Below are 72,089 nucleotides of genomic sequence, written 5' to 3'. Positions count from 1 at the left end.
TCTCTGACACTATCTCTTCCTATCTTTCTATCTCTCTTTCTGATGCTGCCCCCCCCCCTCTCTCTCTCCCTCCCTGACACTGAGTTTGTCTCTCTCTGACATTCTTTCCCTCTCTCTCCCTGATACTGTCCCTCTATCTCTCCCTGACTCTTTCTATATCTTTCTCTGACACTATCAGTTTCTCTCCCTCTCTGACACTGTTTTCCTCTCCAAGACACTGTTTCTCTCTCCCTCTCTCTGACACTGTCTCTCTCTCTCTCTCTCTCTCTTTGACACTCTCTCTCCCTCTCTGTCACCCCCTTTCTCTCTCATTCTCTCATCCCCTCTCTTTCTCTTCATGACACCCTCACTCTCTTTTGCTCCCCTCTTTTTCTCTCCCTCCTTCCTGACACTCTTGCTCGCTCCCCTCCCTCTCTCTCTTCCTCTTCCCCGTTCTCTCTCTGACACCCTCTCTCCTCACTCCTGTCTCTTTTTTTCTCATTCACTCTTTTTCCACGAAACTCTCTTTCTTGCTCTGCTCTCTTTCTCTCTCTCTACCCTGACATCGTGTGTGTGTGTGTGTGTGTGTGTGTGTGTGTGTGTGTATCTCTCTCTCTCACTCCCCTCACTATCCCTCTCTCCTGCTTTCATAAGGGGCATTGTAGTGACAATGGTGGGGAAGGGGCCCTTTCAAGATTTTGCTATGGGGCCTCCAAAGTTCTAGTTAAGCCCCTTTATGGTATCAATATATCATTGATAGGTAGAAATCAAAGCTAAGTCCCCTCATCATAAAAGATTAAGCTGACTAGATGCATAGAATGTGTTGGCAGGCATGAACTTTGGGTCGTAGATACAGACCACTGGAATGAAGGTCCATCCTGTCAGATGATTCTACAATGGCCCATTAGCAAATTAAGTGTTGTAGAGTTAATGGAACTACAGCTACAGTGTGTTTTATAAGACTGGGAAACTGTCTATGGGGATTATTACAAAACAGATATACTGTATAAGAGAGTATAATGGAGGAAATATAAACAGTAAGTGCTAAAGAAACAACATATTGTTCACATAATGGCACATGGAAGAAATTAGTAATGCAAACAGTCACCAATGTCCCCCAAAATACAGCCCATTATGACAAGATGGAATTGTCCTTGGGCTCTCCCACTCACTTTTATGATGGACATGCACAGTTTAACAAACCAAGCACTTCAGTGACAGGGACCTCCATTTTTGTGGCTGACGTTCTTGCTTTGTATGGGATCCCAGAACCCATGGAGCAGGTGCCTAGATAACATCTCTACCTCTATTAACTTTGTCCTCACAAATGGAGCAGGTGCCTTTACAAATGTTGTCATGATTTGGGTAAAAATAATCACACACCCAAGGTTTTGGTTTTATTATGCCCAGGTATCGCATTTGCTTTCTTTTTCTCAAATTACAACATCAACATCCTCATCATCCTCAGTAGCATCAGATAGTACACAAATATTGCCCTCATCCTGTTCCACTTCCACAGTAGCATCCTGAATTTCTATCATGTCATCATTTTCAGCATGTTTAAATTTACTGCTCATTCCCACATTTACAGATGTGAAAGGAGGTGAAGGATGCTTCTCTACAAGTGCAGTCTGAGAAATGTCAGACTCACACATAGCTAACATGGACATCCATGGACTCTCCTCAAGGATTTGTGAACAAACTGTTTGTTCTTCAGCCTTAGTGGGGGTTTTGGGGGCACTGATTTGTCAGTTTTTAATGTGACACCTCTACACCTTTTTTTAAGAGTGTGAAAGGTTTTGAGTTCAGCTGTCCTTTCCTAAACTTTTTGTCCCCTGGTCCACTTTTAATAGGTGCAGCCATGGCACTAGTACTTGGTTGCTGTTTCTGCTCTTCTATCAAATGATCATGATCCATATTGACTCAGTGTTTATATTTATGTGAATGCAGTGGGGTACAGCACCTAGAGCACACACAAATTGTGCAAAAAAAACCCATAGTATTTATTTATTATGTATTTTTTTATTTACAGTTTCTTATATAGTGCAGCATATTCCATTGTGCTTTACAGTTGGAACCAACAGTGATAAGACAAACTGGGTAATAACAGACAGACATAGAGGTAGGAAGGCCCTGCTTGAAGCTTACAATTTATATGTAAATAGGAAGGATACACAAGGATTGGCTCTATCTATAGCATATCAGTCACCAGATTGCAAAGACAGTCCTGATGGGATGTTATTAGATATAAATGCTTCTGAAGGTTATGTGGGTGGTTCAAAAATTTGATTTATTTGATTTTTTTTTTTTTTTTTTTTCAAAAATGACAATTCACTCTGTGGACTCAGAGTGGTTATGTGAGGTAAATGCAGTGTGGTATAGCACAAACAAGTTGTAAAGAAAAAGTTTGTATTTATTATGTGAACTTTTATAAAAAAAGACAACTCACACTGAACTCACAGTGCTTATATTTATGTGAAGTGAATGCAGTGGGGTACAGCACACACAAGTCATACAAACTTGGTTTGTGTGTATTACCAACAGTTGACTGATTCAGTGCACGTCCTATAATTATGAACTACAGCTATCCCCTTGCATCTCACTCATATATTGTTCCCCATATGGAATACAAATGTTAAAGTTACAGCTTTCCACCATTATTATTTCCATTATTTACATGTGTACATTTTGTAATAATATAGTAGAAACCTCTCTATTTTGTGACTGCACTTGCCATAGGTGGAATGTGTGTGTACAGCTATATACAGTATATGTTAGGTACAGACATTTTGTGCAAATCCAAATATGCACATATTCATATTCTGCTATTAGTAACTGGCCCTAAATACCTTTAATTTTTGTGCAATCTGAAACCACAACCTATGTTTAAGGAGTATAGGGCCTGGTTCATGTGTGTACACAAATTGCATTTACAATTGCAATTGTTAAGACTTTGGAACCGCTAATCTTAGCAAGTGAAGCTGCCTCCCTGAAAAGATGAGATGCAGAGCACCCAAGTTTTGAGGCATTTAGACTAACTGAGGCTAACCAACTGAATTTACTAAATGATTGGGAGCCTAGAACAGTGAACACCAGAGTTGCCATAATCTCTGTCTGAGTCTGAAGATGTAACATGTTTTATCTATATTTGTGCCTTTGACATTGTCATTTATTTTGTGCGAGTGCCATAAACTAATATGTAACAACCAATCAAAATAAAAGGAACACTGAATAAAGTCCTTTGATGTCAGCCATTTGATACATCAATGGGATGTCTACAGCAGAGGGCATAATAGAAGGCATATAATAAAGTGTGATATTAGTCCTTCATAGAGAAGCAAATAACTTTCATCTTGTAATTACAGGTCACCATCAAGCACACCGTAATAACTTAATTTCCCCATAACTTTCTGCGTTTCTCTAAAAAGTGAAAATCATCAGAAGAAAAATGCTGTCTTCTTTAAAATCCTGCTTTACTTTTATTATATTTCATCTCTGCACAAATTGCAAATTGCTTCTCTTACCATAGTATCAGCATGAAATAATCGTTTGAGATTGCTCTGGGTTTGCAGCCTTAATTGGCTATTCCGAGTAGATTAAGATTCTATATTATCTTTCTGCATAATTACTGTGTCCAGGAACAAAATAACTGTTGAAATGAGCTTCTATATTTAAAACCCATGAGAAACATTTATGCTCATTCATGTAAGATTGTTACATGGATGGAATCGAAATAAACATTAGCATAGGAGAACAATTTAAATTTACAAGGTTGTAGAAAATGCTGTTTCAGTCCTTGTTGAAAATTTGCTATAAGAAGTCTTCATATGAATGGTTTAAAGTATCTCTGCACTTTTTCCAGAATTCCATTTTTCATTTTCTAATTATATTACACAGTGCTTGGAGAACTTAGGGCCCCATTTAACAATGGTACTTAGTGCCAGCGGCATATTTCATTTAGTGTCCCAGTGATACTAATCAATATGCTGTTGTTATTTAACATTACTTCACTCTTCTGTGAGGTCCAGCGTCCTCACCTTCCTCATCGGTGTCCCCCACTCTATTTCTGGTAGCCTATATTTGCCAGTGGTGGGCTCCTGTGTCATACACACATGCACGACAGTCAGTCTGCCTACAGTATGCGCTGAACACTTTCACCGAGTGTGGATCTGGGAATATGAATTATACTAATAAAGTATAAAAGATCCGGCGCTATTAGCAGCTGTTTACAAAAGATAGTCAATCTCAAACACAGTAGTAACAGGATAAATCAAAGTTAGAAAAACAGCGCTTGGACTGAATGTGGTAAAATAGAAACACTGGGGTAAATTTACTAAGGTGGGAGTTTTTATAGAACTGGTGATGTTGCCCATAACAACCGATCAGATTATATCTATTATCTTCTAGAAGAAGCTAGATAAATGTTAAGTAGAATTGGATTGGTTGCTATGAGCAACATCACCAGTTCTAAAAAAAACTCCCACCTTATCAAATTTACCCCAGTGTATTTTAATCACATACTAGAACATTAAAATATGAAACAATAAGTAGCAACCTTATTCTTGTAAGAAGAGATTGTTAGTATTCTGCTGCAATGGTAAATATAAAAAAGGCACTAATAGCACAGCTTATTAGATTCGCTTGGGACTTAGTATACAGACAGTTCCAGGATGAGCAAGCCATGGTCCAGGGAATAGTTTATCCACTTACAGGTGTAGTTACGGACTTTGTAATAGTAGCAATGACCCTCCAGATAGCTAGTTGATGGACAAATGGTATACTTCTATTTAGAGATGATCGGGTTCGGATCTCCGAAATCCGTACCCTCCAAACTTCATGATCTGAGCCAGGAACAGAGTCCGGCTTGGGACTTCCCGCCAGACTCGGATCCCAGAACGGGGCAAAATGTCATCATCCTGCTGTCGAGTTCTCGCGCATTTTGGAATCCATATAAAGAGCCGTGCATCGCCACCATTTTCACTCCTCTGTCTCTCTGTGGGTGGTGGCGTTGGGAAGGGTCAGTGTGTGCTCTCTATGGGTGCTGTCCTGTGTGCTGTTAGGGGTGCTGTCCTGCCACTGTGGTGTCTTGTGCTGATAGGGGTGCTGCAGCTGTACATGGGTGTTGCTGTCCTGTCACTGTGCTGTACAGTGGCACTGTCCTGTATGCTGAAAAAATACAGGGGTGCTGTGAAAATGCAGGGGTGCTGGTTCTGTCATGTATGTTGTAAAAAATACAGGGGTGTTGTAAAGGTACACTGGCCCTGACTTGTATGCTGTAAAATTACAGGAGTGTTGTGAAAATATAGGTACACTGGCCCTGTCCTGTATGCTGTAAAAATACAGGGGTGCTGTGAAAATACAGTGGTGCTAGCCCTCTCCTGTATGCTGTAAAATTACAGGGGTGCTGTTGCTAAAATAAAGGTACACTGGCCCTGTCCTGTATGCTGTAAAAATACTGGGGTACACTGGCCCTGTCTTGTATGCTGTAAAAATGCAGGGGTGCTGTGAAAATACAGGGGTGCTGGTTCTGTCCTGTATGCTGTAAAAAAAAATACAGGGGTGTTGTAAAGGTACACTGGCACTGTCTTGTATGTTGTAAAAATACAGGGGTGCTGTGAAAATAAATGTACACTGGCCCTGTCTTGTATGCTGTAACAGTACAGGGGTGCTGTGAAAATAAATGTACACTGGCCCTGTTCTGTATGCTGTAAAAATACAGGGGTGCTGTGAAAATAATGGGGCACTGTTCCGTGTGCTGTAATAATAAAGGGGTGCTGTCCTGTGAAATGGAAAACAAAAATTTGGAGGAAGAAATAGTGAAAGATCAGGAACCACTTCCAGTTCCTAGTACTAGTGCTGAAGCTGCTGCTGCCACCAGTCATGACATTAATGATGCAATTCCATCAACATCATCTGCTAAGGCCGATGCCTAATGTCATAGAGGGCATGTCAAATCCAAAAAGTACAAATTAAAACAAAAAAAGAAATTATCTGATAAGAAACGTAAAATTGACAATGGCCCTCATTCCGAGTTGTTCGCTCGGTATTTTTCATCGCATCGCAGTGAAAATCCGCTTAGTACGCATGCGCAATGTTCGCACTGCGACTGCGCCAAGTAACTTTACTATGAAGAAAGTATTTTTACTCACGGCTTTTTCTTCGCTCCGGCGATCGTAATGTGATTGACAGGAAATGGGTGTTACTGGGCGGATACACGGCGTTTCAGGGGCGTGTGGCTGAAAACGCTACCGTTTCCGGAAAAAACGCAGGAGTGGCCGGGGAAACGGTGGGAGTGCCTGGGCGAACGCTGGGTGTGTTTGTGACGTCAACCAGGAACGACAAGCACTGAAATGATCGCACAGGCAGAGTAAGTCTGGAGCTACTCTGAAACTGCTAACTCGTTTGTAATCGCAATATTGCGCGTACGTCGGTCGCAATTTTAAGAAGCTAAGATTCACTCCCAGTAGGCGGCGGCTTAGCGTGTGTAACTCTGCTACATTCGCCTTGCGAGCGAACAACTCGGAATGAGGGCCAATATTCCATTCACAAGACAAAGTGGCAAGGAAAGACTAAGGCCTTGGCCTATGTTCATGACTGGTGGTTTAGCTTCTCATGAAGATGAAAACCCTCCTCCCTTTCGAAAAATGTAAAAAGTAAAGATTGCTAAAGCATGGGAAAGAACAACTGTGCGTTTAGAGATATCACAAATCCACAAGGTGAGTCCAATTGTGTCTGTGGTTGCGAGGCCTGACCTTCCCAAGACTTTATGAGAAGAAGAGACTCCTACCACCATTTGCATGCCTCCTGCAAGTGTTGGGAGGAGCACTGCCAGTCCAGATGCTGATATTGAGATTGAGGATGTCACTGTAGAGGTACACCAGGATGAGGAGGATATTGGTGTAGCTGGCGCTGAGGAGGAAGTTGATGATGAGGATTCTGATGGTGATGCGGATTGTTTGAATAAGGCACCAGTGGAGACAGTTGTTGGTCATGGGATGAAAAAGCTCATTGTCATGCCTGGGCAAAATACCAAAAAAGCCACCTCTTCGATGTGGAATTATTTCTGTGTGAGGATGAGGATGTAAACACTGAAGGGGGTGAGGAATCAGAGGATGAGGATGAAGATGACATCTTGCCTCTGTAGAGCCAGTTTGCGCAAGGAGAGATTAATTTCTTCTTTTTTGGTGGGGGACCAAACAAAGCAATAATTTCAGCCACAGTCGTGTGGCAGAACCTGTAGCTGAAATTATTGGTTTGTTAAAGTGTGCATTACCTGTTTTTATAACATAAGGGTATATGTATACTATAATTCAAATTCTCAGGTAAAGCAACATGGTATAGTCTCTGTCAGCATTTATCTGTGTTATAATCACTGTCAGCACTTACCTCATTCTGACCCTTTCAGATATGTGTATGGAGGATGACATTTTTGCTGTATATTCATTCAATAACATTATTTTGAAATAGGGATTGCTCATAATAATTATTGCAACTTAGTGCGGTGGTAATTCTGTTAATATCTCACCTGTTCCTGATTTACTTTTGTCATAATATATCTACAGCAGGACTGCAGTCATTATTTGTACCTAATAAATTACAATGCAATACTATGTGGGGACAATTTATGACTACCAACATTAAATATAGAAACCTGTCTGTAGCAGAATTTATGTGCTACTACAATGTTTGGAACCACATATATACCTATATTGTAATTTAAAATTTCTGGTAAAGGAACATAATTTCTGTCAGCATTTACCCCGATCACAATCACTGTCAGTATTTACCTCATTCTGACCTAGGCAATTTTTCTTTATTGTGACGGATCTTTTTTCAATTCCATACTTTTCTATATTTCTGGACTCTCATCCGCGATTCTGGGAAATCCCAGTCTAACACGGACAGCAGATCCATGCCAATACCACCTTCCCCTCTGGTTCACTCTCATTAGTGTATCGGACATACTACCTTGCCATCCCATCTACGACCATACCTCACCACCTATGCCCAACCTCGTCTGATCTTAGAAGCCAAACAGTGGTGGGCTAGATTAGTACCTTGAAGGGGGACTCCCAGAGATTATCGAGTGTAAGTAGTATGGCAATTGGTGAATTCCGAGTAATCACTAACAGCAGGATCACCAAAATCTATCTTCTTTCAACCTATACTCAGTTGTTATTCTAGGTAGTAAAATTTCAGCAATACCTATAAGTAAAAATTGGACCAAAGAATCTGGTGATTATAACATATAAGATCGACAATAGATCTTCATTAAAATACAAGATAAAGCTTGTACTGGTGGGGCAGAATACGGGTGTGGTACTGCCAGTGTACACATCCTCCTGCCAATCTATGTGGATATAGATATACCAGAATACATTTAATATTTTAACTTTTCAAATTGGCTCAGAAATTATTCTTTTCCAATTATTTCTTGATATTTCTTACTTTTTTAATTTTTTTTGTCTGTTTAAACAATGGGATACAGTACATGTTAATTTTACTATTTCAATTAAAGAGTGCGCCCACCCAAGAGTCTTCTTTCCCCTTCCCCACTGTGTCATTATTACAATACTGACTCAGGGCGCACCACCAGATTATGCAATCAGGGGTTATCCCTAGATAATATATATTTCTGGTATCTTTCATTATTCTTTATTCAGTATGGATCGCATCTGGAATATCGTCCCAGTGTGCATGCGCAGGCAGGCATCTCAGTAATGCAAACACCTCTGCCTGACTGACAGGCAGAGGCGTTCATGGGGCGGTTGGGGACGGCAACAGAGTGAGGTGAAAATGATCAGGGATATGATATGGAGGGACATTCCGAGTTGATCGTAGCTGTGCTAAATTTAGTACAGCTACGATCATCTTCCCTGACATGCGGAAGGACGCCCAGCACAGGGCTAGTCCGCCCCGCATGTCAGTCCCCCCCCCCTCCCCCGGACAAATACAAAAGCATGAGCAGTAGCTCCCGGCAAGCGCAACTCCTGCAGCTGGCTGGGAGTTAATTGTCGCTGCCACTGGCTGCAGCCGCCATCTCACGCAGCCGCCGCGGCCTGCCCCCCCAACGGTCCAGCCACACCTACGTTGGCCGGACCGCTCCGTCTAAATGGCGGCTTAACGCCGCCATTCATCCCCCTCCCGCCCAGAGACCGCCTCTGTCTCAGAGGCGGTCGCTAGGCAACGAAAGCTGCCATGCGCCAGCACACTGTGGCGCCGGTGCATGCGCAGTTCCGACCCGATCGCTGCGCTGCAACAAACTGCAGCGAGCGATCGGGTCGGAATGACCCCCATGGTCCCTGCTGGTCCGCACAAGTGCACTGATGTAGCTTGGTCATGGTAGCTGCATTAGAATTTGTTTGCGTTCCACAGGAGGAGCTCAGTTTAGGTGCACTTGTACCACTTGTTGTCCAGCAAACTACCCTGAGGTTACATCACTGCCTGACTGATAACATGACCATGGCCTCGCAGTCCAAGTTGGTGCACATACAGTTTGGCCCCTTTTTGCAGATGGTTCTGGTGGTATAAATAGAGAGGTCCATGAGACAGTGCTGTAATCTCTGCCTGATCTGCTGTAATTGTGCTGTATTGTTACACTATTTACAAATGTTCTGAGGAATCAAATGTTGATTCTGACTTTATGAAGATTTGACATTTCACAATGTCCAGTCAGTACTTCTCCTCAATCTAATGCAGGGGTTCCCAAACGTGGTCCTAAAGTACCCCTAACGGTCCAGGTTTTAAGTTTCTCCATGCTTGGCCACAGGTGATTTAATTAGCACCTCGTTCACTTTGATTTAACCATCTGTGCTGAGCCATGGATATACCTAAAACCTGGACCATTGGGGTGCTTTGAGGATCATGTTTGGGAACCACCGATCTAATGGAATAACATGGAAATCACTAAAAACTGGTACAGCGCATGTGTGACACTGTGCATGCACAGAGGCGCTGTGGTGGCTGACATGCACAGTATCAGAAATGTTTTTGAAAAGTGATGGGCATTTCTGCGCAGTGATTGGGAGGTGGCTATTAATGCACAGAAAAAATGTATCTTTTATGGGTGTGTTATAGGTGTGTAGCGGGTGTGTCGCTAAAGTGTTTTCCTACATATACATTTCATCACTCACATTGGAGGCCATACTCAGATGGGAAATCTGCAACTGCCGTAGGGCTGGTGCATGTTTCAATGGTGTGACCAATGGTGGCTCTAAGGACTGTGTCTATAGATGATGAGAGTTGGCATTTCAGTCCTTGCACATCTGGATGTACACTTGTACACATGGGAAGGGCTTTGTAGCGGTATTTGCATAAAGCCGCAGATGCGCGACTGCCAAAAGAAGCAAATGCGACTACTGATGAATCAACCCCTATGTGTGTTCTCCTATTCTTTTTGTTGTACACAGGAAATAAACACACACACACACACACACACACACACACACACACACATATAAAACAAAAGAGGACTACTATGTAAGAATGTACACCCATTTTCAGTTATATACTTCACTATTTAGCACATTGTCCTCTTGTTATTTCTATATTTAGATTCTGGACTATTTAGGATGACAGCCACCCTTTTTAAAGAAGTGTGTTCACATTTGTTTTATCTGATATTCATTTTTGGAATTTCTATATTACAGTATCTGTGTATGTCTTGTTTCAATAATTTATTTATTGGTGATGTAATTGAGCATTTAAATCCCCAAGTATTTCTATTATTCAAATACACATAAACACACACACATAGACTCATTTATAACCATATATACAGCACTGGTCACACCCCATATCAGTAGCCACACCCTGCCATTCTGGTGACACCCCCTGCGGCGGCACACAATAGACCCTACAGACATTTCAGCTCCAGGCCCATGAGCAGGGCAGTCGAGAGCCGGGATGGGCCCCGGCACTTTTCAAGGGGCATGGCCTAATCACAGGAGGTGTGGTCATGTACACTTAGAAAAAAATAGTATTTTAAGCACCTCCATGGCCACACTGCAGCCCAGTACACAGCTGCGTGTGATGGGCTGAGGAAAAGAGTTGCAGCTGCTGCTGCTAGGTAAGGGGTAGGTGGCCTGGGCCCCTACTAGACCCTCACTGGGCCCCTCCATCAGACCTGGGCCCGGGTAATTTGTACCCTCTCCCCCTCTCTCTCTGCACCACTGCCCATGAGGACCTTAATCTGGCACTGTATAGTGTGGATGGTGCTGCAGGGATATATATATATTTTTGCTTTGTTCCTTTAATGACAGTTTACTCATTCACATGAATAGACAGGTTTAGAAATAACAAAACAACAAAAGCAGATTCAATACTATTACAGCACAGGCTGTGTCTGTATGAGATATGTTTTCATATAGCACATGAATGATGATTTTCATATCTTTTAAGGAATATCCTTTTTTCCACTAAGTTTCATGATGTACATTTTATATTTAGTATGTATTCTCACAGGGACAGATGCATCTGCTACTGGTGCACTCAGACACCTGATTCAATCTTTCTCTGCCTGAGGGTCTTTCATCACAGGAAGTCATTACTTCAGGATGCACTTGATGCCCTTCAGTGGTGAGGAAATTAAACAACTTTAAAGCTATTTCTCTATCATGTTACTTCATCTAATTTCAGTCCTAAAGGATTCACTTTTGGGAAAAGATTAATCTTTGAGGAAAGAAGATAGGTGGAATCATTTAGAGCGCCTGACTCACCTGCTGCGGGAATTATTCCTTTGTTTTCAGCCTACCTGTCCAGATAAACTTAGGCACTAGAGATGAGCAAAATTTTAATCTGTTTTAGACTATAAATTCTATGAAGTGGGGAAAGTGGAATTTACACATGCAGTGTATAAGGCGATTCTACAAAGGCAAAATGTAAAGATTGTGTTGCTGGAACTCTTCTCTGCTAAACAGCTTGTCCAACGAGAAATTCTAGTCCTGCAGCGTTCTTGTTTTTTAGACACTTAGGGCTTGATTCAGGTGTGCCCGCAGTTTTGATTCTTTTTCAAATGGGCGATGTTTTGTCTACAGTACAAATGTCTGAGCTGCATGTGCTGCAATGGTCTTGTGACGGTGGTTGCGGAGTGAATTTAGACGTGGATTGATTGACAGCCATTGACCGATTGGGGAACATAATGGGGAGTGGTGACTAAAACGCAGCTGTGTCACAACCGTTTTTGGGATGACTTCATAGGTAGTTTTTGTAGCCCTGGCATCTCAGTTGCAAAGGACATTGCAATCATATGGGTGCTCAGAGGTCCAATGGTGAAAACGATTTTCCAGTTGGGCAACTGATGCTGCATCTATGGACGCAAGTGACAGATCTGAGAGACCGTCGGTTGCCATCTTTTTTTTTTAAATCGGCTCCTGCAGTATTTGCATATCTTCTCAGATCCATTGCGACAGAAAATGCAGCACAGACCTGATTGGCATCCACCTCTGAATCAGGCCATCATTTCCAAGATTTTATGGACTGATTATGGGACAAAAAACTGTTTAAAGTATGAATGTCACAAAGACATTATTTGGTCCAATGTTCCAGCATTGTTCTTTAAGACTAAATTATAATAATTGAAAAAAGTAAAATATAATAAAACCTGCATATTGTGAAAGGCCTGAATTTACATTGTTCTACAACCGTAGACTGTTTACTATTTCATTCAGATGCAGTTGGAGGTTCTATCACTGCTGCTTCCTTGGAAGCCGCAGTGACAGCGCTGTAGTGATGCAGCAAGAGGCGTCTATTACAAGCAGATACTTCCTGCTGCAGTAGTGATCTGAGCTGCATCCTAGCACAAAGCATCGGATCACTCAATCACCATCGGTCAGCTTGCGGTACCCATGGTGCCACGCAAGCCGTCCATCGCAGAGGTCAGGAAATCTCTGTCCTACGCCGGAGATCCACGACCTCTTCCCACCTTGTAAACGGTAGTGACACGCCTCAGTTTTCATAAATAGTGGCCACCGCTGCTCCCTCCTCGACCCCCAGAGGGCAGCAGACTGTCAATCACTGACAGTCTCCTTCCGCTCTACGTCATATGTTGCAGGACCCATTTGTACCGTGTGAGGCCCTATCATAGTATTCTATCTATAAAAAATAAATAGATGGGAGTACTTTTCTAACTTCATTTAGTACATTATTAAATATTTATAAGATAGTATAAACAACACTATACCACCCAGCTGTCCCAACAGTTCAGCGGGACAGTCCAGTTTTTTGGTCACTGACCCGCTGTCCCACCTGTGGGCTGTAGTGTCCCATGGTGAGGGGGGCAGTTGGGAGACCCTCTCTCACTTGAGCAGCAGTGAAAAGACGATTTGCGCATGCCTCTACGGCACTTATGCATAAAGTACTCCTTTTTAGCAGGCAGTTTTGTTGTATTCATACCTCCCAACTCTCCTGCATTTAGCGGGACAGTCCCATTTTCCTGGGACTTTCTCGTTGTCCCACCCACGGCCGGTAGCGTCCCGCAGCAGGGGGGAGTTGGGGGAGTGCACAAATCTCTGCTCTGCATGGAAGAGCAGCAGCAGGAGATGCCTGAGGGCAACCACAGTGATGTGTTCAGGGGCATTCCGCAGGGCTCTGTTCTCTTTTCCCAAGGCTCTGCCCCTTTTACTTAGACTCCACCTTCTTTAGGTCCTGCTTCACCATTCCACAAAGTTGGAAGGTATGGTGGTGGTGTTGGGACTGGTGTCTGGGACTCTGCTGCTCCTCAGGGTATGGCCATGCCTACTTTCCTCTCTGGCATACTCCTATATTTCTACTTACCTTGTTCTGTTGCCACTCTTTCATAGGGTTCTTATACCACACTCTGTGTTACACATGCTGGCAGCACTGAATAGCTCCCTACTGCTGGTAGCTTTGTGTTTTCTGTCAATCAGTTCTCAGTAATAGTGGCCTCTCTGCAAGGAAACAATAGGTCTGTGGGTTGTATAAGCAGTTTCCAAATATCCTGTTTTTATTTAGTAAACTCAAAATAATTTATGTACAGGATTAATTAATCTAATTGTCATCATTTGGAGTTAAAGCAGTTATATTTATTGTGCTCTTTTTAGGACAAACAAATCTTTATAGAACCACATTTTAATGATACCAAACTTGAGAAAAGTATACTGCGCTTTATTTCTTCTAGTTCCTGCTTCTTTTACAACTGAGCTTGCCAGCCAGCATGTGTATGCAGGTGTTTCCATAATCCTCTAAGCACCAATATACTCACAGCTTCTACAATCCAAATCCATTACCATCAAGTACTACACAATACTGTTATAACCCTTTTGCAAGCCGAATGTAATAATAAAACGACTTTATTGAGCATCTAGCAGCTCTTTGTCATTGTGCCTAAAAGGACAATTTTGATGTTATTTAAATGCTTTTAGCTGTTCTGCAAGTAGTTTAGAAAGTGTTATTGTTGACAACACACCTATTCCATAAAACATTTCTTAATACATGATTATGTAGGTAGAAAGATTGTTTCTGTTTGAAAAGCAACATCGCTGCAACTTTTAATGCCATAGGGATTATGTGTGAATAGATATTAGTGCAATTCCTACTGCTAAAGGAGCCGTTCTTCCCACTTTTGCAAACCCCTTTGCAATGACAAAATAATGACTTTCCATCTTTCTTCAACTTTTAGATGTGGTGGATGAAACAAAATATAGCACTTTACAGAATGTCGAAAAACTTTTATTTTAATCCATAACTTAGATATGAACCCTGACCTTATCCAATACCCCAGACTTTTTATTACTGTAGATGATATTTGAAACTGGAAATATAATAACCTCTCTACAGCTTCACTTTTCATTTAGAAAAAGGTATGTGTTTCCCCTCTTCCTTTATTAGCAATCTTCTGTCTGTCATTGATCTCAAGCAAGAATGGACAAAATGAATATACACAAATATTTAAAGCTGTATTGTTTTGCACTTTATTTTACATTTTACATTTAATGTTACAGTTTAGTTTCCTTATGACAAAAAAATACTCATTATCAGAGCCGGCCCTAGGCATAGGCAAACTAGGCAAATGCCTAGGGCATTTGGTATGCTTAGGGGCTCCAGCAGCTTCTGCTGATTAAAATGATATGCGGCATGCCTATATTCTGTGGAAATCACTGTAATGTAGCATTTGTATGCAGATACAGCCACAGTCACACACAGAATATAGGCATGCTGCATATCATTTTAATCAGCAAAAGCTGCTTGTGCATCCTAGCCACATAGTAATGCAAATAAGATGCATTTTCCTAAACAAAAGGTGTCCCAACGTTAGCAGGGCTGCCAGCTGACTCATGCCAGGCATGTCCTGCAGAACTAGCGGCGGTGCTAGGGGGCATCAGCCAAAATCTTGCCTAGGGCATCATATTGGTTAGGGCCGGCTCTGCTCATTATCAATTATACAGTAAATACAGATGTAGCCACGTTCACAGAGCCTGCAAAACGGCTGCACGGTCACACATGCCACGTGTGCGACTTAGGGCCTAATTCAGGCCCTCATTCCGACCTGGTCACACGCAAGCGGATTTTTGCACTGCTGCGACCAGGTAATCGCCGCCTACAGGGGAGGGGGTAAACGCATGTGCAGGGGAGCGATCACTTGTGGAGAGAGCTGCACAAACAAAAATTAGTGCAGTCTCTGCACAACTCAGTACTTACTCATCCGCTGCAACGATCCGGCCTGGAGGTGACGTCAGGATCCCTCCCTGGTAACAACCGGGCACGCCTGTGTTCGGACGGACACCCCCAGCCGGCTTCTTCCTGACAATCTTCTTGCGTTCGCCGCTGCGAACGCTTTTTTAGTTCTTTTCGTCGCTGCCTGGTGACAGCCATCGCTGGGCAGCGACGTGCCTGTGCATTGCAGCCCGCACTCATGTGCTGTTGTGACCCGATCGCATGGCTGCAAAAAACTGCAGCGTGCGATCGGGTCAGAATGACCCCCTCAGATCTGAATGCAGCAGCAAATTTGTTAGCAAATGGGCAAAACCATGGCCCTCATTCCGAGTTGTTCGCTCGGTATTTTTCATCGCATCGCAGTGAAAATCCGCTTAGTACGCATGCGCAATGTTCGCACTGCGACTGCGCCAAGTAACTTTACTATGATGAAAGTATTTTTACTCACGGCTTTTTCTTCGCTCCGGCGATCGTAATGTGATTGACAGGAAATGGGTGTTACTGGGCGGAAACACGGCGTTTCAGGGGCGTGTGGCTGAAAACGCTACCGTTTCCGGAAAAAACGCAGGAGTGGCCGGGGAAACGGTGGGAGTGCCTGGGCGAACGCTGGGTGTGTTTGTGACGTCAACCAGGAACGACAAGCACTGAAATGATCGCACAGGCAGAGTAAGTCTGGAGCTACTCTGAAACTGCTAAGTAGTTAGTAATCGCAATATTGCGAATACATCGGTCGCAATTTTAAGAAGCTAAGATTCACTCCCAGTAGGCGGCGGCTTAGCGTGTGTAACTCTGCTAAATTCGCCTTGCGACCGATCAACTCGGAATGAGGGCCCATGTGCACTGCAAGGGGGGGGGCAGATATAACATGTGCAGAGATAGTTAGATTTGGGTGTGGTGTGTAGCAAACTGAAATCTTAATTGCAGGGTAAAAATAAAGCAGCCAGTATTTACCCTGCACAGAAACAATCCACCCAAATCTAACTCTCTTTGCACATGTTATATCTGCTCCACTTGCAGTGCACATGGTTTTGCCCATTTGCTAACAAATTTGCTGCTGCGATCAGATCTGAATTAGGCCCTTAGTCCGCTGAGCTGTGAATTAGACATATTTGCATGGAGGCATACGTGCGCATCACGCCAAATGAGTCACATTTGGCGGCTATGTGCAGACTGAATGAGTGTGGCTACATCTATACAGTCATGACTGTAAAAATAATAATGCGCTACTGTGCAGGCTCCAATCTTTCTGTTCTCTTGGGAGGCTTCATGCGCTATCCCAAGATGGCTACTAAAACTCTACTGAGCATGTGCAGGGTCTTCCACAGCTCAGGAGATACCTGTAATTACCTGCAATCTACAGAGATTCCAGTGTCCTGTGCCACTACCTGGCTGCTGAGCTGTTTGATACCCCGTCGAATTTCCAACTCAATGTGAGGGGTTGGGGCTCCAATTGTGATCAGTCAGGGGGGTTTCTAGGTATTTAGAATCTACCCCTGCAAACCCCATTGTTAAGAATTATTTCTTTAAACAGGAAAATGTTTTGCTTATCTTTGTTGGCAGAGTGTTGCGGTGTCGGACAGGGATGTTAGTCCACACAACGGCACTTAACCAGGATGATTGGTTTATTCATATAACAGAGATAACGCAGCTTATAGTATATAGAATATGTTCTGCAGCAGCAGGAACTCACAGTATACATGTGAAGCAGTACAACGGTATCACAGCGTCTCAGTACACACAAGATGCAACTGCATACACACAGGGTGCGGCTGCGGGGTAGACAAGGTCACACACTGAGGAGAGTAGAAGCTGCATGTCAGTGCTTTTGTCTTTCCCAGGAAGAACTCTCTCAGACTGTGCACTAAGCACCTCCTCCTGCACTGAGCTGACACTAGGAGGGAAAACACTAGAGCAGGGAAGTTGCCTCTAGTGCTGGGAACGGAAACAGACACAGAGTGATTCACTGTCTAACAATCTTTACCACCATGATGTAAATACTGTATATAGGTGCACATTTGCATTTTATCTTTGTGTTGAATTGCCTATGTGTAGATGCTTACTCAAATAATGTACTTGTCTTTAGCCTATTGAAGAAATATATGCACAGACTGATGTAAAAATGTCACAGTGTATGCCATATTGGAACATTTGGAACAAATCATTCATTATTGACAACTTTTCCATTTATTTTCTTTAAAACTACTCATCCATACCTCCAGCCTTTATTACATGTGTTAATTTGTACAAATGAGCCTTTTAATATATTTGTGAGTGCATGTAAGTGTTCTTTCCCATATTACATGCAACTGATTGGCAGAAAGACGTTCTACTGAAATAATTACAGCACCCATACAGGTTTTTTCATGAGATTGGCCGGGGGGTGCAGTCTCCATGCAGGCCCTTGCTGACCTTCATGCTGGTGCATGCACTTTGATAACTCTTGCACTGTGCCAGAGTCTATTGTCATATCTCCCAAGTGTCCAGCTTTTTATGGGAGATAGGGAAGCAGAGAGAGATAGTTACCACTTGTCCTAGTTACACATCTGGTTCTATCCCTTTTAATATAGTAACACCAGCAGGAAAGTCGGCTGCCCAGCAATAGTTACACGAACAAAGGTGGCAGCGCTGATAGAGATTACATATGCAATTTAAAATGCATGGTTGTATTAACATTTAATAGCAATTTATAATCAATTAAAAACAATCCATGTGAAATGTGCAGCACACAATAAAAAATATAATTAGTAAACCAGGAGCATAAAGAAGACTACCTATGCCTCCCAATGGATGTTAAACTGGTATAGCCCGTCTTAGGTGGTACAATGACTGTTCCTTATTAATGTCCCCGTAACTACATATCCAGCAAAGAATTACTTGCTCCCTTATTAGGCATTTTCCATGTAATAGCTACCAGTTAACCACTAGAGGGATGATATCCTCCATAGAAAGCATAGATGGTGTGGCGGTCCTACGCTGTGCGGTATAGGTGATTAGGAACAGACCAGTGGTGCAAGTAAAAAAAAAATTCTTAGTGGTTCTGATAGTAAAAATGGGCATGGTCACGTGTCATGAGGGGGTGTGGCCATACAAAACTAGGAGAGTGGCTACAAGACAATAGGGGCATGGCCATGTTATGCCACACACTGTAATTCCCCTTACACATTATGCCAAACACTGTAATACCCATTGCACATTATGCCACACACCGTAATGCCCATTACACATTATGCCACACACCGTAATGCCTATTACATATTATGTCCCACACAATTATGCCACTGACACCACTTTATGTCCTACAGACAAAAATGCCCCTTATAAATTATGGCCCAGCGGTGGGCTGGTGGTACTGAGTACAGTCACCATATTTCTTAATGGTACTCTGTACCACCCCGTACCACCCTACTTTCAGCACTGGAACGGACACTGGGGGTAATTCAGAGTTGATAGCAGCAGCAAATTTGTTAGCAGATGGACAAAACCATGTGCACTGCAGGTGGAGCAGATATAACATGTGCAGAGAGAGTTAGATTTGCGTGGGTTATTTTGTCTCTGTGCAGAGTAAATACTGGCTGCTTTATTTTTACACTGCAATTACAATTTCAGTTAGAACACACCCCACCCAAATCTAACTGTCTCTGCACATGTTATATCTGTCCGTCCCCCCCCCCCTGCAGTGCACATGGTTTTGCCCAACTGCTAACAAATTTGCTGCTACGATCAACTCTGAATTACCCCCATTGTACCACTTCAGACAGGCTACACCAGCTTAATATCCATTCGGAGGCATAGGTAGTCTTTTTTTTGTGCTCCTAGTTACTAATGATATTTTTATTGTGTACTGCACATTTCACATCAATTGTTTTTAATGATTATAAATTGCTATTAAATGTTAATACTTTGATCCATCCTTGCATTTTAAATTTCATATGTAATCTCTATCAGTGCTGCCACCTTTGTTCGTTTTACTATTGTATAGGATTGAGTACCCTGTTTTTGGCAGCTGCTTGACAAAGCAACCTAGAACAGGCCCCGAATTACACCTTGTTATATACCCCACTTGCTCAGCAATAGTAACAGCCAGGATCAGTAGCTGTTGTGATGGGGGGAGCAGGGTCAGGACTTAATGGCTATCTGCTGCTGGGGCCAGGGACTGCTGTGTTTATAGAGAGCCACCTATCAGATCTCTGCATCTATGCTTCATCCTGGTGTCCTGCCCCCATGTATCTGAGCAGCTCCTGAACAGCTCCTGAACCTGGCTCTCACTGTTGCTGGGCAGCTGACTTTCCTTACTGCCTGTGATGAAGGAAGCTGACGACTGCCAGAAATAGTGCATAGTAACCTGTCCTTTTTAGGAAGCATTTGTGGATATACCATTCAGCAGTTTTGTGTGGGTAATTAATTAATTAATGCATAACTCTTTAGGCATGCTTAATAAAAAAAGTTAAAAAATAAATAAGAAAGGTTTTAGCTCTTGTCTCGTTTTACTATAACAGCATACTGGCAATTGCCAAGCTAGCACTTATAACCTAATAATGACATAATGACAAAATAGGTAAGGGGGTGGGGGGTTAAGGGCACTAATGCTGTGCCCAGGGGTGACCTGACACTTAAATCCACCACTGAGGAGAAGGGAATGTGATATGGGATTATTTAATTTGCAGCCAGTGAGAATCCTGGAATTGCTGAAAAAGGACCTGGTTTACAGAGAGGACAGAACCAGCTGTATAAGTGATTATGCTTACTCCACCTTTTCTTGATTGGAGAATGTAATTGCTTTTTAATTTTAGAGGCACTTAAATCTGATCTATTTGTCACCACAAGGACTGAAGCTAAGAAACAACTGAGCTAATTTATTAGAATAAGTGGTACTCATTAACTGCAGCATTATAACATCTCTTCAAAGCACAAGAAATAAGCACTATATTTTTTGGGGGGTAAGTACATCTCAATTAGGCATTTTGTATGTAATTACTGTGAACTACAAGCTCATTTTATATGGGAGCTGTAGAAAATAACTGGTGCTAATTGGAGCTGGGATTGTTTTCCATTCAGATATAATGTTTACAAATTGAATGCAGTGTATTTTCACTTTTAACAGGTTTAGAAAATAACTCACGCCTTTCACTATGCATGAATAATTTGAATAACTGAATTAAAGGTTTTATAACCTGGATGAGATTTGAACTGGTATTAATTTACACATTATTTATAAAATGAGCTAGATGTACAGATTACATTGATTTTTAGAAAAAATATAACAAGGTACAGTATACTGGCGCACATTGCTCACTCATCAGTCCAGCTCTACCTAACCTGCTGAACTGGACTACATACTGTAACCAGAGGCATTAAAAATATCTTAGAACTCTATAGCTTATCTACAGTGTACATTTTTGGATATTCTTTTTCTGAATCAGGCATCAGACTCAGTCTAAACATCTGCATTCATCACAATTAGACTACGATGTGTAAACAGGGATTTTTAGAAAGTGATCTGTGACGTGAGCAGTCAATGAGTGACAAGAAATGAGTGATGATGAGAAATAAAGCACAAGTCATAAGGGATAAGTGATGAGCGGCAATTGATGATTGCTGGAGAACAAGTAATTAGTAATGAATGACAAGTTATGAGTGATGAGAAATCACTGACTAGTCATTAATGAAAAGAAATGACTGACAATTTATGAAGAAATCCCAAAAACAAAAAAATATTGCATTATGCCATGTGTATTACCATAGTTTCATAACATATCAGTTTAATTTATTGATTATTATCAAGTGTATATTCCAATAGAAGCCATTATTAAGTGCCTGGCTTTAAAGTAATTGCAGAAAAGGATTGGAAATGCATTTTACAGGGTGAAAATATAATTGTTGATTAGAAAGAAATACACTTGTATTTTATTTCAAATATAAACTGATATATTGTATACTGTGGTCAAATACCCCAAACATCCTTCTTTAGTCATTCTGACATCTAAGTTCCTCATGAATTAATCCATCATCTGATTGCACACGGGTAGCAAATTGCTTGAGGGAATAACAACTGGGAACAGAGAGAAGAGTTCCCTTCACTCAGGATAGCACTTACATACCAAGGTGCCAGTAACTCAAGATTTTAAATCGGGAGCAGCATTTCAGGAACCTAGGATTGCACTAGGGGAGCTGAATGTCAGGAACACAAGGATTGCAAATTGCCAGGAACTCATGATTTCACATCAGAGTTCCAGGAGTTATAATTGCTCACTGACAGCAGGGTGTCAGTAACTCAGCAAACAGTACCACCCTTTATAACATTGTGCCAGGAAATCAGGGCAGCAAACTGATAACAGCAGGTCAGGAACTCAGATTAGCACACTGATATATGGTTTTAGGAACTCTGCATAGCAATAACAAGAAATCTAATTGTGTGACACCATATCCACACCAGTAGATATAGAGCAACTTTTTATCAAGTTAATTTATTTTGACAGGTCAACACGCCCCCTAGGAATTCCAGACCACCATACATATGGAATGCTTTAAGGAAACCTGATATACTGAGGAAAGGGTCAGGGGGTCAGTTTCCTGGGTTAGGACCTGAGACTATCTGAGCATTTTAAAATAGACGGACACCTAATTAGCAAAGTAATCTATCCATCTTTAAAATTGATACCATAAAGCTCTCATTGTGTGAAACCACATGTAGATTTTTTTTATAAGTATGTAGTATATTGCTAATTTTTTATAAAATGTGTAATTTGATTAAAACATGGTTCATATATTTTTTTCTAGTTCATACAAATATATGCGGTGCAAAACAAATCTGTGTTTTTACATTTTCATGTCTAATATGTGTTTGTTTTTTTGCTATTATTGTGTGTACAATGAGAAATATAATGTATATATTATGAAAATGACAAAAATATTGTTTGACTATTCTACCAAAGTTTACCCAACAGATAAAAATTATTGCTTCAAGAGCCATGAGGCAATACATGCTTCTGTGGCATACAGAGCCGGCCTTAACCAATATGATGCCCTAGGCAAGATTTTGTCTGGTGCCCCCTAGCACCACCGCTAGTTCTGCCTCTGACCCTCCACCCCTTTCCCAGCACCCCTCACCTATAGCAGTCCTAATTTTGGTGATCCTACCCCCTATGTTTTAAATAGAAATAAAAAGGGGTGTGTTTTTGCTGGCAAGGGGCATCGCCATACAATAGTACCCCCAATTCAAATTACACCACACCGTACTGCAACTTTATTCACATTTTATCATGCCATAGTGTCCATTATTCACATTACATAACACAGTAGTACCACTTTACCTTATAAACGTTACTCCTTATAGTAGTGCCCCTTATTCACATTACATCACACTGAATTGCTCCTTATTCACATTACACCACATCATATTGCTCTTTATTCACATTAGACCACACAGTAGTGCTCTTTCTATACATTACGCCACACAGTAGAGCACCTTATATACATAATGCCACACATTTGTAATGCATTTATACACATACCACACAGTAATGCCTCTCACACATATGCCACACATTATTAATGTCCTTATAAACATAATGCACCTTACACATTATGTCAACCTTTAATAATGCCCTTATAAACATAATGCCCCACATGATGCCCCTTACACATATGCCGAACACTATTGCACAACCAACCCACTCACATGCCTGCTAACACTGTGACCTCTGCCTCTGCTTGGATACAGATGTGTCCTCATACATCTTGCCTCAATGCGCCATGCGGCAAGAGATGCCTGTCCATAGTCATCTGGCAGCTCTGCTAACATCAGGAGCCATTTTTTTGATGAAAATGCATCTTATTTGCCTTGCAATGTGTCTAGGATGCACAAGCAGCTTCTGTTGATTAAAATGATATGCGGCATGCCTATATTCTGTGTGCAACAAAATGCTACACACAGAATATAGGCATACAGCATATCATTTTAATCAGCAGAAGCTGCTTGTGCCCCTAGGCATACCAAATGCCATAGACATTTGCCTAGTTTGCCTATGCCTAGGGCCGGCGCTGGGGTGAATATTAGTTACTGTTTATAACAAATTGATGGGGTGATTATTAGTTACTGTTTATTACGATTAAAATATATCATTTAGAAGGTTTCTCTGCTGTAACCCTTTTGGTAAATTGGTTTGAACTGGGTTATCCCAGCACTGGGTTATCCCGGCATAGTGAATATACATCAAAATGCTTACAGCACCGTGCAACACCTCTCAGGATTTCTGTAATTGTAGAAAAACCTTAAAAACATGCCACATTTTAGAATAAAGCATTTCTTAACATATTGATTGTTTAAATTAAATGTTATTTATTTTTTATTTTACATTTTTTCCCACTAAACAGAAACGTTGGCTTTTAGCTCCACTCTCAACGCATGTGGCTAGTGTCGCTGCGCTGCTTTGGCAAAATGTTTTGGTTAAATTGCATCTTCCCCGCCATGATTGGGGCCATTTTTTAATGAGCTTTAAAGACCACAGTTCAGAGTCTTGTCAAGATATTTTCTTGCAAACTTGGTGTTTTTTAAAAGCTGATTACATTTTCTTTTTTAAATTGTACCTTTTGGCTGCTCGCTGTATCGCCCATTATCTCTGCCTTGCCAATATTGATAAGAATTCTGTCTTTCTGTTATCTAGGAACTAATGACCTCAATGAGCCATGAGGTACTACATGCCTCTGTGGTATAACTAGTTAACAAATTAATGGGCCGAATATTAGTTCAACACACACTATAGCTACCACCACAGTGCAAGTAACAAGTGTACATAGTAGCGGATCTTGCTACGGGCATGCAGGATTTTTGCCCGGGATGCCACCTTCCAGAGGGTGCCGCCGCCGTGGCAAGATCTGCTACTGGTGGTGCCCCCCGGTGCTGTGCGGTGCATGTTGATGGCAACGCACACCGCACGGCATTGTGGGACCGGCACATGCTAGGGGTCATAATTGACCTCTAGGGTCTATGCTGTGCTATGCGAGAGACGTCATGACGTCTCTTCCATAGATCCGAGGAGCGGCGCCGGTGGCCAGAGATGGAGGACAGCAGCTGTCGGGAAGCAGGATCGGGGATTGTGAGGACTTTTGTATTTATTTCTTTTTTATTTTTGGTGATCGGCACTACTGTGGGCACAGTATTGGGGGCACAGTACAGGGGCCACAGTATTGTGGGCACAGTACGGGGGGCACAGTACTGGGTGCACAACTGTTGAGGGCACAGCTACAGGGGTCATAACTGAACACGACCCTTCTCCGAAGCCACGCCCCTATTTTTTTCGCCCTGGGCACCACAAGGCCTAGATCCAGCCCTGAGTGTACATAACGTTTGGTCTGATTATATTTAGAGTTTGTCATGTATTTTTGGGAAACACCTAAAAAAACTAATATTCGGTCCATCAATTTGTTAACTAGCTATACCACAAAGGCATGTAGTGCCTCATGGCTTTTTGAGATCATTAGTTCCTAGATAACGGAAAGGCAGAATTCTTATCAATATTGGCAAAGCAGCGATAATGGCCGATACAGTAAGCAGCCAAAAGGTACAATTTAATAATAAAGAAAATCAGCTTTTAAAAAACACCAAGTTAGCAAGAAAATATCTTGACAAGACTCTGAACTGTGGTCTTTAAACTAATCATGGTGGGGAAGATGCAATTTAACCAAAACATTTTGCCAAAGCAGCGCAGCGACACAAGCCACATGCATTGAGAGTGGAGCTAAAAGCCAACGTTTCTGTTTAGTGGGAAAAAATGTAAAAAAATATATAAATAACATTTAATTTAAACAATCAATGTGTTAAACAATGCTTTATTCTAAAATGTGGCATGTTTTTAAAGTTTTTCTACAATTACTGAAATCCTAAGAGGTGTTGCACGGTGCTGTAAGCATTTTGATGTATATTCACTATGCCGGGATAACCCAGTGCTGGGATAACCCAGTTCAATTTAATTTACCAAAAGGGTTACAGCAGAGAAACCTTCTAAATTATATATTTTAATCGTAATAAACAGTAACTAATAATCACCCCATCAATTTGTTATAAACAGTAACTAATATACAGCCAATCAATTTGTTAACTAGTTATGCCACCAGCGCCGGCCCTAGGCATAGGCAAACTAGGCAAATGTCTATGGCATTTGGTATGCCTAGGGGCACAAGCAGCTTCTGCTGATTAAAATGATATGCTGTATGCCTATATTCTGTGTGTAGCCTTTCATATGCAGATACAGCCACAGTTGAACACAGAAAATAGGCATGCCGCATATCATTTTAATCAGCAGAAGCTGCTTGTGCATCCTAGTCATATTGCAATGCAAATAAGATGCATTTTCTTTAAAAAAAAAACACTCCCGACGTTAGCAGAGCTGCCAGTTGACTCTGGACAGGCATCTCTTGCCGCATGGTGCTTTGAGGCAAGATGTATGAGGACACATCTGTATCCAAGCAGAGGCAGAGGTCACAGTGTTAGTGGGCATGTGAGTGCTGTGTGTGAGATGGTTGGTTGTGCAATAGTGTTCGGCATATATGTAAGGGGCATCATGTGGGGCATTATGTGTATAAGGGCATTAATAAAGGTTAGCACAATGTGTAAGGTGCATTATGTTTATAAGGATATTAATAATGTGTGTCATATGTGTGAGAGGCATTACTTTGTGGTATGTGTATAAATGCATTACTAATGTGTGGCATTATGTACACTATATAAGGTGCTCTACAGTGTGGCGGAATGTATAGAAAGGGCACTACTGTGTGGTCTAATGTGAATAAAGAGCAATATGGTGTGGTGTAATGTGAATAAGGAGCAATTCAGTGTGATGTAATGTAAATAAGGGGCACTACTACAAGGAGTAACGTTTATAAGGTAAAGTGGTACTACTGTGTGATGTAACGTGAATAAGGGACACTATGGCATGATAAAATGTGAATAAAGTTGCAGTACTGTGTGGTGTAATTTGAATTGGGTGTACTATTGTATGGCGATGCCCCTTGCCAGAAAAAATACACCCCTTTTTATTTCTATTTAAAACATAGGGGGTAGGAACACCAAAATAAGGACTGCTATGGGTGAGGGGTGATGGTGCTGGGAAAGGGGTGGAGGGTCAGAGGCAGAACTAGCTGTGGTGCTAGGGGGCACCAGACAAAATCTTGCCTAGGGCATCATATTGGTTAGGGCCGGCTCTGTATGCCACAGAAGCATGTATTGCCTCATGGCTCTTGAAGCAATAATTTTTATCTGTTGGGTAAACTTTGGTAGAATAGTCAAACAATATTTTTGTCATTTTCATAATATATACATTATATTTTTCATTGTACACACACAATAATAGCAAAAAACAAACACATATTAGACATGAAAATGTAAAAACACAGGTTTTGTTTTGCACCATATGTATTTGCATGAACTAGAAAAAAATATAGGAACCATAATTTAATCAAATTACACATTTGATTAAAAACTGGCAATATGATACATACTTTAAAAAAATCTACATGTGGTTTCACACAATGAGAGCTTTATGGTATCAATTTCATATATTGACCTATACACTCACAAAGACGGATAGATTACTTCACTAATTAGGTGTCCGGCTATTTTAAAATGCTCAGATAGCCTCAGGCCCTAACCCAGGAAACTGACCCCCTGACCCTTTTCTCAGTATATCAGGTTCCTTAAAGCAGTGGAAGGCAACCCTGGTCCTCGAGAGCTACCAACAGTTCACGTTTTCCAGCTCACCTAGCAGGTGCACAGGTGCAGTCATTATTAACTGACACATTTTAAAAGATCCACAGTTGGATTCTGATGGGCCCTACTCGCTGGCCAAGGTGCCCGACGGCCGATACGGCCGACGAGCGACCCGGCGGCGGGGGGGGCAGTGACGGGGGGAGTGAAGCTTCTTCACTCCCCCCGTCACCCGGCTCCATAGACGTGCAGGCAAATATGGACGAGATCGTCCATATTGGCCTGCATGCACAGCCGACAGGAGACCAGCGATGAACGAGCGCGGGGACGCGCATCGTTCATCGCTTAAGTCTCCACACTGAAAGATATGAACGAGATCTCGTTCATTTATGAACGAGATCGTTCATATCTTTCAAAATATCGGCCAGTGTGTAGGGCCCATTAGAGGAGACCTGGAAATTGTTAACAGTTGGTAGCTCTCGAGGACCAGGGTTGGCTACCCCTGCCTTGAAGCATTCCATATGTATGGTGGTCTGGAATGCCTAGAGGGCATGTGGACCTGTCAAAATCAATTAACTTGATAAAAAGTTGCTCTAGATCTACTCACACCAATAACAACTCATTGACTGCTGGGCAATGATTAATTGCTGCTTTACAGCAAAAATCCATAATACAGCAGCACTTCTGGTTGGAGTACTGAGTCCGCAGTTATCAGGGACCAGAGCATTATGGGGCATTATGGAGCTGATTCTGAGTTGGACCAAAGTGACTTATGCTAATGTGACTTTCCATAGGACTAATGCGAGAATCTGTGCAGCTGACCCACTGTTTTTAACTCCCCAGCCAAAACCATCATTATAAGTATCAGCCCCATTCTAGGTACAAAAACAGGCTTTCTTTCTCCACACTCTAGCTACATAGCCACAGCACTCCCACAAGTCAGAACAATTCCAGGCAATCACATCGTTGCCTCTCAGTTCCCACTCCAAAATGCCCATTATACACAAAATAAGATTCGGCAAAGAGCTGTCCAACTCATAATCGGATAGAGATAGGCAAGAATGTGCAAATTTGCTTCTGCACATGTTCTGCATTTTATCATATTTTAAAAGAGATGCATTTGTTTCCTAATCAGCCCTTATGTGCCTAGTCATAAAACTACTGTTACTTTTGAATGTTCTGATAAGCCGTTACAAGAAGAACATATATAGCCTCATTTACAAAATGTGAAATAAAAAAAAGATGCAGCTCAGAATCCTCTTTAGTGATATAATGCTCCTCTGGCTGCTGTACCCATATTTTTTCTAAAATGCTATTGATTTCAGAACAAGTGGGCAGTGTTTGTGTATGAGTAGAAGTTTATAGAAAGTTGTTACAGAGCATTACCTAGTACTATGAAGAGGGCACATTTCTTAAGAGTCATCTTTTGCTGTGCGGAGAGGTACATAGTAGAGTTGTGCGGTTGAATTTTGTGGATCCAAACAGACCCAAAACCCAGTCTGGATCCCCCAAGGAGATCCGATCTGAACCATGTCCCAGTTTGGATCTTACCACCATTTGGAATTTGGATTTTAAATCCAAACTTCAGGTTTTGGATTGCAAAAATTACATGATTTAGCTGTTTTGATCAATTTTATTGATTTTTAGCGATGATTTCAGGGTGGTTTTGCCAAAACACAATGATGAATTAGAACCAAGACAAACAAGCATGTCCGTGCACATCTTCATTAGGAATACATATAATATCCCGGCAGACGGGATACCAGCTATCAATATACCGACAGCGGCATCCCATCTGTCGGAATCCCAGCAGCGTGGCAGCGAGTCCCCTCGCAGGCTCGCTGCACTCACCATGATTCGGGCCCGGTGGCTCGCTTTGCTCGCCACGGGTTACATTCCCACTCGGTTGGTGGCGTGGAGTGGTAATTATCCGCTTATGTTCGGATTCCAACCGGCGGCATTTCACCAGCTGTCGGGATTCCGGTGTCGGTCTCCTCAACGTTGGGATCCCGACAACCAGGATATTAACTGCAACCCCTCTATTACATAGCTATTTTCACTTTGCACAAACACATTTAGCACCAGCTCCGCAGTGGCAAAGATCAGCTCTCATCCTACACATTTAATATATTTTGCATCTTCTGACCCAAAGTCCACAAACTTTAACAATTAGTTTAAGTCATACTTAAGGGTAAAGGAAGGAGTATTTTAGAGCAACAAAAGGTTGGACTTTACACTTTTGTGCAATGTACTTCTTCAAAAGACAAAAACTGTCATGCACGTTGAAGTCCACATTGCCAACCACCATGATAATTCACAACCACTGGTGTAAAACCTAAGTATTTTGGTGTGGGCATTTAGTCCACAATATTCATGCAAGACATTTCCATTTTTCACTATTGCCCATTTTAATTCAGCAATGACCATGATTATTTCCAAATCCATATTTGCTCAACACTGAGAAAAGTAACATTGCTGAGGCCAATAAGTTCTGTCTCCAACCTGAAATAGCTACCAGTAAACAAAATACAATTATCTGAAATTATGAAATGCAATAGAGCAGAGATTATTAGCTTTGTGTACTGTGCAATGTTTATGGGGTCTGTAAAGAAATCACAATGCAAAAGTATCTGAAAGTCATTACATGGTGTGATAAACACCAGTATAGTGGGAGTGGGCAACGAGTAATTAGATATAAAGTTTACTGAAGCATACATTTACAATGTTCATTAGAATGAAGGATCGTAGACTCATGGTAATAAAAACAAACTGGATATTAAAGTTACTGTCACTTTTATTAATGTGGACAAACTCTTAACGAAGTTAGTGTTAAATCTGGTGACACAATTCAACCTCAGTTTCCTTCTTCTGTTTAATACCTTAATTCAAATTTGTCAAACACATTACTTTCCAAAGGGTTCTACATGGAGATGACAGTGAGGGCCAAGTGGAGAAGTAAGAGATTGTGTTAGGAAATATCAGATATTATCTGATACTGTACCTCCCATAATTTATAAGCATAATAAAAAAAGTACGGCTCCCCTCTCTTAAAATTGTATTATTGCCATAACCTCAGTCCTAGCGCTAATGGTGTAGTCATTAAAGAGATATACAACACGGCAATGTTGGATTTATTATAAGTGATTGTTCTCAGTAATAAAGAGTGTCCTCCATTAATGATAACAGCTGTTGGTTTAATAACCCTAGGAAGGATCATTAAAGCTCCACATATTTCGCAGAACCAGATGGAAAAGACGCAGAAAAAAAGTGGAAAAACATATGGAAGAGCATATTGCATCCTAACAACCTATCGCTGTTTCTCCTAAAACCATTTTACATTGGATTCTATTAATGTCAGTTTGGGGCTTTGCTTAAAGTTCATTTTAGCAAGGGTTAAGAATCAGCTTTGTTTGAATATACAGTTATAAGCATTAGATTATGCAGCAAACAGATATATGCATGGCCTGGTGCTCCAATTATTATACAGAGCAGTGATATATGCAAATGTTATTCTTAGGATCACCTGATTTGGTACAGTACCTGAACATTTAAATATATGACCAAATTGCTACATTAAATTGCTAATGTTTGCAATCTGGACTTGCACCCCCCTGCATACTTATGCTAAAATGAAGCACGAGCTTTGTCTCACGTGATGGAACAAATCCATGACTCCATGAGGTCACCACCCAGAAGCACCCATTTCATGGAAAGTGTGGTCCACTGACAGATGAATCACTCCATATGCATGAGTGATCTCCATCCATGTGTTTACATAGATTTGAATAAATGTAAGCATGTATTACACAGATTTAAATGGGATTTGAAACAATGAATGGACCTGTACAAACACAGTGTAAAGCACAGCATACAGTGTATGCGCATGACCGATCCGAAAATACTGTATTAAGTACCAGACATGCTAGATGGCCCAGCATGTCCGTCTGATGTACTATTTTCTAAGTTGAAAGTCCGTCGTATCGAGCAGTGTATGGTATGCCCTTCTGTGGCCATCTGATGGATGTTATCCCCTGTTCCTTTACAGCAGAGGAATGGGGGAATATCTCCTCCCCAGGGGAGGAACCCAGATTTTGTGGCCATAAACTGTGAGATATCTTTTAGTCTCACAGGCATTTATTTGGACAGTGTACAGTACTCCCAACTTTAAGTACAAATAATGAAAGGGGCAATTTAAAATGTGCAGACATGTTTAGAGCTGGGACATTATAAAAACAAAGTTGGCAGTAACCTTTTTGCTACTATCAGGTTTATTCAATATATGTTGGATCCTGCTCCAAAAATCGATGATTGAGATCATAATGGATAGACAAATCATCTCTGCTTTCTAACTACACATTACTTTCTGTTTATAATGGACTTTCAGAGCTGCGTATTCCCGTCACATGTAACTCATGCATTTCTGATCATCGAGAATGCAGTTCCATATGTACTGCTGCTCAAGGGCTACTATGCTACACTAGCACATTTTGTATCTTGATGTCAAATAACAAAATGCATCAGAAAGGTCTCATGACATGTAAATAATAGCCATCTGTGGAACATGCTAAAATGGTCTATAAGTCTGTTTTATGCCACTTGAAAAATTTGCAGCAGCAGAGATGTCACTGAAGACAAGGGAAGAGCAAGAAAGGATCATTTCATTTGACAATCCATATAAGGATTCCTATGTAATGTGTCTGTACCTGTTCTAACTCCTTCCATCATTTATTCTCTCTTGACAATAACAGCGTTAGGAGAAACAGCTGTGCTACCATTGCTTGAAATAGTGAGATATATTATATTATTACAATGGCAATAATCTTCAGAAGGAGAGAAGCAATGTTCTTCTATGGTCCCTGCAGGTGGCTGTACAACCAAAAGATGTCTGTATATTTATCTACTGTACAGTATGTTCAATGGAGCTGGAAGGGAGACACAAGTTTCAGCATTTAGGATAAACTGCCTGAGTCAGCCAGGCTATTATCCCAGCAGGAATGCATACTACATGACTTAAGCCATCAGCCCACCCCTGCAGCATGTCTTATTACAGACGGTCTACAGACTTTATCTTGATCGGGAACAGATCTGGGTAAAGCATACCTGTATACCACACACAAAATACTTTTTCTTCAGGGTTGTGGTCTGCATTTGTCATTTTATGTCTTTAGATCATGTTCCCAGTTTGCATCTTGTATTGCCCTCAAGCAAATTATTACGCACTTAAGAGCTGCAATATATACAGTAGTGACCAGCAACACAAAATACTGGCAAGTGGTATGGGCAAGCAGCACTTAATATGATATTAAAGATCATATGTATCAATTATCGGGTTGTAAGTACTGTCAAAGTAGAAAATATTACACTTACATTCACCACGTGCAAAGACCACACAGAATGGCCTCTGTGCGTGCACGTGTTCTGCCGTGCGTGCGCATACCCGCACATTGCGTACATTGGCTCGCGCAGCCCTGCATATTAGTGCATGGTATGAGTAAATACGGTAGCACACGCATTCGCATAGAAGAGCCACAAAGACATATTCAATATTTTATCAACATAGTGCATAATCTACACATAGCCTACATACACCACACCAGCAAGTTACATTTACTTAGGAAATAGAACAACAGAGATATCCAGCTTTACAGGATGTGAGGGCACAGAACTAGGTTAGGACATAGTGTTTGGTATCCACATGTACAGTATTTCAAGGGCTACATTCCGATTGCATATGCAGGAATACAATATTCATAATTTACTGTAATTACTGTACACGTGATTTTCGGCAGGAACCCAGTGGCGGACCTCTGCAAGTACACCTGGACCAAGCATCGCCCACCTATTCAAACCAACCTATGACCCCTCATGTACTGTAAATGACCAGCCCCTTGACCTATGGAAGAAGAGCTTACAGTTCCCTTTGTATTATGTTTTGGACCATTGTATCTTCATTGTTGCTTCAATCAAGGACAATTCTTCACAGCCTTCCAGTTTAACCTTTAAGCTTCAGCACAAGTCTCTACAGTTATTAATTTTTGTCTACAATATCCAGTTAACTCTCTTTACAGTTTGGCACCAATCACTGCTTCATTTGGACAATTCTTTCATTAATTCTCAAGCCTGTTTAAACTCAGTTGTATGAACATTTCTTCAATGCATCTTTAATACTGTTCCTGCTTAGCATTATGCTTTGCAGTATGTCAGTTTACATACGGTGACTAATGACTGTCATTTAACTTTTTACTGGAATCGTCTCAATAAATATATGAAACTGAACTTCCTTTGTCCTCCCTGTTTTCACTATACTCCAGCACCTACACTTTCGGTTGGTCCAGGGTTAATGGATTCACAAAAACAGTCGGCCCTGACACATCCCTAATGACAGTGAAACATTCAAAACAACTTATACTATAAAATAATGACAAAGAGACTGTATTTTTGCAGAAAGTTGTTAGCTATTTATTAATAAAATCTACTAACTAGAAAAACCTGAAATCAAATTATATTAATTTGGATAGTTAATAGAAAGAGTATGGTGGCCAGAAAAAGAACGTCTGAAATCCCACTTCAAAACTCCAATCTAATTCATCTAAACCCAAAACAGTGAACCAATCAAACTGCCATCCAAATATAGGTATCCACTCAGACCTTCTACCTTGACTACCCACCCTGAAGTGTGATGACGCTGCCCCCTGAAGGGTGGTCCAGCAGATATAACAGCCAATGAAGGTGAGTGCACCTAAACAGCACCAAACCAACTAAAAACTGCAACTACTAACTCAAACACCGACAACCTGATGCTCTTTTCCACCAAACAAATAGCTAACAAAGGAAAAAACAACAGCTAACAACCCTAACCAAAACACCAATGATAATAACTAAATTAAAAAGGGGCGGGAGGGTGGGAAGACAAAAATAAATAGACAATGCCAAGAACCAGACACAACCAGATTTAACCACTGACTCCACCCCTAACTTTCCTATTAGCCATAGAGGTGTTTACTCTCTCCATTCCAAGTATTGTCATTTTGCTCTCCAGTAACTGGCAGTGATGACTTCTGTTGGAGGTCCTATCTGCCAGTCAACTCCATAACATGCTGTCCCATTGGAAGGTGTTTCTTCCCCCTGGGACTGCCAGTCTGGGCTGTCATCCCCAGGGAGCGATCAGCACATGTGCAGTCAAGCAGCACAAACTACTGGTTCTATGGACTGCAGCTGATACAGTCCATAGAAGCCTGGGATTTGTGCATGCGCCATCAAGCCACCACTTGACTGTGCATGTGCCGGTCCCAGGACCCAGCCGGCAACAGCAGCAGCTTTCCTCCTCTCTCATGATCTGGCCCACGACAGCCCGCCTCCTCCTAAAAGGTATGAACTACCGCTGCTATAGTGTGCGTTGCCGCTTTCAAGCGAGTTGGTGGTCAAATTTTAAGTGTCCCCTTTAACCCGGTGCATTTCACACTGCGTGCCGTTTGCTTATTAAATAAATCCCACTATTGTGATATTAAATGCAGTTGCATCCAAAAACAGCAGGCATAAAAAGTGTGCAACAATATTTAGCATCTTTACATGTTTATCTTCAGTTGCACATATCTCACAATACATGCAATTGATTATGAACGTGAATGTGCCCACATGATCATACATCTAAAGTAGTGCACCGGGGCCCACAGCAATGAAGAGGCCCACTGCCTGAAGCCAGCAGCATTGTCAACAGTGCTGTGATGACTCAGACTGACTCTTTACAATACGTCTCAGCCAGTCGCATGCAAAGGATCGGACAGATGAGAGGATGGTAGGAGGCAGTCTGTGTTGGCTGGAAGAGAATGGAGAAGTGAAGGAGGGCCCCTCCCTTTCCTGAAACTGGAACAATATCAGCCCTTTTTGAGATCACACAGTTATACAATTGTAATGCCATGCTCAAACGCATGGACCATCTTTTGTATCCTGTAGTCTGGTGAGGTAATTCCAACCAGGCACTCCAAGTAGTGTGGGGGGACAATACAGGCAAGATACTCATTAGCACTTTATTGCTTGCACTCATTACCCCAGCCCAGACTTGTTGGAGGGTCAGGTCAGCTACTGAAGGGGACATTGATTTTTCTGAGGGGGCATAGCCATGCCTTGTATTTGGCCAGGCCTATTTCAGCTCTCAACAGCCCTGATTACATCCTGCATAAGTACTACTGTAATTTCTTGAGAGCCCATACTCTGACAATACACCAGGGTCATCCAAACTTTATTCTTGAGTACCATATTAAGAAAATTATTTTGATCGGAGGGCTAAAAAATGTCTCCCAGTATGAATCCCAGCAATTTGATAGGATTTTTATGCTAGTAAAATGCCAACCCAGAGACCTCTTGTGTCTTTATATAGCATCCCAGAGCCCCCATTTATAGTATTTATTTACATGTAGGCTCAGAGCCCCCACTGGTTTTATATGCCATTTCAAATCCCCCTCATGTACTTCTATACCATCTATGTGCCAGCCCAGAGACCCCCCTATACAGAGGTGTCCAGAGATCTGGAGGATTCCCAGGTGGGGGGACAGATATTACCAGGGGTGAGCATACATTTGGCTCCCAGGCCTTAGTTTGGCCACCCATACAGTATACCATCTTCTACTACCTTATTGTCCATGACATGATGCATAGATCTGCACAATAAACTATAGAAGTCAGAGGCTGCCAGAAAAGAGGCATGTACTATGTCAGCCTTAAGTTGGTTAAAGGCCTGCTCACATGCCGCTTTTTGGAAGTCAAATCAATCAGGAATTTAGTGATAGAGTAATATTAGAGCACACAGTCTTGGTAGTACATGTCTGTCACTAAGAAATTTCTGAATTCTTTCTGGTTGGGAATTCGATCTCAGGATATCTTTGACTTTGGCTCACTTGGGATAAATTTTGCCACTTCCAACTCATTCCCCATGTATAGACTACATGCCATTTCCACCTTATACTTGTCAGAATGGATTGTTGACCCTGTCCCTCTGATGCGCTGGAGCACCTGGGCAATGTGCATCTGGTGTTATTCCAAAATCACATTAAAAATGGCAACATCATCAAGATAGGCTTGGGTGAACCAGGGACAACCTTTTTGGCGGTTAACTACTATCCTCTTGAAGATGGCCAAAGTGTTCTGCATCTGAGAGATCATGTCAGTAAACTGAAACAGCCAAGATGGACCTTTCTATCATCTTCTTGGTCTGGGTTATCAGCCAGTACCAGCTGCTAGGATCACAAAGTGAACCATAATGGCTTGTCAAATTGGAGCATGGGGAAATCATCTATTGCAGTCACAATATGGACATCCTCTCAGGTCTAACCACAGTGCTGTAGTGGCTGGCTAACCCTCAATTCATCTGCCCCAATGGGCCTCACCCCATGCTCTCACCATACTGTTCCTGAATGATTCCCTTTCTTACTTCACTTTAACAAAACAGTAAAACTATCTCATGCTAACTAGAGATGTGCGGCGGGCACTTTTCGTGTTTTGGTTCTGGTTCTGGTTCCAAGCTCATATTTTGGATATGGATTGGCTTTGCCAAAACCACCCTTTCGTGTTTTGGTTTTGGATCTGGATTATTTAAAAAAAAACATAAAAACAGCTAAAATCACAGAATTTGGGGGTAATTTATGATCCTACGGTATTATTAACCTCGATAACATTAATTTCCAGTCTATTCTGAACACCTCACACCTCACAATATAGTTTTTAGGCCAAAAGGTTGCACCGAGGTGGCTGATTGACTAAGTTAAGCGACACAAGTGTGTGGCACAAACACCTGGACCATCTAGGAGTGGCACTGCAGTGGCAGACAGGATGGCAGATTTAAAAAATAGGCCCCAAACAGCACATCATGCAAAGAAGAAAAAGAGGTGCAATGAGGTAGCTGTATGACTAAGCTAAGCGACAAAAGTGTGCGGCGCAAACACCTGGCCCATCTAGGAGTGGCACTGCAGTCCCACTGCACTAATGGCGGATACCGGATGCATGTCTACACCAGCATAGTTGTTATGGCCTCAGTAATTTCACTTTGCAACAGGGTGACTGCTGTCATATTTCATCTTCCTCGCAAAGGACTGTTGGACAGTCAATTGCTTAGTTGAAGTAGTACAAGTGGTCTTCCGACTTACCCTCTAGGATGATGATCGACTCCCAGCAGCAACAACAGCAGCGGCAGCAGCAGCAGTAGGAGGAAGTGGTTCTTGATCTTTCCCTATTTTATCCTCCAAATTTTAGTTCTCCATTATTTTTCTGGAGTTATATAACAAAATGCAGCACAGGAGAGCGTACCTCTACACCACACAAGGCAAACCCTTTAAAAATTATTTGGATTAAATATTAATAACCCCTTTATTTGGAGTAAATAATATACAGCACAGAACAGCACCACTGAACTTATATGGCAGCACCACTGGACTGGACTTATATGGCAGTACGACTGGACATATACAGCAGTATCACTGGACTGGATATTTATACCAGTCCCACTGGATTTATACGGCAGTATCACTGGACATATATGGCAGTACCACTGGATTTATAAGGCAGTACCACTGGACTGGATTTATATGGCAGTATCACTGAACTGGATTTATATGGCAGTATCACTGGATTTATATTATATGTCAGTACCACTGGAATTATACTGCAGTATCAGTGGATTAATACGGCAGTATCATTGGACATAAACGGCAGTATCACTGGACTGGATTTATTTTATACGCCAGTATCACTGGATTTATATGGCAGTATCACTGGATATATATGGCAGTATCACTGGAATTATATGGCAGTACCACTGGACATATACGGCAGTATCACTGAACTGGATTTATACAATAGTACCACTGAATTTATACGGCAGTACCACTGCACATATACGACAGTATCACTGGAATTATGTGGCAGTACCACTGGATATATACGGCAATATTACTGAACTGGATTTATTTTATACGCCAGTACCACTGGATTTATACGGCAGTACCACTGGATTTATACGGCAGTACCACTGGACATATACGGCAGTATCACTGGAATTATATGGCAGTACCACTGGACATATATGGTAGTATCACTGGATTTATATGGCAGTACCACTGGACATATATGGCAGTATCACTGGACTGAATTTATACACCAGTACCACTGGATTTATACGGCAGTTTCACTGGACATATACGGCAGTATCACTGGACATGTACAGCAGTATCACTGGACTGGATTTATATGCCAGTACCACTGGATTTATACGGCAGTATCACTGGACATATACTGCAGTACCACTGGACATATACGGCAGTATCACTGGACTGGATTTATACGCCAGTACAACTGGATTTATACGGCAGTACCACTGGAATTATACGGCAGTATCACTGGACATACAGTTGTGCTCATAAGTTTACAAACCCTAGCAGAATTTTTCTGGCCATTTGTCAGAATATGAATGATAACTTACAAACTTTTCTTTCACTCATGGTTAGTGGTTGGGAGAAGCCATTTATTGTCAAACAACTGTGTTTACTCTTTTTAAATCATAATGGCAACAGAAACTACCCAAATGACCCTGATCAAAAGTTTACATACCCCAGTTCTTAATACCGTGTATTGCCCCCTTTAACATCAATGACAGCTTGAAGTCTTTTGTGGTAGTTGTGGATGAGGCTCTTTATTTTCACAGATGGTAAAGCTGCCCATTCTTCTTGGCAAAAAGCCTCCAGTTCCGTAAATTCTTGGGCTGTCTTGCATGAACTGCACGTTTGAGATCTCCCCAGAGTGGCTCAATGATATTGAGGTCAGGAGACTGAGATGGCCACTCCAGAACCTTCACTTATTCTGCTGTAGCCAGGCCCGGCGCTAACCGCTCAGCAAGGTCTGCAAAGCAGGGATGCGCTGGGCTAGAGAGGCGCTCTCCCCGCTCTGCCACCTTGCTGAGCTGTTGTGCACTGTTTCACTGCCGCAGCGCTCCTGTCACATGCAGTATGATAGGCAGCGCAGCGGCATCAGCAGATTACAGACTCCTTTCCTCCAGTCTGATGATTGCATGTTGGGCGCTCCCCCTTCTCTCTCGTACCTGCTCCTCCCCACTGCCCCGTCAATCTGGATAACAGACAGCAGCTCCGCCTGTCTGTCCCCGCCTCTGACTGTGCTCAAAGCAGAAGCCGGGCAGCCACCTCCCAGTTACGACGTTCTGCTGAGCTTTCTTCCTGATTAGATCAGGAAGTCACATGAGTCACACTTGTCTGTGCGCTGCACACACAGGAGGAGCCAGGAGGCGTGGAGCAGCCACAGGCAGCACATGATTAACAGAAAAGCAGAGACTCAGGCAAGTACTGGATAAAAGGGAAGGGGAGGGGGAATATCAACAGTGTGTGTTATGGGGGACAGGGGCATATTAATGTGTGCTATGGGGGGACAGGGACATAGTAATGTGTTCTATGGGGGGACAGGGGCATATTAATGTGTGCTATGGGGGACAGGGACATATTAATGTGTGCTATGGGGGGACAGGGACATATTATTGTGTTCTATGGGGGGACAGGGGCATATTCATGTGTGCTATGGGGGGACAGGGGCATATTAATGTGTGCTATGGGGGGACAGGGGCATATTAATGTGTTCTATGGGGGGACAGGGGCATATTAATGTGTTCTATGGGGGGACAGGGGCATATTAATGTGTTCTATGGGGGGACAGGGGCATATTAATGTGTTCTATGGGGGGACAGGGGCATATTAATGTGTGCTATGGGGGGACAGGGGCATATTAATGTGTTCTATGGGGGGACAGGGGCATATTAATGTATGCTATGGGGGGACAGGGCCACATCTGTAGTTGTAGGAGGGCGCAAAATGTATAGTTTGCAGGAGGGCGTCGAACACCCTAGCACCGGCCCTGGCTGTAGCCAATGACAGGTCGACTTGGCCTTGTGTTTTGGATCATTGTCATGTTGGAACATACAAATTCTGCTAGGGTATGTAAACTTATGAGCACAACTGTATATGGCAGTACCACTGGACTTATACAGCAACACAGCACCTTCCCAGGCTGATTACACAGGTGCACAGATTCCAGATTGCACCCGTGCAATCAGCCTGGAAAGGTGCTGCAGTTTGGGAACTAGTATGCACAGCAGATACTGGGGTCAGAACATGAAATAAGAATTTCAGGAGCAAGGCTGTGTGAACTCTAGGATACTGGACCAGAGGACAGGAAACTGAGGGTCCCCAACAAGAACCACAGGAGAAGAACCATATAAAGTTATTCCTACATGCAAGTTTTACAAGTCCTGAGGGTACTTATATATATTACTACAGGCGGTGGGCACTTTCTCACATTCATTTTATTATGACACTGGGTGCACTGTTTATTTAAAGGCACTATTACCAATTACATCAGAAAATTTACTTATGCACACCTCATATATGCTGGTAATATTGCACTATTTTGTGGTATTCTTCTAATTTTCATACGGACCGTCCACGAAGTTAGTGGGAAAGCTACAGGACCGACATCAGGATAACTACGATTTATATCACATGCTTGATATCCACATGGGATGTGGTACGCATATAAGTATTTAATTTGCACTTGGAGTTTGCATAACACAGAAGGCGCTGGGTTCTACCATTCTGTACATTTTATCTATTTGGACTTTTGAAATAGAGTTCATACAAGAGGACCCTTTTAGCAGCCCCCCTAAAATAGGGGAAGTGTTTCTGACTGTTTTAATTTTTAATGTTACTAGTCTTGTTATTTAGGTAGCGGCGCTATTTTGCACTATTGTTTTATATATATATATATATATATATATATATATAGCTACACATATATACATATATATATATATAGCATATTAAACATGCATACATACACATATATATATATATATACATACATACAGTACATGTACTGTATATATACGCATGTATATATATCATATGTGTGTGTGTTTATATGTATGGATATATACATGTGTATATATGTATGCACAAATTGCACATGGATATATATGTACTATAATTAAAATAAAGTAAACTTTTATTAAGCACTTACAAGTGCCACCAGGAAGACAGCAGGCTGCAGAGGATGCTAGACAGCCATTAATAATACTCGCAGCAAAAAAAATGTGGTGGAGGGGGGTTTCTGGGTGCTCGGAAACCCCCCTTCATGCGCCACTGAGCAGCACAAAACAGCACTGGAATCGCCACCCCACTTTCCCTCCCGCACAGACACTGAGGACAGAGACACATCCTCTCACTACACTCTCCAATGCTGGAGTGAAAATGGTGGCGACGCACGGCTCCTTATATGGAATCCAAAACCCGCGAGAATCTGACAGCGGGATGATGACATTTTGCCTCATTCTGGTTTCCAAGCCATACGGGAAAACGTGAGCCGGGCTCGGGTACGGGTTCAGGTAGTGAAGTCCGGTAGGGTTCGTTTTTCAGGGAACCGAACCCACTTATCTCTAATGCTAACCAATAGGTTAGATGCAATTTGTAACACACAAACAGGCAAACAGAGGCATTAATATGCATTTCCTAAACCAGAGGCATTAATATGCATTTGCTGTGCATGGGTCTATTAGTCATATGATCCTGTAATAAGGAGACACAGACAGTGCGAGTCCATTACATTGCTAAGGAGGACACATACTGTACACTGTAGTTATACATTTATTCTGACTAAATTGCATATACAGAGTATATATGGAAATAAAACTGTTTTAGGTTTGTTCTGTAATGGAATTCTGACTTGGACTAGAAATGCATTTTTGGAGCCTGGTCTATGCCTTTGAACATCTGTATACAATACCAAATGCCATGTGTTTCCAAATTCCTAGTAAGCACTTTGGGTGCTAACTGCCAAGCACTGCATTCAAGAAGTAATTAATTATGCATGGCTAGTAATTATCAGAGACTGCAGCCATTGTGCATCCTGCAATATGTTTTATTGTTGCAGTTATACAGTATTTTCTGTCGGGAACATTTAAGTTGATACACTTATCTTTAACTGCAAGGCAACAATTCTAAATAAAGAGGATGTTCTACATTGCTGAATACAGATAACATTTTATAATATAGCACTTCTTGGAATACTCAAAAAATATGTCTATGTAGAGTCATTTTTGGGACGTATATCTGATGTCAGCAGCGATCGTTTGTGATTAAAAATATGGTGCTGCATGATTCTGAGTAGGCATATGTCACCCGCAACTGTTGATGGTATTCAGTTTCTGGGTATGGATCGCTATTCTGCAAGTGGAAACGCAGAGTTGCGAATGCATCGGTGTGTATATTTTACAATTTCAGGCTGGCTCATCACATGCGATTTTTAGCAGTAGCAGACAATCTTTGTTCCAGTCTCAGTAGTGCTCCATGCTGAATCTGTCCCACTGGTCATTAAATGGCATAAGAAAATAAATAAAACGTTTAGGAAGAAAATAGGGCCCAATTCAGGGTTGATCGCTTGCTAGCTGTATTTTGTAGTCCTGCATTCACATAGTCGCTGCCCACCGGGGAGTGTATTTTAGCTGTGCAAGTGTGCGATCACATGTGCAACCGAGCGGTGCAAAAAGATTTTGTGCAGTTCTGAGTAGCCCAGGACTTTACTCAGCCGCTGTGATCACTTCAGCCTGTCCATGACCGGAATTGACGTCAGACACCCGCCCTGCAAATGCTTGGGAATGCCTGCGTTTTTCCAAACACTCCCAGAAAACGGTCAGTTGACCCGCAAAATGCCTTCTTCTTGTCAATCACCTTACGATTGCCCGTGCAAATGGATTCTACGCCCAAACACATCACAGAGCAATGAACCGCTTTGTACCTGTGTGATGTGCCTGCACATTGCGGTGTATATGCATGTGCAGTTCTGACCTGTTCGCAGTGCTGCAAAAATCGCTAGCGAGCGATCAGGTCTGAATTACCCCATAGTGTTAATGATGACCAGAAAACCATAGCCCAAAACTTTTCACCTTAATAATAGATGGTTCTGCTTCACCTGTAGTTTCAGTATATACACAAATATAATGAGTTTCAAATGCTCTAATATTCCTGCCCTTTATAGCAGTGGTTCTCAAACTCGGTTCTCAGGACCCCACACAGCACAAGTTTTGCAGGTCACCTATTAGGACCCAGTGCCGTAACTAGCTATGGGTGAGAGGGGCATTGCACACAGCGCAATGCGCTGTGAGGCGGAAAAAAATCTCTGCATGCACCCGCTGCATAGCTAGTTACGGCACTGCTTGAGTGGAGAGTACTGCTAGTGTGATGGGTGCTCCCTTATCCCCCTTATCCATCCTCCTCCCTCTGCACCCCAAATGCAACGCTGCTGCTCCAGCGTTACTATTGTGGACGACTGGAGGCATCACCCGGCAGCAACTGATCTTGAGGGGAGGAGGCTGAGGCGCTGAACATGCTCTTTGGCAATCCCTTCTCCCCTCAGCTGCGCTACTCAGCGCCGGGTGTGACATCATCATACGCGCCCGCGGCAACCAGCCAAGAAGCCTCTTCCTCTGCCAGCGTTCGGCACCTGACACGGGGACCTGCTCTAGCCCTAGCCCTCCCCCAGTGTTCCTCACCAGCTCTAACCCTCGCTCTCCCCTGCTCTAACCCTGCCATATGTGTAAAAAGGGGTAATCTGTCTGCCTAATGTGTAAAAGGGGGGACTCTGCTTCTGTAAAGTGTAAAAAAGGGGGGCTGCCTGCCTAATGTGTAAAAAAAAAAAAAAAGGGACTCTGCCTGCTCTTATGTGTAAAAACGGGACTCTGACTGCGGTATTGTGTAAAAAGGGGGACTCTGCTGCCGTAATGTGTAAAAGGTGACTATGCCTGTCATTATGTGTAAAAGGGGGCTCTGCCTGCCATAATGTGTCAAAGGGAGCTCTATGGCCACGCCCCTTTCACATGAAGCCACGCCCCTATATATTTTGCATAAGTGGGGGGGGGGATGCCAATGCTGTTTCTTGCACTCTGCGCTAAAATGTCTAGTTACGGCACTGTTAGGACCACAGATGTATTCATTACTCACTGACACATTTAAAACATAAACAGGTAGAGCTAATTGTAGGACTTGTGATTCTGTGAGAAGACCTGGAAAACATGCACTGTTGAGTAAAAAATTTAAGTAAAAATATTAAACTTTATTTTAATAAAATGCTCCCCAAACCCATAATTTCCACTTTATTAAATAGGAAATAAAATAGTATCTTTTTTGTTTGTGATCTTTTGTAGCCATTTCAAGAGGGTCAATAGAATTTCAAACCTTTTTGAACATTGTTCTACTAGCCTACAGAAGGAGGGGCTGAGACCAAATAAAAACTAGAGATGTGCGGCGGGCAGTTTTCGTGTTTTGTGTTTTGGATCTGGATTGGTTTTGCCAAAACCACCCTTTAGTTTTGGTTTTGAATCTGGATGATTTTTGAAAAAAACACAGAATTTGGGGGTAATTTTGATCCTACGGTATTATTAACCTCAATAACATTAATTTCCACTCATTTCCTGTCTATTCTGAACACCTTACAATGTTGTTTTTAGGCCAAAAGGTTGCACCAAGGTGGCTGGATGACTAAGGTAAGCGACACAAGTGGGCTGCACAAACACCTGGCCCATCTAGGAGTGGCACTGCAGTTGCAGACAGGATGGCACTTAAAAAAACTAGGCCCCAAACAGTACATCACACAAAGCAGAAAAAAGGTGCAATGAGTTAGCTGTATGACTAAGCTAAGCGACACAAATGTGCGCCACAAACTGCATGGGACGTGCTGGAATTTGCCCAGATGTAATACACGGACAATATTGGTGGCACAGGAGAGTGTACCCCTAAACCACACACACATGGCAAAGCCTGTAAAATTAATTTGGATAATAATAAATCTTTTATTTGGAGCTATTATTATAATATGCAGCACAGGCGAGCATTCCCCTACACCACACAGGGCAAACCCTGTAAAAATGATTTGGATAATAATATAAGTAATGTATATAACCTTTTTATTTGGAGTAAATAATATACAGCACAGGAAAACACCACTGGATTTATGGCAGCATAAGACACCACCACTGGACTGATGCAGTACAAGACAGCACCACTGGACTGGACTTATACGGAAGTAGCCCAGTCCTTTTATGGCAGTACCACCGGACTGGATTTATACGGCAGAAACAAAGTGTGTGAGCAGCCCTGCGCTACCAAGCTTTATGCTGCTGGTCTGTAACTCATGGGATTTTCCCTCATAAAACCCAACAAACCGAATACATGTAAAACAAAAAGATGGTTACAGACTAGCGCTATTATAAAGTATTAAAACTTTAAACAGGAACTTGAAATAAGAATCTCCTCATCCGGAACACCATTCAACTGTTTCCCCGCTTATCAGAAAGACACTCACTTTATAGTTCTGTCTCGAGTTCCTATAAAGGTATCTTTCACTCGTGGGTGTCAGGTGTCTGGTCACTTAAAACAAGCTGGACTTTTAGAATATCACTTACATTGTTATCCTGTCTCGCGTGCACATAAAGGTATCTTTTGTGTCTCTCACGATGCAGACGGCAGGAAACAAAACAGACTGGTTTTTCTGGTGAATGTCCACGATTTTATTCATCCGATAAAAACAACAGTCAATTAAAAGTATTGGCAGCAACTTCAACGCGTTTCAGGGATTCCCTCCCCTTCCTCAAGAAGTGGAAGGGGAGGGAATCCCTGAAACGCGTTGAAGTTGCTGCCAATACTTTTAATTGACTGTTGTTTTTATCGGATGAATAAAATCGTGGACATTCACCAGAAAAACCAGTCTGTTTTGTTTCCTGCCGTCTGCACGCGAGACAGGATAACAATGTAAGTGATATTCTAAAAGTCCAGCTTGTTTTAAGTGACCAGACACCTGACACCCACGAGTGAAAGATACCTTTATAGGAACTCGAGACAGAACTATAAAGTGAGTGTCTTTCTGATAAGCGGGGAAACAGTTGAATGGTGTTCCGGATGAGGAGATTCTTATTTCAAGTTAATGTTTTAAAGTTTTAATACTTTATAATAGCGCTAGTCTGTAACCATCTTTTTGTTTTACATGGATTTATACGGCAGTATCACTGGAATTATATGGCAGTATCACTGGAATTATACGGCAGTACCACTGGATTTATGCGGCAATCCATCTTGACATATACGGCAGTATCACTGGAATTATATGGGGGTACCACTGGACATATACGGCAGTATCACTGGAATTATATGGCAGTACCACTGGACATATACGGCAGTATCACTGGAATTATATGGCAGTACCACTGTACATATACTGCAGTATCACTGGACTGTATTTATGCACCAGTACCACTGGATTTATACGGCAGTACCGCTGGACATAAACGGCAGTATCACTGTAATTATATGACAGTACCACTGGACTTATACGGCAGTTTCACTGGAATTATATGGCAGTGCCACTGGACTTATACGGCAGTACCACTGGACTGGATTTATACGGCAGTGTTACTGGCATTATACGTCAGTATCACTGGAATTATACGGCAGTACCACTGGACTTATATGACAGTACTACTGGACTGGATTAATATGGCAGTATCACTGGACTTATACGCCAGTACCACTGGAATTATACAGCAGTATCACTGGAATTATACGGCAGTATCACTGGATTTATACAGCAGTATCACTGGATTTATACGGCAGTACCACTGAACTTATACGGCAGTACCACTGGACTAGATTTATACTGCAGTACCACTGGACTTATACGGCAGTATCACTGGAATTACATGGCAGTACCACTGGACATATACGGCGGTATCGCTAGATTTATACGGCAGCACCACTGGACATATACGGCAGTATCAATGGACATATACCGCAGTATCACTGGACTGGATTTATACACCAGTACCACTGTTTTTACTGCAATGAGTCTGTCGGAGGCAATTAAGATGATTGAAGATAGAGGTCACCCCTGTAATGTGTTTTTTTCCCTTCTGCCATCGGGGAGATGTTATAGGTGTTCAAGATGTCGTACCACTAGGTTAAGGAATAGTTTCATTTCCTTCTGTGATTGTTAGCTTGAATTTTCAACTTTGCTAAAAATTTTGTGATACTGTATATTTTATCTGGTGAATATGATACGAGAACTGCATGTAATATCGTTATACATGTTCATGTTATAGTGACAATAAATTATTCTTATTTTATCTTATTTATTATATGGCAGTACCATTGGACATATACGGCAGTATCACTGGATTTATACAGCAGTACCACTGGACATATACGGCAGTATCACTGGAATTATATGGCAGTACCACTGGACATATACAGCAGTATCACTGGAATTATATGGCAATACCACTCGACATATACGGCAGTATCGCTGGATTTAAACGGCAGTACCGCTGGACATACATGGCGGTATCACTGGACATATACGGCAGCACAGGGACACCACCACTGGGCTTATGCAGGACAACACAGCACCACTAAAATAGACTGGACTTTTACAGCTGCACTGGACATATGGCAGCAGAGGACACCACCACTGTGACTGGACTGATGCAGCACAAGACACCACCACTGGACTGATGCACCACAACACAGCACCACTGGACTGGACTTATACAGCTACACTGGACATATGGCAGAAGAGGACACCACCAGTGTGACTGGACTGATGCAGCACAAGACACTACCACTGTACTGATACAGGACACTGAGGATGGAGACACGTCCTCTCGCTACACTCTCCAATGCCGGAGTGAAAATGGTGGCAACGCGTGGCTCATTATATGAAATCCAAACCCAGGAGAATCCGATAGCGGGATGATGACGTTTCTGAGTCAGGTGGCGTAAACCCTGGCTCGGATCCGAGAGTAAAATCCAATAGGGTTCATTTCTCAGGGAACCGAACCCGCTCATCTCTAATAAAAAAAAACATTCATATTATGTGTGCAGGCCAGCATGGAGATTGCTGTTACTATAGCAGCTGACTGTACACTTGTCGCACTGTTATTTTTAAAACCAGCCGAGACTGTCTAGCCTTGGGACTCGCTGAAGATTATTTTGGGGGAGACAGTGCTGGCTTAAGCCTACGGGGTACCCAGGGCACTTAAGACAGGGGGGCCCTGATGGAAAGTGGGGGATGCGGTGCTGGGGGGTAGGATGGTTAGTAGGTTGGAGGAGCTTTTAAACTAGGAGCCTGGGGGGAGGGTTTAGCTAGAAACTATGGGTCATGCAGAGAGTATAGTAGGGATGGTGGTAGTGAGGTAAAAGGGGATGGAGAAGGGAGGAGGGAAAGTGCAGCCGGCAAGGGTATTTACATGGGTTCTAATAAGGGTTTTAAGAAAGGTATTGCTAAAGCATTAAATAACAATTATGTGTCATCATTACAGCCTATAGAAAATGTTGTACGGGACTTAAGGGAAAATACTTATGTCAGGGCAGTGAATTTAGACGGGAACATTGGGTTGACCAAAGAGAAAAGTAAGGTGGGCAATACTAAGTATGGTGGGGTTGGAGAGGGAGCGAGAAGGACAGTCTGTATCAGTAACTCTACGGATGTACTAGTTAATCAGGATGGGAAATCTTTAGGAAAACAAACAAATAAAGGATCCGATAAACTAAAATGTATGCTTGCAAACGCAAGAAGTCTAGCATGTAAAATGGGGGAATTGGAATTGTTAGCATCAAAGGCTGAGTATGACATTATAGGTATTACGGAAACATGGTGGGACGACTCTCACGACTGGGTTGCTAACTTGGAGGGGTATTCTCTTTTCAGGAGGGACAGGGCTAACAAAAGAGGAGGAGGTGTATGTCTTTATGTTAAACCATCACTTAAACCATACCTAAAGGAGGTTATCTATGAGGAGACTGGCGATAATGTGGAGTCACTATGGGTTGAAATCTCAAGTGGGGGAATTGATGCAAAAAAACTAGTCATAGGCACGTGCTACACACAGCCGGATATTAGCATATATGAGGAAGTACAACTATTGCAGCAAATCAAAATGGCTTCAGGATCGGGGGACATCCTTGTGATTGGGGATTTTAATTACCCAGATATACACTGGAGTAACGATTCATGTGCTAAAGCAAGGGGCAGCAGGTTCTTAAATATGTTTAGGGATCACTACTTGTTTCAATTAGTCGAGGACCCAACTAGGGATAAAACTACCCTGGATCTAGTAATTACTAATAATGTGGACATTATATCAAACACTAAAGTTGGGGAGACTTTGGGTAACAGTGATCACTATATGATCACATTCGACATCAGTTTCAGGAAACATAGCTACAGGGGTTCCACCAAAACTTTTAACTTTAGGAAGGCTAATTTCAGTATGCTTAGATGTGCACTTAATGACATAGAGTGGGAGGTTCTGTTTAATAACAAGAACACTTCGGAAATGTGGGATGTTTTAAAAGGGTTGCTGGATAGCAATATTCATAACTTTATTCCCATGGGCAGTAAACGCAGGAGTATTAAACTCAAACCGATGTGGCTTAATAAGAAGGTTAAGGCAGAAATGGATAAAAAAAAGCGGGCTTTCAAAGCATTTAAATCTAATGGAAAGGAGGAGTCTTTCAAGTATTACAAGGAGAGTAATAAGAAAAGCAAAAAAGCAATAAAAGCAGCTAAAATGGAAAATGAAAAGCAAATCGCTATAGAGAGTAAAACCAATCCTAAAACGTTTTTTAAATAAATAAATGGTAAAAGGTTAAAAAAGGAGACTATAGATCCATTAAAAGATGAATTAGGAGAATTGATAAATGATGACAAAATAAAAGCGGAAATACTGAACAAATTCTTTTCATCAGTATTCACCAGTGAAGAACTGATGGTGGGAGTAGAGCATAACAATTGTGACAGTAATGATTCATGGTTAGATACTTGTTTAAGCAAAGAAGTATTCCGGGAGAGACTAAGCAAAATTAAGATTAATAAATCACCTGGTCCTGATGGACTTCACCGGAGGGTTCTTATGGAGCTTAGTTCACAACTAGCACGACCCGTATACTTGATTTTCAATAGTTCAATTAGATCAGGCATGGTACCGAAGGATTGGCGTATAGCTGAGGTAGTGCCATTATATAAAAAGGGATCCAAAAATCTTCCGGGAGACTACAGACCAGTTAGCTTAACATCTATAGTGGAGAAAACATTGGATGGAATTCTAAGGGACGGCATACAGGAGTATCTACAGTCCGCTAGGATTATTAGCAAGAACCAGCATGGGTTTGTGAGGGACAGGTCATGTCAGACTAACTTAATTAGCTTCTACGAGGAAGTGAGCAATAATCTTGATCAACGAAAAGCAGTGGATGTGTTCTTCCTAGATTTTGCAAAAGCCTTCGATACAGTTCCTCACAGGAGACAGATGATCAAATTAAAGGAGCTTGAACTAGGAAAAACTATTTGCACATGGATAAGCAGCTGGTTGGATAGCAGGATACAGCGAGTAGTGGTCAACGAAAAGTCCTCAAATTGGTCCCCAGTAGTCAGCGGAATACCACAAGGGTCCATACTCGGACCACTACTGTTCAACATATTTATCAATGACCTAGAAATAGGCCTGGAAAGCACAGTGTCAATCTTTGCAGATGATACTAAACTGTGTAAGGTAATTAATTCAGAATTGGATGTGGAGTCCTTGCAGAATGATCTATCTAAACTTGAACTCTGGGCGTCTAAATGGAAAATGAAGTTCAATACAGACAAATGCAAGGTTATGCATTTTGGGACTAAAAACTAACTTGCATCCTACATATTAAATGGGGAACGCCTAGGGGAAACAGAGTTGGAAAAAGATTTGGGGGTATTCATTGATAATAGGCTTAATAACCATACACAATGTCAAAATGCAGTAAAGAAGGCAAGTAAGGTGCTAGCGTGCATAAAAAGAGGAATTGAGACAAGGGACTCGGATGTAATCATGCCGCTGTATGATGCATTGGTTCATCCACACCTGGAATATTGTGTTCATAGAGAACTTAACCTTAAAATACACATAGAAAAAATAAAATAATTTATTTTGTCACATGCAAGCAGCCTCTGTACTACTTACACACTGGGACAGGACTCAAGAGGACTCTCTGTGTGTGTCTCTATGTCTAGACCCAAATGGTTTAGTTGCATAACAGTTTATACAGGGATAAGATACTCAGGCAGGGAGGAGGAGAAGCTGGGATCCATTTGTCACTTACTGACTGGGGGGTCTCCTGACAAAGGGGGGGGGCAGGGTATATGCCCGGCATCCCCCCTTAACCTGGCTATTGCGGGAGAGGCAAGTAACCTGTTGATATTCATGTATCTGTATTTTTTAAGCAGTGCACAGTATTTATGGCCTAATTCAGATTTGATCGCTCCTCTGTGAATTTGCAGAGGGCTGCAATCAAAAGTCGCCGCCCATAGAGAGTGAAAACCCGCCCCGTGCAAGTGTGTGAATGCATGTGTATGATGTGCGAATACTTCCCAAACAGCGGACATCTGCAAATCCGTTCGCAACTCACTCACCATCGAATGATTTTTCCAGTCTGTGCAGTCTGTGTGCAACCCAGGACTTACTCTACAGTGCAATGCAAACAGGCTGATCGGGGCTGACGTCACACACCCTCCCTGAAAACACTTGGGAATGCTTGCGTTTTTCCTGACACTCCAAGAAAATGACCAATCAACTTGCGTATGCCTAGTGATGAAAAATTTTGCACAATTTTTTGCAGTTTGGCCTCGCGCGCGCGCATTGCGATCTATACGCATGCGCAGTCATTTGACAATCGGCCACTGTGCAATTTCGCACAACTGGAATCAGGTCTGGATTAGGCCCTTAGTCAGAAGTGACGTGTGGTGAGGTAAATGGTTGGGGAGGCATTGGCAAGGCCGCTTCTACCAGCGGGCAAGCCGTGGAATCGCACATTGGGAGCATGCAGTTTAAAGTGAGAATCTGCAGGGGAGCGGGCGGGTGACATTTTGGTGAGAATGAGGAGGTGTACAGGTGCAGTGCAGGTAGCCAGAGCACAACCAGGACTCAGAGGGCCCAGAATCAGAGAGAGACCCCCTAGAGAAGACAGGCGGCCGCTGTAGACAGCACAGTGAGTGTATCAGCATTTAGTTCACTCACAGACTGGGTACAATCTGGTGTCCTGGTCTGGGCATTGCTGTTATATGGGGCATTATGGTGAGTGTCATAATGTGTAAGGGGTGTAAGGTAGTCTTTTCCTACAAGGCCACACCCATTGCAGTGAGGTCACGCCCATTGCAGCGAGGCCACACTCCTTTTGGCGCACACAAATATTTCATGTTTACAATGTCTGTGGGGCTGGGGCGCATTTTGAATATCTGTGGGAGATGGGACATTTTTTACAGTTCACACTGGGAGCCAAATTGTCTGTCTAGAAATGGCCCTGGCCACTGGCTAGTATCAGAGGGAGATTTACATACACATACAGAGCCGGCAGAACCCGCTCAGGAAAGAGATGCAAAGCAGGTAGGCGCCAGGCTGGAGAGGCGCTCTCCCTGCTCTGCATCCCCGCTGCTGCCCAGCCCAGTGTTGCTGAAAGCTGCCGCTGCACCTGTCACACTGTATGACAGGCAGCGGCTCTGGCAGTGTGAAGCTGGGGTGGGTAAAAATATCCCCACTTGGCCTTACACTGTAATCCCGGGAGCCGCTGTCATGTGGTGCAGGCAGGGAAAGAGTCCATCTCTCTCCTCCCAGCAGCAGCAGGCGCCAGAACTAAGATCACAGTTGAAGGCCTCCGTTTCCAGAAAAAAGTAGTCTGTCCCCCCCAGGTCACCAGGCACCACCAGGCAGAGATACCACAAATGCAAAATGAGTGGCACAAGAGTTTTGTCCCTGGCTCTGCGGTCACGCAGCAGCTGATAATGAACTCCTCATCTCTCACTACCACAAATGGGCTGCAGAGAGGATGCCTCTACTCCACAGGTTTTCAAACTCGGTCCTCAGGGCCCCACATGGTTCATGAATTTGCAGATCACCTGTAGATTTTTTAAATGTGACAGTTGGTAATATACAGTGCAGTTGTTGAGTGACATGGAAAACATGAACCGTGTGGGGTCCTGAGGATCAAGTTTGAGAACCACTGCTCTACTCCATACCAGCTCAGACTCCACCCCCTATGCTTCGTGAAGCCCCACCCCTTTATCTCTTCTACCCTATGTCTCAACTATCCTACCCTAGTCTCCACCCCTTCCTCTCTCCTCCTTACCCTGTCTGTAACTTTGTCACTCCTTCTTCCCAAGCACCAGTTCTGCAGTCTGCTGAGACCCTGAAACCCCCGCCCTTTTTTCAATGGAGCCACCCCTACATAGATTGTAGTAGTAAATGGCAGTGATGTTACTGTGTGTATGTGAGATGCAAGTATCCACGTTACTGCTTTGCAGTAATGTATAAAGCCTCTAGGCTTTAAGGTATTTTGGAAACCCTCCAGCACTTCAGTCTTTCACTTCACTACAGCTAACATTTGGGAAGCAGAGTTTATACCTTCATTTACACTTTCAGTATTCACATGGACAGCGATACCCAGTTGAAATAAAGGGGAAGATGTATTAAGCCTGGAGACAGCATAAGGAAGTGATAAACCAGTGAAAAGTGCAAGGTGATAAATTCACCAGCCAATCAGCTCCTGTTAATTTACATATTGGAACTGATTGGCTAGTGCGTTTATCACCTTGCACTTATCACTGGTTTATCACTTCCTTATGCCATCTCCAGGCTTAATATAGTTAGGAGCCAACTGACTGGCACTTCAACTCCAGCGACTCTCCATCCAAGGCTTAGTAAATAGACCCCTTAGTCTTCTGACCTCTTTTCTCACAACGCAATCGGTATTCCTTTAGTTTTCTCTTTTGAAATGCTAGTGTGCTATTGGTCCACTGTCTCTCTCATCCCTCCCCCAACCTTCCAGTGCCTATAACCATTAGTGCCCTAGGGTAAGGTGACTCAGCAAAAAAAAAAAACTAAGACTTTATCATTGTTGAGTAATTACACTGGAGAGACAGCAAGTGCAGCAGGTGTGTTAATCTGCCTGTGTCTGGGATATAGGGGCTAATTCAGTATGGATTTCTTGTGCAATCCCTGAACAGTTCCCAGTTATTGGGAAAAGGAGATTTAAGGTAGACTTACCATGGTTAAATATCTTTCTCCGAGGTACATTGGTTCCACAGGGAAACATTGGGGTGTAGAGATGGATCTTGATCCAGGCACCAACAGACTAAAGCTTTAGACTGTCCCAGGATGCACTGGGGCCTCCTCTATAACCCCGCCTTCAGGCACTGTGAGCTCAGTTTCATTAACCAGTCCAATGCAGGAGCAGGAGGAAAAAGAGAAGGTAGATGTTAGTCACATAGTACCACGTTCTCACGATAGGAGAAGGGACTAGTGGCTAATGCCATACAAACCCATAGAAGCTAGGTGCGTCAGGGCGGGCGCCATGTGGAACCAATGTACCTCACAGAAAGAGATTATACCATGGTAAGTCTACCATAAATCTCCTTTTCTGCAGCGGTGTACGTTGGTTTCCAAAGGGAAACATCAGGGATGTTCTTAAGCAGTTCCTCAAGGGACGGGATGCGCTGTAGCGGGTATGAAAACCTGGCATCCAAAGGAAGCATTCTGGGAGGCAGAAGTATCGAAGGCATAGAACCTAATGAATGTGTTCACTGAGGACCATGTAGCTGCCTTGCCCAATTGTTCAGCAGACGCGCCTCGGCGGGCCACCCAAGAAGGTCCTACAGACCGAGTAGAATGGGCTTTGATAGCAGCAAGAGTAGGGAGTCCAGCCTGCGCATATGCTTGTGCAGCACCATTCTAATCCATCTGGCCAAGGTTTGCTTATTTGCAGGCCAGCCACATTTGTGAAAACCAAAAAGTACAAACAAGGTATCTGACCTCCTGATAGAGGCAGTCCTGTCCATATAAATATGGAGAGCCCTTACCACATCCAAAGACTGCTCTTTGGAGGACAAATCAGAAGAGATAAAGGCCGGAAACCACAATCTCTTGGTTAAGGTGAAAAGATGACACCACCTTAGGCAAATAACCAGGGCATGTCACAGTGAAAAATCAGAAAGGTTGGATGACAGGACAAAGCGCCTAGGTCTGACACCCTCCTAGCAGAGGCAATAGCCAGTAGGATTAGGACCTTGGCCGTGAGCCATTTAAGGTCCACTGACTCAAGAGGTTCAAATGGAGACTCTTGCAGGGCTTTCAGGACAACAGACAGATCCCATGGAGCCACAGGAGGGACATAGGGAGGCTGAATCCATAACACACACTGAGTGAAAGTATGAATGTCAGAAATAGATGTAATTTTTCTCTGAAACCACACCGACAAGGCAGATATATGAACCTTGGGGGAGGCCAGACGAAGGCCTAAGTCCAGGCCTTATTGCAGAAAAGCCAGAAGTCTGGAAGTACTGAATTTGTATGCATCATAATTCTTAGCAGCACACCAGGTGAAGGATTCCAGACCCTGTAATATATCCTTGCAGATGCCGGTTTTCAGGCCTTCAGCATAGTTTGGATAACCACCTCGGAGAATCATTTGGCCCTCAGGAGTGATGCTTCAAGAGCAACGCTGTCAAAGCTGTCTGGCCAGGTCCGGGTAGACACAAAGGCCCTGAACGAAGAGGTCTGTACATTGAGGAAGTAGAAGAGGACGCTATATCGATAGACCCTGCAGGTCTGAGAACCATCTAGGCCATGCTGGAGCGACTAGAATTAGTATTCCTCCTTCTTGTTTGAACTTCCGTAGTACCCTGGACAGGAGTGACACTGGAGGGAATACGTAGGGCAGCCGAAAGTTCCATGGAATTGCCAGTGCATCCACGAACGCTGCTTGAGGATCCCTGGTTCTTGGTCCGAAGACCGGAACATTGTGATTGTGTCGAGACGGCATCAGGTTTACATCTGGTAGGCCCCATTTGTCCACTAGGAGTTGAAAGACTTCCTGATGAAGACACCACTCTCTGGCATGCATGTCATGATGACTGAGGAAATCCGCTTCCCAGCTGAGGACCCTCAGAATAAACACTGCCGATATCACTGGCAGATAGCATTCCGCCCAACGAAGGATTTTTGACACTTATATCATTGCCATGCAGCATAGAGTGCGTCCTTGATGGTTTATGTATGCCACCATGGTGGCACTGTCTGACCATACTTGAACAGGCCTGTTCTTTAAAAGAGGCAGGGCAAGAGACAAAGCATTGAACACTGCCCGCAAATCCAGAATGTTTATCGGGAGGAGTGATTCCTCCTTGGTCCACCAACCCTGTAAAGAGTGTTGCTCCAACACCGCGCCCCAGCCCCTCAGACTGGCATCCGTAGTCAGGAGGACCCAGTTGGGGATACAAAAGAGATGGCCCCTGCTTAACTGCTGGTCCTGTAGCCACCAGGCCAGCGATAGATAAACCTCCGGAGTCAAAGAGATCATGTGAGACCTGATCCGATGAGGTAGGCCATCTCACTTGGAAAGGATTAACCTCTGCAGAGGGCGGGAATGAAATTGAGTGTACTCTACCATGTCAAAAGCCAACACCATCAGGCCAAGTACTTGCATCGCCGAGCGTATCGACACTCTTGGGTGAGAGAGGAAGTATCTTATCCTGTCCTGATGCTTCAGGACCTTCTCTGGAGACAGTTTGCCAGGATTAGCAAGTCATCCAGATATGACAAGATCCAAATCCCGTGAGAATCCGACAGCGAGATGGTGATGTTTTGCCGCGTTCGGGTTTCCGAGTAAGGCGGGAAAACCCGATCCGGGTTCGGATCCGGACTCGGAAGGCAAAGTCCGGTAGGGTTCGGTTCTCTGAGAACCGAACCCACTCATCTCTAATTACTATGGATCTCATTTGCAAAGCTGCCTGCAAGCAGCTTTACAAATGTAATCCATGCTGAATGAGAGCCATAGTTATGTACTTGTTTGTCATAGGAAACTTCCAGAAGAAGAAGGTGTAGAAGAAGAGAGAAGAAGCATGCAGTAATGGCTGTTAATATAAATCTATCTTGATCAGCATGGGTGTAGTACGGCTGGCCGGCTGTTGGGATCCTTGTGCCCAGCATACCGGCAGAATGCCGGTAGCGAGGTAAGTGCAAGCTGCAATTCCAGGCCCACTCTCCAGAATAGGCCCGCAGCTTTTGCAGAGCTCTGTGCTGCTGCTGCAGATAGGAAACAAATGTTACTGCAGCCTGCAGCGTCCTAAGCCCTGTCCTCTCTGGCATCAACACCCCTCCCCCTCTACCTCTGTGATGAGTCCAGCCCGCCCTGCCGCTCACCTCTGCTGGTGTACGTGCTCGGATGCTGTGGATGGCCCCTCCCCAGTCATGGGCTATCCTGCTGCTGCTGCATTTTGAGTGAATAGGCAGAAACATCCAGATAGCCTCTCCCACCTCTAGGACCAGGCCAAGCCCCCATCCAGCTCCTATACCCACCCAGCTGCCTCCCTCTTTTTTTCTGTTCCACCCATCCCCATCCTCAGGTCTGCCTCTCCTTACCAACTGTACTATCTGAGCCTGTAGCCAGGAACCCGAGGAAAGGGACAGAGACATCCTCCTTACAGGTAAGTGCCTGTGCAAGGTATGTTCTCATGTTATGGAAGGGAGAGTTAATGGAGTGTAGTGAAGTGATGTAGTGTTGGGAGTTACAGCTGTAATGTATAGGTGGGGTGCAATGTAGTGATGTAGTGTCGGTAGGTAGTGTAATGATGTATTGAAGTTATAGTGTGTGGGAAGGTAGCGCAGTAATGAGGCGTGGGAAGGTATCACAGTAATGTGGTGTGGGAAAATAGTGCAGTATGGTGGTGTGGGAAGGTAGCGCAGTATGGTGGTGTGGGAAGGTAGCGTAGTAATTTGGTGCGGGAAGGTAGCACAATACGGTGATGCAGGAAGGTAGCACAGTATTGTGGTGTGGGAAGGCAGTGCAGTATGGTGGTTGGGAAGGTAGCGCAGTACGGTAGCTAGGGAAGGTAACGCAGTATGGTGGTGTGGGAAAGTAGAGCAGCACGGTGGTGTGGGAAGGTAGCGCAGTAATGTGGTGTGAGAAGGAAGTGCAATATGGTGGTGCAGGAAGGTAGCGCAGTAAAGTGGTGTGGGAAGGCAGCGCAGTATGGTGTTTTGGGAAGGTAGCGCAGTACAATGGTGTGGGAAGGTAACACAGTATGGTGGTGTGGGAAGGTAGCACAGTATGGTGTTGTAGGAAGGTAACGCAATACAATGGTGTGAGACGATAGCGCAGTACAGTGGTGTGGGAAGGCAGCGCAGTGCGGTGGTGTGTGTAGGTAGTTCAGTAATGTGGTATGGGAAGGTAGAGCAGTAATGTGGTGTGGGAAGGTAGCACAGTATGGTGGTGTGGGAAGGTAGTGCAGTACGGTGGTGTGGGATGGTAGCGCAGTACGGTGGCGAGGGAAGGTAATGCAGTATGGTGGTGTGGGAAGGTAGCGCAGTAATGTGGTGCGGGAATGTAGCGCAATATGGTGGTGCAGGAAGGTAGTGCAGTAATGTGGTATGGGAAGGCAGCGCAGTACAATGGTGTGGGAAGATAACGCAATGGTGGTGTGGGAAAGTAGCACAGTAGTGTGGCATGGGAAGGTACTGTAGCACAGTATGGTGGCATGGGAAGGTAGCGCAATACAATGGTGTGGGAAGATAGCACAGTAATGTGGTGTGGGAAGGTATCGCAGAAAGGTGTGTGGGTAGGTATTTCAGTAATGTGGTGTGGGAAGGTAGAGTAGTAATGTGGTGTGGGAAGGTAGCGCAGTACGATGGTGTGGGAAGGTATTGCAGTAATGTGGTGTGGGAAGGTAGTGCAGTACGGTGGTGTGGGAACGTAGCGCAGTACGGCGGTGTGGGAAGGTAGCACAGTACGGTGGTGTGGGAAGGTAGCACAGTAATGTGGTGTGGGAAGATAGCGCAGATCGGTGGTGTGGGAAGGTAGATCAGTTATGTGGTGTGGGAAGGTAGCGCAGTATGGTAGTGTGGGAAGGTAGTGCAGTATGGTGGTGCGGGAAGGTAACGCAGTACAATGGTGTGGGAAGATAGCACAGTACAGTGGTGTGGGAAGGTAGCGCAGTACGGTGGTGTGGGTAGGTAGTTCAGTAATGTGATTTGGGAAGGTAGAGCAGTAATGTCATGTGGGACGGTAGTACAGTAATGTGGTGTGGGAAGGTAGCACAGTACGGTGGTGTGGGAAGGTAGTGCAGTACGGTGGTGTGGGATGGTAGCGCAGTACGGTGGCGAGGGAAGGTAATGCAGTATGGTGGTGTGGGAAGGTAGCGCAGTAATGTGGTGCGGGAATGTAGCGCAATATGGTGGTGCAGGAAGGTAGTGCAGTAATGTGGTATGGGAAGGCAGCGCAGTACAATGGTGTGGGAAGATAACGCAATGGTGGTGTGGGAAAGTAGCACAGTGGTGTGGCATGGGAAGGTACTGTAGCACAGTATGGTGGCATGGGAAGGTAGCGCAATACAATGGTGTGGGAAGATAGCACAGTAATGTGGTGTGGGAAGGTATCGCAGAAAGGTGTGTGGGTAGGTATTTCAGTAATGTGGTGTGGGAAGGTAGAGTAGTAATGTGGTGTGGGAAGGTAGCGCAGTACGATGGTGTGGGAAGGTATTGCAGTAATGTGGTGTGGGAAGGTAGTGCAGTACGGTGGTGTGGGAACGTAGCGCAGTACGGCGGTGTGGGAAGGTAGCACAGTACGGTGGTGTGGGAAGGTAGCACAGTAATGTGGTGTGGGAAGATAGCGCAGATCGGTGGTGTGGGAAGGTAGATCGGTTATGTGGTGTGGGAAGGTAGTGCAGTATGGTAGTGTGGGAAGGTAGTGCAGTATGGTGGTGCGGGAAGGTAACGCAGTGCAATGGTGTGGGAAGATAGCACAGTACAGTGGTGTGGGAAGGTAGCGTAGTACGGTGGTGTGGGTAGGTAGTTCAGTAATGTGATTTGGGAAGGTAGAGCAGTAATGTCATGTGGGACGGTAGTACAGTAATGTGTGGGAAGGTAGCGCTGTAATGTGGTGTGGGAAGTTAGTGCAGTAATGTGGTGTGGGAAGGTAGCGCAATACAGTGGTGTGGGAAGGTAGTGCAGTAATGTGGTGTGGGAAGGTAGTGAAGTAATGTGGTGTGGGAAGGTAGCGCAGTACGATGGTGTGGGAAGGTATCGCAGTAATGTGGTGTGGGAAGCTAGTGCAGTACGGTGGTGTGGGAAGGCAGCGCAGTACGGTGGTGTGGGAACGTAGCGCAGTACGGCGGTGTGGTAAGGTAGCGCAGTACGGTGGTGTGGGAAGGTAGCACAGTAATGTGGTGTTGGAAGATAGCACAGATCGGTGGTGTGGGAAGGTAGCTCAGTTATGTGGTGTGGGAAGGGAGCGCAGTATGGTGGTGTGGGAAGGTAACGCAGTACAATGGTGTGGGAAGGTAACGCAGTACAATGGTGTGGGAAGATAGCACAGTACAGTGGTGTGGGAAGGTAGTGCAGTACGATGGTGTGGGAAGGTACTGCAGTAATGTGGTGTGGGAAGGTATTGCAGTAATGTGGTGTGGGAAGGTAGTGCAGTACAGTGGTGTGGGAACGTAGTGCAGTACGGCGGTGTGGGAAGGTAGCACAGTACGGTGGTGTGGGAAGGTAGCACAGTAATGTGGTGTGGGAAGATAGCGCAGATCAGTGGTGTGGGAAAGTAGCTCAGTTATGTGGTGTGGGAAGGTAGCGCAGTATGGTAGTGTGGGAAGGTAGTGCAGTATGGTGGTGCGGGAAGGTAACGCAGTACAATGGTGTGGGAAGATAGCACAGTACAGTGGTGTGGGAAGGTAGCGCAGTACGGTGGTGTGGGTAGGTAGTTCAGTAATGTGATTTTGGAAGGTAGAGCAGTAATGTCATGTGGGAAGGTAGTACAGTAATGTGTGGGAAGGTAGCGCTGTAATGTGGTGTGGGAAGTTAGTGCAGTAATGTGGTGTGGGAAGGTAGCGCAATACAGTGGTGTGGGAAGGTAATGCAGTAATGTGGTGTGGGAAGGTAGTGAAGTAATGTGGTGTGGGAAGGTAGCGCAGTACGATGGTGCAGGAAGGTATCGCAGTAATGTGGTGTGGGAAGCTAGTGCAGTACAGTGGTGTGGGAAGGCAGCGCAGTACGGCGGTGTGGGAACGTAGCGCAGTACGGCGGTGTGGGAAGGTAGCGCAGTACGGTGGTGTGGGAAGGTAGCACAGTAATGTGGTGTGGGAAGATAGCGCAGATCGGTGGTGTGGGAAGGTAGCTCAGTTATGTGGTGTGGGAAGGGAGCGCAGTGTGGTGGTGTGGGAAGGTAACGCAGTACAATGGTGTGGGAAGATAGCACAGTACAGTGGTGTGGGAAGGTAGCGCAGTACGGTGGTGTGGGTAGGTAGTTCAGTAATGTGATTTGGGAAGGTAGAGCAGTAATGTCATGTGGAAAGGTAGTACAGTATTGTGTGGGAAGGTAGCACTGTAATGTGGTATGGGAAGTTAGTGCAGTAATGTGGTGTGGGAAGGTAGCGTAATACAGTGGTGTGGGAAGGTAGTGCAGTAATGTGGTGTGGGAAGGTAGTGAAGTAATGTGGTGTGGGAAGGTAGCGCAGTATGGTGGTGTGGAAAGGTATCGCAGTAATGTGGTGTGGGAAGGTAGTGTAGTACGGTGGTGTGGGAAGGTAGTGCAGTACAGTGGTGTGGGAACGTAGTGCAGTACGGCGGTGTGGGAATGTAGCGCAGTACGGTGGTGTGGGAAGGTAGCACAGTAATGTGGTGTGGGAAGATAGCGCAGATCGGTGGTGTGGGAAGGTAGCTCAGTTATGTGGTGTGGGAAGGTAGCGTAGTATGGTGGTGTGGGAAGGTAGTGCAGTATGGTGGTGTGGGAAGGTATCGCAGTAATGTGGCATGGAAAGGTAATGCAGTACGGTGCCGTGGGAAGGTAACGCAGTACAATGGTGTAGGAAGATAGCACAGTACAGTGGTGTGGGAAGGTAGCGCAGTACGGTGGTGTGGGTAGGTAGTTCAGTAATGTGATTTTGGAAGGTAGAGCAGTAATGTCATGTGGGAAGGTAGTACAGTAATGTGTGGGAAGGTAGCGCTGTAATGTGGTGTGGGAAGTTAGTGCAGTAATGTGGTGTGGGAAGGTAGCGCAATACAGTGGTGTGGGAAGGTAATGCAGTAATGTGGTGTGGGAAGGTAGTGAAGTAATGTGGTGTGGGAAGGTAGCGCAGTACGATGGTGCAGGAAGGTATCGCAGTAATGTGGTGTGGGAAGCTAGTGCAGTACAGTGGTGTGGGAAGGCAGCGCAGTACGGCGGTGTGGGAACGTAGCGCAGTACGGCGGTGTGGGAAGGTAGCGCAGTACGGTGGTGTGGGAAGGTAGCACAGTAATGTGGTGTGGGAAGATAGCGCAGATCGGTGGTGTGGGAAGGTAGCTCAGTTATGTGGTGTGGGAAGGGAGCGCAGTGTGGTGGTGTGGGAAGGTAACGCAGTACAATGGTGTGGGAAGATAGCACAGTACAGTGGTGTGGGAAGGTAGCGCAGTACGGTGGTGTGGGTAGGTAGTTCAGTAATGTGATTTGGGAAGGTAGAGCAGTAATGTCATGTGGAAAGGTAGTACAGTATTGTGTGGGAAGGTAGCACTGTAATGTGGTATGGGAAGTTAGTGCAGTAATGTGGTGTGGGAAGGTAGCGTAATACAGTGGTGTGGGAAGGTAGTGCAGTAATGTGGTGTGGGAAGGTAGTGAAGTAATGTGGTGTGGGAAGGTAGCGCAGTATGGTGGTGTGGAAAGGTATCGCAGTAATGTGGTGTGGGAAGGTAGTGTAGTACGGTGGTGTGGGAAGGTAGTGCAGTACAGTGGTGTGGGAACGTAGTGCAGTACGGCGGTGTGGGAATGTAGCGCAGTACGGTGGTGTGGGAAGGTAGCACAGTAATGTGGTGTGGGAAGATAGCGCAGATCGGTGGTGTGGGAAGGTAGCTCAGTTATGTGGTGTGGGAAGGTAGCGTAGTATGGTGGTGTGGGAAGGTAGTGCAGTATGGTGGTGTGGGAAGGTATCGCAGTAATGTGGCATGGAAAGGTAATGCAGTACGGTGCCGTGGGAAGGTAACGCAGTACAATGGTGTAGGAAGATAGCACAGTACAGTGGTGTGGGAAGGTAGCGCAGTACGGTGGTGTGGGTTGGTAGTTCAGTAATGTGGTTTGGGAAGGTAGAGCAGTAATGTCATGTGGGAAGGTAGCACAGTAATGTAGTGTGGGAAGGTAGCGCTGTAATGTGGTGTGGGAAGTTAGTGCAGTAATGTGGTGTGGGAAGGTAGCGCAGTACAGTGGTGTGGTAAGGTAGCGCAGTACAGTGGTGTGGGAAGGTAGCGCAGTAATGTGGTTTGGGTAGGTAGATGTAGTGTGGGAATGTAGTCTGGAGAGACAGTGCAGTGAAATAGTATGGAGATGTAGTGTAGGGAGGTACTGTAGCATAGTGATATACTGCAGGGATATAGTACAGTGATGTAGTGTGTATAAGTATCATAGTGTTATACTGTAGTGTGGGGAAGTAGCACAGTAATGTAATGTGGGGAGGTAGCATAGTGATGTAGTGCACACAGAGGCGTAGCGTGGAGACATGACACCCGGAGCAGGGACATGTCACGGCACCCCCACCCACCACCACACATACATACATACATACATACATACATACATAGATTCACACACAGATTTAGGCGCAGACATACATAAACACACAAATACAGTATACACAGATATATACACACAAACAAACACAAATATACACACACAGATATACACATATACACACAGACATACATAAACACACAGATACTCACACATACTGTATACAAAGATATATATACACAAACACGCACATTCATGTATACACATTAGCACACAGACATATACACTAGAGATGAGCGGGTTCGGTTCCTCGGAATCCGAACCCGCCCGAACTTCAGCTTTTTTTACACGGATCCGAGCGACTCGGATCTTCCCGCCTTGCTCGGTTAACCCGAGCGCGCCCGAACGTCATCATGACGCTGTCGGATTCTCGCGAGGCTCGGATTCTATCGCGAGACTCGGATTCTATATAAGGAGCCGCGCGTCGCCGCCATTTTCACACGTGCATTGAGATTGATAGAGAGAGGACGTGGCTGGCGTCCTCTCCATTTAGATTAGAAGAGAGAGAGTGAGATTGAGACAGAGACACTTGATTTACTGGAGCTTAGGAGTACTAGAGAGTGCAGAGTTTACTAGTGACTGACCACTGACCAGTGACCACCAGTGCAGTTTTATTTAATATAATCCGTTCTCTGCCTGAAAAAAACGATACACAGTGACTCAGTCACATACCATATCTGTGCTCAGCCCAGTGTGCTGCATCATCTATGTATAATATCTGACTGTGCTCACACAGCTTAATTGTGGGGGAGACTGGGGAACAGTTATAGGTTATAGCAGGAGCCAGGAGTACATATTATTAAAATTAAACAGTGCACACTTTGCTGCAGGAGTGCCACTGCCAGTGTGACTGACCAGTGACCTGACCACACTGACCACCAGTATAGTATACTATATTGTGATTGCCTGAAAAAGTTAAACACTCGTCGTGTGACTTGTGTGGTGTTTTTTTATTCTATAAAAAACTCATTCTGCTGACAGACAGTGTCCAGCAGGTCCGTCATTATATAATATATACCTGTCCGGCTGCAGTAGTGATATATATATATTTTTTATATCATTATTTATCATCCAGTCGCAGCAGACACAGTACGGTAGTTCACGGCTGTAGCTACCTCTGTGTCGGCACTCGGCAGTCCATCCATAATTGTATACCACCTACCCGTGGTTTTTTTTTTCTTTCTTCTTTATACATACTACATCTCATTATCATCCAGTCTATATTAGCAGCAGACACAGTACAGTACGGTAGTCCACGGCTGTAGCTACCTCTGTGTCGGCACTCGGCAGTCCATCCATAATTGTATACCACCTACCCGTGGGTTTTTTTTCTTCTTTATACATACTACATCTCATTATCATCCAGTCTATATTAGCAGCAGACACAGTACAGTACGGTAGTCCACGGCTGTAGCTACCTCTGTGTCGGCACTCGGCAGTCCATCCATAATTGTATACCACCTACCCGTGGTTTTTTTTCTTTCTTCTTTATACATACTACATCTCATTATCATCCAGTCTATATTAGCAGCAGACACAGTACAGTACGGTAGTCCACGGCTGTAGCTACCTCTGTGTCGGCACTCGGCAGTCCGTCCATAATTGTATACCACCTACCCGTGGTTTTTTTTTCTTTCTTCTTTATACATACTACATCTCATTATCATCCAGTCTATATTAGCAGCAGACACAGTACAGTACGGTAGTCCACGGCTGTAGCTACCTCTGTGTCGGCACTCGGCAGTCCATCCATAATTGTATACCACCTACCCGTGGTTTTTTTTTTTTTCTTTATACATACTACATCTCATTATCATCCAGTCTATATTAGCAGCAGACACAGTACAGTACGGTAGTCCACGGCTGTAGCTACCTCTGTGTCGGCACTCGGCAGTCCATCCATAATTGTATACCACCTACCCGTGGTTTTTTTTTCTTTCTTCTTTATACATACTACATCTCATTATCATCCAGTCTATATTAGCAGCAGACACAGTACAGTACGGTAGTCCACGGCTGTAGCTACCTCTGTGTCGGCACTCGGCAGTCTGTCCATAATTGTATACCACCTACCCGTGGTTTTTTTTTCTTTCTTCTTTATACATACATACTACATCTCATTATCAACCAGTCTATATTAGCAGCAGACACAGTACAGTACGGTAGTCCACGGCTGTAGCTACCTCTGTGTCGGCACTCGGCAGTCCATCCATAATTGTATACCACCTACCCGTGGTTTTTTTTTTCTTCTTTATACATACTACATCTCATTATCATCCAGTCTATATTAGCAGCAGACACAGTACAGTACGGTAGTCCACGGCTGTAGATACCTCTGTGTCGGCACTCGGCAGTCCGTCCATAATTGTATACCACCTACCCGTGGTTTTTTTTTCTTTCTTCTTTATACATACATACTACATCTCTTTATCAACCAGTCTATATTAGCAGCAGACACAGTACGGTAGTCCACGGCTGTAGCTACCTCTGTGTCGGCACTCGGCAGTCCGTCCATAATTGTATACCACCTACCCGTGGTTTTTTTTTCTTTCTTCTTTATACATACATACTATATCTCTTTATCAACCAGTCTATATTAGCAGCAGACACAGTACGGTAGTCCACGGCTGTAGCTACCTCTGTGTCGGCACTCGGCAATCCGTCCATAATTGTATACCACCTACCCGTGGTTTTTTTTTCTTTCTTCTTTATACATACATACTACATCTCTTTATCAACCAGTCTATATTAGCAGCAGACACAGTACAGTACGGTAGTCCACGGCTGTAGCTACCTCTGTGTCGGCACTCGGCAGTCCATCCATAATTGTATACTAGTATCCATCCATCTCCATTGTTTACCTGAGGTGCCTTTTAGTTGTGCCTATTAAAATATGGAGAACAAAAATGTTGAGGTTCCAAAATTAGGGAAAGATCAAGATCCACTTCCACCTCGTGCTGAAGCTGCTGCCACTAGTCATGGCCGAGACGATGAAATGCCAGCAACGTCGTCTGCCAAGGCCGATGCCCAATGTCATAGTACAGAGCATGTCAAATCCAAAACACCAAATATCAGTAAAAAAAGGACTCCAAAACCTAAAATAAAATTGTCGGAGGAGAAGCGTAAACTTGCCAATATGCCATTTACCACACGGAGTGGCAAGGAACGGCTGAGGCCCTGGCCTATGTTCATGGCTAGTGGTTCAGCTTCACATGAGGATGGAAGCACTCAGCCTCTCGCTAGAAAAATGAAAAGACTCAAGCTGGAAAAAGCACAGCAAAGAACTGTGCGTTCTTCGAAATCCCAAATCCACAAAGAGAGTCCAATTGTGTCGGTTGCGATGCCTGACCTTCCCAACACTGGACGTGAAGAGCATGCGCCTTCCACCATTTGCACGCCCCCTGCAAGTGCTGGAAGGAGCACCCGCAGTCCAGTTCCTGATAGTCAGATTGAAGATGTCAGTGTTGAAGTACACCAGGATGAGGAGGATATGGGTGTTGCTGGCGCTGGGGAGGAAATTGACCAGGAGGATTCTGATGGTGAGGTGGTTTGTTTAAGTCAGGCACCCGGGGAGACACCTGTTGTCCGTGGTAGGAATATGGCCGTTGACATGCCTGGTGAAAATACCAAAAAAATCAGCTCTTCGGTGTGGAAGTATTTCACCAGAAATGCGGACAACATTTGTCAAGCCGTGTGTTCCCTTTGTCAAGCTGTAATAAGTAGGGGTAAGGACGTTAACCACCTCGGAACATCCTCCCTTATACGTCACCTGCAGCGCATTCATAATAAGTCAGTGACAAGTTCAAAAACTTTGGCCGACAGCGGAAGCAGTCCACTGACCAGTAAATCCCTTCCTCTTGTAACCAAGCTCACGCAAACCACCCCACCAACTCCCTCAGTGTCAATTTCCTCCTTCCCCAGGAATGCCAATAGTCCTGCAGGCCATGTCACTGGCAATTCTGATGATTCCTCTCCTGCCTGGGATTCCTCCGATGCATCCTTGCGTGTAACGCCTACTGCTGCTGGCGCTGCTGTTGTTGCTGCTGGGAGTCGATGGTCATCCCAGAGGGGAAGTCGTAAGCCCACTTGTACTACTTCCAGTAAGCAATTGACTGTTCAACAGTCCTTTGCGAGGAAGATGAAATATCACAGCAGTCATCCTGCTGCAAAGCAGATAACTGAGGCCTTGACAACTATGTTGGTGTTAGACGTGCGTCCGGTATCCGCCGTTAGTTCACAGGGAACTAGACAATTTATTGAGGCAGTGTGCCCCCGTTACCAAATACCATCTAGGTTCCACTTCTCTAGGCAGGCGATACCGAGAATGTACACGGACGTCAGAAAAAGACTCACCAGTGTCCTAAAAAATGCAGTTGTACTCAATGTCCACTTAACCACGGACATGTGGACAAGTGGAGCAGGGCAGGGTCAGGACTATATGACTGTGACAGCCCACTGGGTAGATGTATGGACTCCCACCGCAAGAACAGCAGCGGCGGCACCAGTAGCAGCATCTCGCAAACGCCAACTCTTTCCTAGGCAGGCTACGCTTTGTATCACCGGTTTCCAGAATACGCACACAGCTGAAAACCTCTTACGGCAACTGAGGAAGATCATCGTGGAATGGCTTACCCCAATTGGACTCTCCTGTGGATTTGTGGCATCGGACAACGCCAGCAATATTGTGTGTGCATTAAATATGGGCAAATTCCAGCACGTCCCATGTTTTGCACATACCTTGAATTTGGTGGTGCAGAATTTTTTAAAAAACCACAGGGGCGTGCAAGAGATGCTGTCGGTGGCCAGAAGAATTGCGGGACACTTTCGGCGTACAGGCACCACGTACAGAAGACTGGAGCACCACCAAAAACTACTGAACCTGCCCTGCCATCATCTGAAGCAAGAAGTGGTAACGAGGTGGAATTCAACCCTCTATATGCTTCAGAGGTTGGAGGAGCAGCAAAAGACCATTCAAGCCTATACAATTGAGCACGATATAGGAGGTGGAATGCACCTGTCTCAAGCGCAGTGGAGAATGATTTCAACGTTGTGCAAGGTTCTGATGCCCTTTGAACTTGCCACACGTGAAGTCAGTTCAGACACTGCCAGCCTGAGTCAGGTCATTCCCCTCATCAGGCTTTTGCAGAAGAAGCTGGAGACATTGAAGGAGGAGCTAACACGGAGCGATTCCGCTAGGCATGTGGGACTTGTGGATGGAGCCCTTAATTCGCTTAACAAGGATTCACGGGTGGTCAATCTGTTGAAATCAGAGCACTACATTTTGGCCACCATGCTCGATCCTAGATTTAAAGCCTACCTTGGATCTCTCTTTCCGGCAGACACAAGTCTGCTGGGGTTGAAAGACCTGCTGGTGAGAAAATTGTCAAGTCAAGCGGAACGCGACCTGTCAACATCTCCTCCTTCACATTCTCCCGCAACTGGGGGTGCGAGGAAAAGGCTCAGAATTCCGAGCCCACCCGCTGGCGGTGATGCAGGGCAGTCTGGAGCGACTGCTGATGCTGACATCTGGTCCGGACTGAAGGACCTGACAACGATTACGGACATGTCGTCTACTGTCACTGCATATGATTCTCTCCCCATTGAAAGAATGGTGGAGGATTATATGAGTGACCGCATCCAAGTAGGCACGTCACACAGTCCATACTTATACTGGCAGGAAAAAGAGGCAATTTGGAGGCCCTTGCACAAACTGGCTTTATTCTACCTAAGTTGCCCTCCCACAAGTGTGTACTCCGAAAGAGTGTTTAGTGCCGCCGCTCACCTTGTCAGCAATCGGCGTACGAGGTTACATCCAGAAAATGTGGAGAAGATGATGTTCATTAAAATGAATTATAATCAATTCCTCCGCGGAGACATTGACCAGCAGCAATTGCCTCCACAAAGTACACAGGGAGCTGAGATGGTGGATTCCAGTGGGGACGAATTGATAATCTGTGAGGAGGGGGATGTACACGGTGATATATCGGAGGATGATGATGAGGTGGACATCTTGCCTCTGTAGAGCCAGTTTGTGCAAGGAGAGATTAATTGCTTCTTTTTTGGGGGGGGTCCAAACCAACCCGTCATATCAGTCACAGTCGTGTGGCAGACCCTGTCACTGAAATGATGGGTTGGTTAAAGTGTGCATGTCCTGTTTTGTTTATACAACATAAGGGTGGGTGGGAGGGCCCAAGGACAATTCCATCTTGCACCTCTTTTTTCTTTTATTTTTCTTTGCGTCATGTGCTGTTTGGGGAGGGTTTTTTGGAAGGGCCATCCTGCGTGACACTGCAGTGCCACTCCTAGATGGGCCCGGTGTTTGTGTCGGCCACTAGGGTCGCTTATCTTACTCACACAGTCAGCTACCTCATTGCGCCTCTTTTTTTCTTTGCGTCATGTGCTGTTTGGGGAGGGTTTTTTGGAAGGCACATCCTGCGTGACACTGCAGTGCCACTCCTAGATGGGCCCGGTGTTTGTGTCGGCCACTAGGGTCGCTTATCTTACTCACACAGTCAGCTACCTCATTGCGCCTCTTTTTTTCTTTGCGTCATGTGCTGTTTGGGGAGGGTTTTTTGGAAGGGACATCCTGCGTGACACTGCAGTGCCACTCCTAGATGGGCCCGGTGTTTGTGTCGGCCACTAGGGTCGCTTATCTTACTCACACAGCTACCTCATTGCGCCTCTTTTTTTCTTTGCGTCATGTGCTGTTTGGGGAGGGTTTTTTGGAAGGCACATCCTGCGTGACACTGCAGTGCCACTCCTAGATGGGCCCGGTGTTTGTGTCGGCCACTAGGGTCGCTTATCTTACTCACACAGCTACCTCATTGCGCCTCTTTTTTTCTTTGCGTCATGTGCTGTTTGGGGAGGGTTTTTTGGAAGGGACATCCTGCGTGACACTGCAGTGCCACTCCTAGATGGGCCCGGTGTTTGTGTCGGCCACTAGGGTCGCTTATCTTACTCACACAGCGACCTCGGTGCAAATTTTAGGACTAAAAATAATATTGTGAGGTGTGAGGTATTCAGAATAGACTGAAAATGAGTGGAAATTATGGTTTTTGAGGTTAATAATACTTTGGGATCAAAATGACCCCCAAATTCTATGATATAAGCTGTTTTTTAGGGTTTTTTGAAAAAAACACCCGAATCCAAAACACACCCGAATCCGACAAAAAAAATTCGGTGAGGTTTTGCCAAAACGCGGTCGAACCCAAAACACGGCCGCGGAACCGAACCCAAAACCAAAACACAAAACCCGAAAAATTTACGGCGCTCATCTCTAATATACACACACATTTAGACACAAACACAGACATATACACATAAACACACAGTATACACAGCCATATACACACAGTAATTCTCACCAAGAGGGCAGCAGCAGAGCAGCTCCTCGTTCCAGCCTGGAGGGGCGGAGCTTCTATGTGATTGGACCTCCGTGGGTAGAAGAAAAGGACTGAGGAAAGGGAAGGGGTGGCCACCACACTGCCTGCATGTTCCAGATCACTGAATGCAGATCCCTTACAGCCAGGAAAGTTCTTCTGACAAGCCTTCAAACCTCCCCTCTTCCCTAAAAACACACCACACTGCACTGCACTGCACTGGACTCTCTGCACTGTGCAATCAGTGATATGCAACATGCAGGCAGTGTGGTGGCCACCCCTTCCCTCTCTTCTAGTCTTCTCCTCCTACCCCTGCCCGAGATCCGGCTCTCCGCTGTGCAGTGAGGGGGCACCTTCTGTCCCCAGCGGCGCCTGGAGCTAGAGCTCCACTAGTTCCACCCTATCTACGCTCCTGAGTGCAGGGAGGTAGCTTATTGATGTAGTGTGGGGAGGTAGTGCAGTGATATAGTTTGTCACCACACCACCTCTTCACACTTGGGAGAACTTCTCTATGGTGCTGATCACACTACATGTGATGGCACATAATAGGCCCTTCCTAAATTTCAGCTACAGGCCCATGTGGACCCATGTGGACCTTAACCTGGCACTGAATGAAAGCTACTTGTACACAATATAATTTTATGAATAACTCATATACAC

The sequence above is a fragment of the Pseudophryne corroboree genome, chromosome 2 (genome assembly GCF_028390025.1).
Source record: "Pseudophryne corroboree isolate aPseCor3 chromosome 2, aPseCor3.hap2, whole genome shotgun sequence".
NCBI lineage: Eukaryota > Metazoa > Chordata > Amphibia > Anura > Myobatrachidae > Pseudophryne > Pseudophryne corroboree.
The sequence above is the reverse complement of the archived record's forward strand: the minus strand, read 5'-3'. Positions refer to the sequence as shown.